The following is a 72,089-nucleotide window of genomic DNA, read 5'->3' on the forward strand; positions in this document are numbered from 1 at the left end:
CCTGCAGGTGTCACCACTCACGGTGCCCTTCATCCAGTTTATTGTCTCAGGTGTGCTGCCGTTCATTCCTAATTATTTTTTAGAGAAAGAACTCCAGTATTTTGGGAAACTTGCCAGTGGTTTTAAAACTGTTGGTGTGGGATGTAAATATGATATGACCCAGAAGTTGAAACATGTTCAATCTTTCAAGTGGCAAGTATTTATGTTCTTAAAGTCTGCCACACAGACATTTGAAGAGTTTTCAGAGATAAATATGAAGAGAGATTTTATATGGTTTACGTGAGCGCCGAGAACATGAAATGGTTTTACTATGGGCATGTCTAGCTTAAATGGACTGTTTGTCCGCACAAAAGCAGTGCAGGTTGACGTGAATTGCTTGGAGGCATTGTGGACAGTTGGTGCTCCTCCGATCGCGGAGGAGGGGATGTCTCCCCCGTCACATGAAAAACGTACAGAAACAGTTGTTAGGAGAGTACTGGTGGTTCTTCAGGAGTGCACATTAGCAGGGACCTTGTCATCATCCTATCAACAAGCCCTACTTCCAAAAAAAGGAGACTTGACTCTGTTGAAGAACTGGATACCTGTTTCCCTCCCATGTGTGGATTAGAAGTCATTTTCTAAAGTGCTTTCGAATAGGCTGAAGAACATTCTTGAATTTATTATACATAGAGATCAATTATATTGTGTACCTGAAGGATCACAATATGATCCTTAGGATCATAAAGATAATCCTTAGGATTATCTTTTCTTGAAAGAAAAGATAATCTTTTTCTTTTAAGAGACTTGTTTGACATTTGTAAATTGAATTCTTTGATTTGATCATTGTTTAAAATTCTTGGCTGTTTTTTGGAAACAGATACTGTTTTGGAAAGAAATTGGAAGGGTGTCATGGAGAGAGTGTGTGCCAAATTGAAAGAAGAAACCTGTACTTCTCTGCCAGATTCCATCAGAGCATTTGCTGTTAACAGTACTCTGTCTGACCAATGGGGTGATGAGTATAAGTGTATGTTTCCTTCCATAATTATCACTCCTCCAGTGGATCAGTGGCAGGATGAGCCAGAATTGCTGCTATCTCTCCAAGATGCATCCCTGGACTGTTTTGAAGGCTTGGGGGAAAAATTTTGTATTATATATTTATAAAGGTGCTGAATTTACGCTGTCTGGCAGAAGTGAGGGTGTCAAAGTGACTTGAGTTTTTTGACTCCAGCTCTACTCAGAGAGGTACACAGAAGAAGTCTGGATTTTCGACATAAAAATATGCTACAACCCTGTTTGAAAATACATCTAATGAACATTTATAGCACAGAAAAATTACTGTTGTCAAAAACAAAAGCTTCACAAGCAGCTTCAGACTTGACTGTTAGCTTGCAGAAGACATTCAGTCCATCTGTAAGGAATGAATATGTTATATTTCCAGTTAACATCTGATTTGCTGTATCTGGGACAGAGACCTTGTCATTTTTAATGTCATGTTTAATTCTGATTCATGGCAGTAAGTTTGTCAAAGAGGTATCAAAAGGGAGTAGGTCACACATCTTGGTGGTGACTCAAAGGTCACAAGCATTCACCATGAGAATGATTAGAAAAGTATGGAGTTAATGTTTTGGAGTTACCAAGCTCAAAAATCTGACCCCAATTCAGCAGAAGTGCTGTGGACTGACCTGAAACAGACGTTCATGTGGTCAAACCTGTCAACGTTTCTCCAAAGTCACTCCAACTATTCCCAACTGTCAAATTCTACAGGACTGATAAGCACCTTTTACAAGGCTTTTAGTTTAGTAGTTAATTGTATGTACTTGGTAATCAGATTTTTATGTTATTCATTTTTAAGGGTCCATGTATTTTCAGGCAGTTTGTTTTTTTTGTTTGAAATGAATAAATGAAACAAAAAATAGACTCATTCTTTTGCTTTTCGTTTATTAAACCAAAATCGGAAATCGGATAACGGCTCGGTCCGTGTATTTTCCGGCAGTTTGTTTTTTTTGTTTGAAATGAAAAAACAAAAATAGACTCATTTTTGTTTATTAAACTGAAATCGGATAACGACTCGGCGCAGCTCGTTATCAGATTTCACATTTAGTGCACAAAACGGATATGGAAAAAACAGATGACAGCGCTTAATTTTGATTTTCAATTATTTCATTTTTGACAAGTGATCTGACTGAAGTTCTCTCTGCCCTGCACACTGTGTAGAGACCCGTTTTTGTACATTCTGAAAGTGGCATGTAATTAATTTCATCATGATACCTTCACAGAGCTTATATTCTAACTTTGTTTTGTATTCAAAGCCAAAGTGGGCTTCTGAATGTAGCTTCCAGTTCAGTAAATGGCTAAAGGGCTAGTCCACCCAATTTTTTACAACCTTGAGTCTTTCATCTGCTCTTGTTTAAAAGCTACCATTCAAGACGCTCAAACTGCGAGTAAAATATTCTGCCGGTCATTCAAATTCTGTTTTTAACGTTTTTCCTTTCTGAATAGCATTAGCATACCAATTGTAAGAGCCATATAAATTAAATAAGTAATTATGTAAGTGACAGGTGAGCATGTGGCTTTGACACCCAAGAGTCAAAGCCACGAGGGCGCGACCATCACCAGGTATGAATGGCAGGTTGCTGGCATGCTGCCTTTGTGTGTATCAGGAAGTTGGGTGTGTGGGGTCGTCATAATTTCTGTTGACCATGTTATGTTGCCATATCGAATTATGTTAGCTCTTATGCATTATTGACCTGGTCAGTCTGTGTCTCAGTTCTTGGCTCAACATTCAAAGCATGAAAGTCTATACCAGAATTAACCGATCACTGATTGAACAAAGAAGTGACCTGGAGTTGGTTTGAAATGCGTGTCGAACAGATAACATTCCCCAAACTTAACCCAGGCGTGATTTTCCACACCAGCCTGCAGCTCTGGCTTTTTAAAATAAAATCTCAGGCTAACCATTTTTCTCTGTGACCAGATGCCCGGTATTGTTTGTTTCTCACAGGAGCATTACTTAAGCTGTCTTGTGGTTGGCAGAAAATACTACAGTGACAAACGAACAAGCTTGTCTATCTGCAGCCTGTATAATGTCTATGTGTGATATGGCCCCTGTATAAGCCGGGCAGAGAGAACTTCCGAGTCAGACCCCTTGTCAAAAATGAAATCATGAAAATCGATTTTCATGATTTCATTTTTGACAAATGAAATCGATTTTCATGAAATCATGAAAATCTAAATTGAGCGCTCATTATCTGTGTTTTCTATTTTCGTTTTATGCGCTAAATTAGAAATGGGATGGAGCCGTTATCCAATTTATGATTTTGACTGAATAAATGAAAGAACAAGTCTATTTCTGTTTTTTCATTTTTTATTTCAAACGTAAAAACAAACTGCCTGAAAATATACAGACTTTTAATAATAAAACAAGGTTAAAAAACATCACTGTACAGTACTTAATACCTGCACTGTGTGCTAAGCTGGCTTAGTTTTTCCACGCACAGCCATGCCTGAATTAATTACACACACCCACAGCACACCACATTGACTTACAAACCACAAGAGACGAAACTCTGAACTCTAAAATCCTGACTTGCTTTGAAGTTTTTAACCATCTCCCTTTGACGACTGCCAGAAAGAGCTGGTGTGGTATCTGTCATTGTCAGTCATGAAAACGTATGCAATTGAACTTTCAGAAGAAAAAGAAATCCTCTTCAAAAGCTCTCTTTCTCAGCCCGAGTACTGTATTTCTTACCCATTTATTGTGTGACACAAATTGACTTATTTGTGTTACAGTGTGTTGATTTGCAGAAACACTGCAGGATTCTCACCTGTCTTGAAATGTTTTAAATGTATTTTTTTCATAGCAAATATAATGGGTGATAACCTGTTGTAAAAGATTTGGTTTCTCCCTTTAAATTTCTAGTAGTTTTTGAAGAGGTTGACTTTTTCTGCTCCAACCAAAATGAAACTTTTCATCTCCCACATTATACTGTTCACTGGATGGGCCACTGTGGGAGCTATTGCAATAAACTTGGACAAAAACAGGATCCCTAACAAATAAAATGCTACTATTGTTGCTTCATTCTACTTAAAATATTGATGAATATGCTGCTCTAGTATCAACTGGCATTATGTACTCATTTGAATATAATGCAAATGAGTACAGGTGCAAAAGAGCAGCAAACTGTGAAATGCGCTGCAAACGCGTATAAAAAAAAAAAAACAGCCTCAAAATTTGAGGCTTCCACCCCCAGGCTTCACAGTTGGAATGGTACAAGCATCTCCCCTTTTCTCTTAGATGTTACAATGATAATTATGGCCAAACGGTTCCACTGTAGTGTCATCAGACACACATCTTCAGGTCTCCAGAAATTAATGTGTTTCTCTATGTGCATCTGCAGTGGATGCACACCGATGCAACCTATCCATTTTTTTTTTCTTCTGGAGTAATGGCTTCCTCCTGGCTGAGTGGCATGTCAGTAAGGACATGCTTCACTGTGGATAATGACGCTGCATTAAAAAAAAGTCTAATTTTAAGGGAGACCTGGGAATAAGCAGCATAATCTCAATGGTGACTACCTGGTTAGATCAAAATTCAATAAATAAATGTATCTCTACACAGAAACAATAACTTTAATGTAAATTGATCTCTACGTCAAATCCTGCTTTTTCTTCCCAGTGTTGTGATTGGAACCTGTAGTTGGTTGCATTCCTGGTATTCAAACACCTGCTTTGTTTTCAGGTGGCAAAACAAAATGCTTGTATTTTCTCTCTTCCACACACTTTGCAGATTTGTACAATTTTCTGTTCTTGGTCTGATATTTAAACCCCACATTTTTTTTTCTCAGTGCGCATTCTTGCGGGGTTGCGCTTTTATTAGTTTTGTGAGTGTGTGGTTTTAGAAAGATCAGACCAGCAGCCCCAGCCCCACTGACTTCCTCCAAGGCGGTTCCTCACTGTCTGCCTGTGACATCTGCTGCGCTCCTCCTGAGTATCACGCTAAGACTGTGGGAGGATAAACTCAATCCATGTCCAGATTGACATTTTGTGAACCTTTCTTTTTAACATTTAACATTATTTTTAGTCCGGATTCTCCTCCGTGTTTTCTGAGGGGAAATTACGGAAGGGAATCCCAAACAGTTGGCACAGCCCAACCCAAAATCCAGAGGACATTGGAGACAATTGGAAACATTAATATTTATTCAACATTTCATGCAGAGAATATAGAAATGACAAGGAAAGGAGTTGGAGCCAAATTGCCACTGCAGTTGATAAACCCGGTACTTTTTCAGCTGTTCTTCGTTAACGTGACATAAATAGGTTCTAATTAGAGATGTGCCGATCAGGTTTTTTCCTCCCGATACCGGTACCGATCACCCATGAGGGCCAATCACCGATACCGATCACCGATACCGATCACATTATTATTATTATTATTTTTTTATCATAAAAACTACCGGTCACATTATGTGGAAAAAGGAACCATGAATTCACCTTAATTTAGACAAAAACTTGTTTTTAATAACTTTTTTCAAGAAGAAAACTAAACAAAACAGGCATTGTGCAAGAGCCGACATAAAACCTCTCAACATTGCCAAAAAAATTCAAGTATAAAACTTAACATTCAAAGGCAAAAACAGGTTCCATTACAATAAACAATCCAATCTGAGTGGCTGTTTCTGACTGAGCGGAGTAATTATGCAGATCAGGTTGATTTTTTTTTTTTTTAGAGATGATCTGTCTCATGTTAGGACAGCGAAAGTTTTAATACGTATGTAAAATTTATTTTTTTTAGGTTAGATGCTGCAGAGATTCGGTGTGAGTCACTACCAGGTGGAGCAGAAGCGAAGCTCCGTCTGTGAAATATTACTACCTGTAGCGTAGCAGCGGTTCAACAGCGAGAGCAGAACCAGCGTCTTACATCGCAGCTCGAAGACTTAAATAATTTTCCAGGTTATTTGTTTAGCTTTCTGACCGTCATGCTGACCGGGTGAGTGTTTGTAGCTGTGCGCTGCTTTACCTGCTATCTGATCGCTCCCTATGTCTTTTACTGCAGTGAGCCTCGATGTAGCCAAACTCCGTCAAGTATGGCTTTGTTTTTATGTCGTATTAGCTTTGTTGTGTTGATGCGTTTTGACTGCTTCAATTTTCCGCCGCAACACGCAAACTTCCCCATTCACTCAGTGCGATATAGTTCCACATCGCTTAGGATTTGTTGCTGCTCGTTTGCACAGTGTGAAGGAAAGAGGAGACCAGCTGCACAGGCAGGCTGCGAAATGAAATGATCGGTATCGGCAACAAGAGCCAATGATCGCCGATCACCGATCATGCACTTTTTCACGAAAATCGGCCCGATTATGATCGGTGACCGATCGATTGGCACACCTCTAGTTCTAATGATTTTCATTCAGTCAGGACTTTACACTGACTCTAGCCACATGCATCACAGGTATATTCTAGTAAAGCATTGATTAATGCCTGATTTTAAAATTGGTTAACTGGACTTGCAGCCATTATTTTGTGCCCATTGTTGGACACGGCACGATCGAACCCGATCGAACCCAATCGAACCGTTATACCTAGGATTTCTGTCGGCTAATGTGTCGTCTATCGGGTTTTGAAAATGGGCCGGCAATCGGCCAACAACTCGTGTAGTGTGCTCTGGACATTACACTAAGGAAATGAGGAAGGGACGGTCAGTGGAGAGCACCGGAGTTGAGCCTTTTTTCATTCAGTGTCATCAACGGAAAGGAAAAAAAGGCAGGAAGAGACATAAAGCCGATGATTAAAATGAGGTCGATAGGTTTAATTTATCGTGCAATTAATTGATTTATTGTTTATTGCGACAGGCTAATCGGCCACCAATAATTATCGGCCGAAACAATTTATGATAGTTGATCACCATCTCTTGTTGCCGATCACCAAAACCAATCACATTTGTGTGTGCATCTTATCTCCCGTTTCCTTCACACTGCGCAAGCGCGCAGCAATAAATCCTGTCGTGTGGAATTATAATGCTCTGAGAGTGAATGGGGACATTTTGCGTGTTGCTGTGGAAAATTACCTCAGGGCTGAAGCAGGTCAAAATGCATCAACACAACAAATTTAATATGGCATTTAAAAAACAAGCACTTGTTTTTTTTTTGTTTTTTTTTTTTTTTAAACTAGTGCTTGCTTTTTAAATATGGCAGGAAAAAAAGGACACCCGGAGTGGCCCAATAGCAGGTAAAGCAGTGCACAACTACCAACACTCACCCGGATTAGCATCACGGTCAGAAAGCTAAACAAAAAACCGAAAAATAATTCAAGTCTTCGAGCTGGCAGTGTAAGACACTGGTTCTGCTCTTGCTCCTGAACCACTGCTCAGTCTCCACTCTGCAGCGAACTCTCACACCGAACATCTGCTTAAAGCTGTAGTATGCAACTTAAAAAAAAAAAAAAAAAAAGATTTTAGATATGTACTATAAATATGTCTATTATGTCTAAATGAGGTGAATTTTTTTGCCAGATAATTTTTCCATTTTGCCAGATAACATAGTATCATTTATACCTAAAGCGAAAAATTAACAGCCGTTCCAGGTGATCTGCAGTGATTGTGATCAGCAGAGATCATCCTCATGGATGATCGGAATTGGCAGCAAAAAAACCTGATCGGAGCATCCCTACTATACGTTCATATAAAGTTGTGCATATGCCTGCATATAAGTAAACAGAAAAGAAAGTCATGTCATATTACAGCAAGGACATATGTCAGATATTGAATTAATTTGAGGTTAGAAGAGTGTTTTCTTAAAGTCTGCCCTTCAAGCAATGTCACTGAGCTGCCCTAGTCTTAGAAAGGAAAGGCAGGGAGGAGGGAAGCTGAGAAAACAATAGAGATGTGAAAAGCATGGTGTGTGTTAAAACCAGTGCTAGATGCCACCTTAGAGGAGATGGTAAGCATCCACATTTGTAGAATATGGAATCATAATCAGAATTTAACTGTTAATTTCATTTACATTGCTTTGCATAAGTGTTTATGCACACTTTTAACGCTTTACATGTCACATAATCACAATCACAAAATTCAATTGCTTCTATTTGAATATTATGTGAAAAAACAACAAAGACTAATATAACATTGAACTCAAAGGAAAATGATGCCTTGGTTAAAGTCTGTGAGGGTTCTCACATTAACCAGCCAGAGAGACGCTGAATGGAATTCAAAAAATAATCTTAATTTATTACAAAAAGTTCAAAAATAATCAAACAATGAAGAATTGGGCCCAAAAACTGAGGTCAACATAACAAACTACAACTCAGGTGTTAACACAAAGAACTCAAGCACAAAACTGACCTAACAAACAAGACATGAGGGGAACTTAAATAGTGGCTGATCAGACCACTGCTGACACATAAGGGGTAATTTAAACATGCAAAAACTTAAACAAATACAATACCGAATCTTTAAATTAAACAAACATTAGACTGAAACTACCAAATAGAAGAAACATTAAAGAAATGGTCAAATTAAATTAAAGAAAACCAAATTTCCCCATCCCCTGGCAAACAAATGGAACGGCCCGCTGAGGAGGTTTTGCCAGCCATATATGGATGTCAATTAGCTGGAGCTCTTCTGTGACCCTCCAGCAGCAGCTCCAAAGGAAACTGGTAACTCAAAAGAAATAAATTAATTTGTTGCTTTTAACAAAAATATAAAGAACTGACAAAGTTAACTAAATGTGTGCACTGCAAATAGTTAACTAAAAGGTCAGACTAATGAAAATAATTTGTAATAAAAATCTAAACTATTCATTAATTAATGTCTAAATTAATGTAAAGGATAAACAAACAAAATGATTACCATTCAGGTCTGTGTGACAGTAGAGTCAGCTGTCACAGTCATTTAAAAAATTTAACTCTGAAATGAGCAGTATTCATGAGATTTATGGATGTCTAGTGGGCGAAGAGAACAGAGAAGAAGCTCTGGAGGAGCTGTAGGGAATCACAGCATAGGTTGCAGGATGATTAGAAGTCGTACACTCCACAAATCTAACCCTTGTTAAAAGGCTAATCATTGAGAGAAGGAGAAAGGGAGTCTTTGAAGTTTTAGACAAGGGAACACCAACTAACCAGAGCAACAAAGAATTGTGCTCTGGTCAGATGGCACCTGCATGGTGGTGGCAGCATAATGCAGTGGGGATGTTTCTCAGCAGAAGGCTTGAAAATCTTGTAAGGGGAGAAGGTAAACGCATGCATGAAAATATAGTCCTTTCCTGGAAGATCATTTGTTTCCATCTACTAGATGCAAGGTTTTTCCAGCAAGACAGCCAGCGAAAGCACCACAGTAATGGTTTGAGGGCAAAAAGATGTATGTTCTGTAGTGGTCCAGTCAAAGAGAATATGTGGCAGGACTTAAGTGGATTGTTAATAGTCGATCCTTGAACAGCTTCAGGGCAAAGAACCCTGAAATTGCAGAGTGAAGATGTGGAGCCTGATTGAGACGTATGGCTCCACGCAGATGCTGTGCTGTGATCACAAAGCTGCATCTACTGACTTGAAGGGGGACAAAAGTTGATCACTTATTTTATGTTAAATACATTTTTCAATTGTCAGTGTCCTGCAGATACCAGTTTTTATTTTGGCATTAAACGTTTTTTTTCTTGTAATTTCTTTTTTTGTCAAAAAGACAACGTTGCTCTTACTTAATTTTCTTACAGTAAAAAGGATAGAACATCCAAAGTGGTACTTTTATAGGCACAGAAGAACACTGTTTATTGTCACCACTGTGGAATGCATTGAATTCAAGTTTCCTAAGGCCAATGTTATAAGTTGATTATTTTAATTGATATTAAGGTTTCTTACTAACATGCTTTTAAAATATTTTTTATGGACGACTAGAAGAAATAAGCAGAGGCACAAAATATCAAATGAAATAAATGGACAAACTATTCTGGAGGTCTTTATACCCACACAGTTGACTAAGGAGGATATCACAGTTTTTTTTTTTTTTTTTTACTGAACTTTGCTTCAATCCAGCTCTGAACCAATGCTCTAGGGCAAAGATGAAAAAATTATAGATGTGAACATATGGTAATAATGTTGAAGTATGATGAACTATATGATAAAAGGCTTAAAAAGTAGATAAGACAGGTGTGAATAAGGACCTAAGTTCAGAGTGTGTTTGAGCATGGACTCTAGAAATGTAATTTTTTTTTTTTTGTCGTTTCCTCTCTTTTTTTTCCCTATTTCTATTTTAAGAAATTTATATTTTTAAGTGTTTGAAACTCATTTACACCGTAATACCTCAGTGTTGTGGAAGTAGATTATGATTCATAGACATAATAAATGTAACCATGATAACATGTTACTTATATGAATTTTAGAATGATTGAGTAAATAATCAAATTAAATCAGAAAAATTGACATTTTGTAAAAACACACTGGCAACAAAATGGTGCAAAACTAGTGAAATGTATTGATATTTACAATATATACAGACAAGTTATTCAAAATTGTTCATGAAATCAAATATATTTTTTCCTTTATCCAAGGAATTTAACCAATTCAGTTCCTTGATGGAAGTGAGAAAATTGATAAAAAAGGATCCGGTTCAGTTCAGTGCGGTCCACTCCAGAGTGAAGATGAAGGTTTGACTGTGGCGTAAATGTCACCTACCAGATGGGAAGGAGTTGACAACATGTGATGTTTCTTTTGATTCGCTGTATGGGTTAGCTCGCCAGTCTGGTCCACATGGCAACAGATAATCTGGAACTGAACCTGGATCTGGAAACAGGATCTGGAACGGGATCTGGAAACGGGAACCTGGCCTGTGTAAAAACAGACCTGATTGATCAATCCTAGGTATTGTCTTTCTAGAAAAACAAAATCATACATGTACATGTTTTTCTTATCACTGTAGTGAAATGAGTTTATATTATAACAGTTAAACTCATGAGTACACATTCATTTCCTTTTAATAAATAATGGATAGTGTTTTACAATTCAAAATATTTTTAGTTTAACTGCTTCATCCAAGTGATAAAACATACTCAGATCAGTTTACACTGACCAAGCCCAACAATAGCCAGGAGCTAGTGCTGGCATGCTAGCTCCCGAGTAAAACAACACAAACACTCACCAGTTTCCTCTTGTCAAACCATGTGATCGATAGAACGTTTTGATCCACAATCGCGTATCTGAAGGTTAAGAGGCATATGAGTGAAAGACAGCACTATAACCATTTGCTAAAGGCTTACGATCAGCTAGAAGCCTACCTGCAGCAGCATCGGACAGCGTCTCCAACCTAGGCTGCTGTTCACCAGCTATATAAGCAGCAGTTTGGTTTATTTTTGTGCTAAAGAAATTAAGGAAAACAGGATTTTATTTTTAAATAAATCTTTAAATAAAAATAAATAAAAGTGAATCTAACAAAAATGGGAAAAAAATTATCCAGATTACATAAAGCATTAATGTGGTAGTCCGTAGAGTCACACAAAGTACATTTAGAAGAGGTGCAGTTATTTGGGCCATCAAGTATCTTTAAATATTTAGACTGTTCAGGATTTCAAATGGATGACGATAAGCAGTAGTTTTGACACCTTAGCAGGTTGTATGTATTCACAGTTCTTGCAGAAAAGGATGTAAATGGCTTGCGGGGCTTTAACTATACAGTATATAGTCACTCTCATTGCAGCTCAATTCAGTTTTAACTGCAATTTTTTGTATTTAACACGTTTAAATCTTTGATGCATTTTACTGCAATTCACAGACTGCATCCAAAGTGGCATCATTTCTCTGCTGTCAAACGCCTGAGCAAATGTTATCTAGCTTGATAAAAATCTTGATAAAAATTTCAGAATTCTTGCAAAAAATAAACTCAGACGTCAAAGCTGGTAAACAATAATTGAACAAAGGAAACCATCAGCCATCAGCAGTATCATTGACCAAGTGATAGCATCTGTGTAGAAAACAAGAGAAAAGTTGTTGCAATGGATGGGCAAGAGGCTCAGGTAATCAAGCCTTGCACACCAAATCCCAAGAAAATAAAAACAAAAATCATAGCAAAATCTAGACTTATTTCATGTGACAGAGGTCAAACTGTTGTGTTCACAGCCAAACAGACTTTAAAAAGAAACTGAAAGACAGTGGCACCAGTTTGTCAATAGGGCCAGAGACACTCTTTCTATTGGGGATTTGTTAATACTTTAAGATTATTTCTGCAGAATTTTAAGTAAGTCATCTCAAGCTTATATTTGGCAAGAGCACAGTTGCCGGAATATGGTTGATTATCCAATCCAGTGTTTCTTTGAAAATACTATCTTTCTCCCGATCGACGAAGAAGGAACTCACCCTCATGATCTTAAACAGGCCGCCTATCCTTGAAAACTATCTTGTACAGCTGATTTAAATGAGTGGGATAAAATTCCTCCAAAGCAATGTGAAAGACTTATTGCCAGGTACTTGACATACTTGACAGCAGTTGTTTCTGCCAAGGTGGCACAGTCATTAGACTAAAGGGATGGGAATAGTTTTTAAAAATCAGGCCAAGTTGATTTGGAGAGCCTTTTTTTACACTAATAAAAAAATTGCATTTACTCAAATAATATAATTAGTTTTAAGAACTGAAACATGTAAGCATCACTACATTCACAGCACTGTGTGCTCCTGAGAGTTACATTTCTAAAAGTATTCACTCCTTCAACTGAAAGGCTTAAAAATAATACCTTATAAAGGCTGTTCAGACATAGCGTGGATAAAAAAAAAAACAAGATGTCACTACTTAGGATGCTCCACGTTTCGCCTACTCAACTCTTTTTGTACTTCTCACCTGCACGTCTTTGCTCTGATGACCTTCTTCTGCTCCTCCCAGTGCCTCTTCTCCTTAACTCTGTCTGGTCTGCCTGCCTGTCATAGTGATACCCGAGTGCAGCGGTTTTGATCTCTGCCTTCAATAATGAATGAAAGGATACAATTTGTCAATCACTTCATAAGCCAGGTAGCCTACACGGCCCAAGGTCAGGACAGTGGCAGCTGTCAGAGGGGGTTGATGGCTTACAGAGACAGGTATGGGTCGTTGCATACATAGTCGTTGCATCCTTAGCCCAAACTGGGGTTGGGCTAAGGAGGATTAGGCAAAAACTCAGCTAGGAAAAACTTTAAAAAAGCTGAACTAGGTGTCAGAAAGAAGAATCGACAAAGTGTCAACAACAGACAAGGACAAAGATTAAGTCATTTTTGTGTGTAGCGTGTTACTTTTTTCGGTGTCTATGTGCATGTGTGAGGATTGTGGTGAAAAAGATGGAGCCTTAAGTTGTGTTGTCAGAGTAGCACATGTCTGTATGCATTCCTGTTTGTGAAGTCTCTCGGTATCAGTCTGGATGGATTGGGTCGGGTATGTTTGTGTGTGTTTGAAGCTCAGTGGCTTTGATGTGTAGGTGGTTCAGTGATTTTGTCCGACAGCTTCGGGTAGGTGCCAGACGATCATTGATACAAGATGGTGGATTTGACACAACTCGCCATTCTAGCTTGTCCTGTTTTTCATAGATCCATCAATAAATCTGAATATGATAGATTAATAATATTTGACAACAAAGGTTTGTTTTTAACCTGCAGTGAGATTTCAATTATTAATGAGCAGATGTAAAGTACGAAGGGGAAGATGAATGGAGGGAGATCCTTTGGAATAAGAAAAGAGATGGATAATCACGTCTGCATTTGTTTTTGTCACTCAGAAGTATTAAGTTACTGTACTTTCATCTTGGCTGCTGTCTCCGTGGGAGGTATTTATTCCACACCCTCCCAATATTTCCATTCATGTCCTTGCTCCTCCTGCTTGCTTCTCAGCTTATCAGGAGATAGAAGCTGACAGTTGTTTGTGTGTGCGTCCCAGCAAATGTGCCCTGCTGTTTGGCCCACCTCTTAAATGTCACTGATCACAGTCTCTTCCACATGATTACCGCACCTTCCCCCCATCACCATACCACTGCCACACCTCCCACTCCTGTGATGCAGCTCTCATTCTGCCCCATTTGTTACCCTGCCTACTTCCCCACATACACAGATCTAGACATTCATGACATTGTTCATATAGAATGTGCACTTGTGTTGATTCTTATCTATTTTGTAATTTAGTAAAAGGCAGATTAGGTGCAGTCAAATATCTTTATAAAGCATGACATTAACAAAAGATGGATGTGCAATATTGTTGACAATATCAATTACTATTGATCTGCTCTTTCTCTTTCAGTCTTCTTTCCTTTCCATCACAACAATGTTCTGACCATGAGATTCTGGGTTCATGTTCACTAAAATCTATTACAAGTGTATGCACAAAGAACAGTGGAAGCTGGTCAAATAGCATATTGGCGTGCAGATAGTTCCCACATTGATTTGTGAAAATCTCTAGTCTACCAAATATTGGATCCAAGCAGTCATTTCTGTTGTAGCATCAATATTCTGTTGAGACTTGACATTTTCCATAATGTGTAGAGCCAGATAGTACTTTCAAAACCAAAGACAATCCTTCAAAAAACTGTGCAACTTAAAATTGTCATACAATAAAATAAAAACAGCTAAAAATATATCTTAAATAAACAGCTTGCTTGGCTAACGCGAGTGAATCAAAATTGGTATAATATTAGAGAGGTTCTAATAGGCAGAGAGATTATTTCTGTTTCTGCTCAGAAGCTGCTTCTTCGTTGTCAAGTCTCACTCTAACCCGACTGGATTTAGGCAATGCAGTCAAAAGATGTAAACTAATACCCATGACTGAACTTTATTTAAAAGAAAACTCTAAATACTAAATTCCACACCACAAACTAACTAATATGAAGTAGTTCCATAGTTTCACAACACATGGCAAAAAACTATTGCTGTGATAGAATATTTACTCAAGCTGCACCATTCCTTGTTTCTTTGTTATGTATGTGTTCTTCAGAGAACTGCTAAATCACAGTCATTCTGCTCCAAATTTTGAGCATGTGTTCCTGGCCCTGCTTAGGATTAAACTCATAATTATGCTCCTCCATATTGGGCAATTCTCTGATAGCAGCCGGCATGTCTGTGGTCCACTGCGCTGGTTGAAATGTTGCTTGGAGTTTTCAGTGACCTAAATCACTGGCCAATCAACGAATGCAATCTGGTGTCAATCAAATCGCTTGCTCACAATGTACAGCTTGGTGCAGATTGGACTACCCTTGAAGTGGAAATAAAAAATAGAGAAAAGCCAAGCAAAGCTGTGAAGGATCTTCCAATGGAGATGAATATGACTGGAGCAAACTGGGGCAGAACTGGTTAAAGTCAATCTAGTGGAGAACTCCAATTGGCTCTGTCTTAACTCTGAACCCAGATGTAATGAGGAAATTTGGTTAAGCAGACTTCTGTGAATTAGTGGGAGTGTACAAAATTAAATAGATTAGGAGTTTTTTTTTGAGGAGCAAAAGGATTTATATCCTCTAGCAGGTTTAGGTTGCAACTAAAACTGCTTTTCCACTGGCAAGTCACACTGTAACTGGTTAATGTACTGTTCGGTTCTACACCAGGTAGTGAGCTTTTCTATTATACGCTCTGTTTCTCACTATTGTAGGTGGGCCATGAGCAGCAGCAACTGTGGTCGACTCTCCTCTGAGGTTTGCGGGAACATTCATTAATGGAGGACCTTGAGTTTCTAAAATAAACCTAGATATTTAATTTTGCGGTAACACTTTATTTGAAGGGGGTTGAATAAGACTGACATGACACTTTCATAAACATGACATAACACCTGTCATGAACATGAATAAGCCTTCATGAATATTTATGACTGTTGTCATAAAGCGTCATTTGGTAAATTATGGCACTTTTAATACAAAGTTGACATTATTCAAAATGTCTTTATGACAACTTGACATTAACTAAGAAATCACTACTGATATAAATTTGTCATAAAAGTATTACTGATTGTACTTTAAAAATTAGGTAACTTTATGTTATTAAAGGTAAAGTTTAAACAATAATGATTTCCTGGTTAATGTCAAGTTGTCATAACAAAGACATTTTGAATAATGTCAACTTTGTATTAAAAGTGTCATAATTTACCGAATGACGCTTTATGACAACAGTCATAAATATTCATGAAGACTTACTCATGTTCATGACATGTGTTATGTTATGTTTATGAAAGTGTCATGACAGTCTTATTCAACCCCCTTCAAATAAAGTGTTACCAATTTTGCTTATAGAAATTAATTTCTGGCCCAAACACTATGATAAAGCCTCAGATCAGCTGATTATTTTTGCTATACATAAATAATTTCATTCTGGCACTTTATTTTTTAAATGTGCAACCTTTTGGAGGTAAATTGGGGTTCTTTGCCTAACACTGTATTAAGATGCCTATTGTTATGTGACATAGGAGCATAAAAAGAAATAAAAGAACTGACCCCTGAGAGACTTCGCCTTGTTTAAGATTTGAAGATTGTCACCTAGCCTTACTGTAAAGGTTTGTTTGTTTGTTCAAATACAATTTAAACCACTGCGATCCAGACCTTTCAATCTAAAGGGAAAAAATAATTCCTTTATAAGCACACTAAGTTCTGGAAGCTAAGATATATTATCTTGCATTCTGGAAATAAAATGCCATTGGAATTTTAAACTGACATTTTCAGCTAGATATCCTGCAGAGACCTAAAAGTATGTACATGTGCAGTTATGTGTACTCATATCATTATGCTGACATTATTAAATGCCAGAGAAGGTGGTAAACTGACATTTTAAGTGGCCAATCACAGCTTTGATTAAAATCCGTCTTGCTAATATCAAAGAGAATGTGGTGCTGGCCAATCAGTAGAAGAACAAAGGCCAGACTGGCAGAAGGCCAAAGCCAATACAGTTACCTCAACAAATTTGTTTTTTTACAAGTACTGCTGCACTTTGATCAAGTCCATAGGATTGTTGCAGTGAAACAAAACAGAAAAATAAGACAGAAAAACACTCTGCCTGTCTGCTAAATCATCGTCATTGACTATCCTTTGTTTAGGAATCTGCTGTAAATCTTAAAAATAGAAGCAAAACTGAAAGGCAAAGTCAAACGTGCTGACTTTGGATTCTGTATTCAGGGTTTCACTCTTCAGCTTCAGTATATTTTTGCGTTTGTGTGTGTCTGAGCCTGTTGGCAACATGTCTCCTCGTCTGACATGTGCCAATCAGCACATCAGGATCAGTCAGTCATCTGCCAGCTCCTCACAAACACCCATCAGTCAAAGCTTTAGGTAACCATGATTGGAGCAGGCAGGGGATGAGCTCGGGGGGGGTCCAGAGTTGTGATTGGATGTTGCAGCAGGAAAGGAGGTCAGGGGGCTTGTTAAAACTCAATCAAAACTTGAAAAGTCATGCATTAAACTCCCTGAAAAAGTTTAGCATTCACTGTACATTCTGAATACTGGTAACTGATAAAGCAGAGTAAACACGTGATTCTCCCTTGCAGACTTGTCTACTGTTTTATCTCCAAGAGTAATATTTCTACCCTGTGGTAGTTTGAATATCTGCACTCTCACATTCATACAGTTCAGCTCCTGAAAATCTGCCACTTCTCAAGGCAAATAAGGCCTCCTGAAAATCAGCAAGGAAGCTGTGTTCACTTTCATTTCATCATTATCATCAAAGGCAGCAGGTTTTCACTGTTGAACTGCTGTCCTCTTTGGAAAGAAGACTCCCTTTTATTCTTCCCCGGTGAACATGTGTGAAAAGTAAAGACGGAGGGTGGAGGTTGGGAACGGTGGGGATTCTCCTGACCCTGGGGCTGATCCTTTTCCTGATTTAGACGCCAAAACTGGTCAAGCCAAGAAAAACTGTGCAGCTGATGTTGACATTTATAAAATAAAATCCTACAGTGTGCAGTGGTTAAGGACTCTAATGGTTTGATTTTATTTATTTATTTATTTATTTATTTATTTTTTTGTTTGATCCAGCCGCTACATGCTGCTCTCATTAAAAGGACCTTAAACATGTTTGATTTGCATGCCCAGAATAAAGGCTGCTGTCAACACATCTCAGATAGATAAAGGGATTTGACCAGTTACTTTGTAATCATCAGATTTCAGGTCAAAGGCACAGCTATTCACCTCACTCCTTCAAGGTTTGCTTTCCTCCCGCTCTTTGCAACACCTAATGCAGGTTGGTTGATTCAAATTTTTATGAAGCTTTGTTTTGAATAATGAGTTGTATTCTCATTAAAAAGGGGCTTTTATTGTGATATCTGTTTTGTTTCCCCAAATTTATCTGCTGGTGCAACTTGTGCTCATTTCTCATGGTCTTGACTAGGGATGGGGATATTGCCAAAAAATTACGCCATAATATTTTAAATACCCCGAGAACAATATCACAGGTAATATACTATATTTTTTACTTTTTCTTTTTTGGGGAAGGGGGTTGATTTTTCTTAGACATATATATAATATATATATTTAACTTTACTGTATAAAGTCTCTACATTAAAAATATTCATATGTTATATACAAAAATCACACAATATATTTAATGTGTCAAAGAAAATACAAAACAGATTAATAGCAATGGAAATTAATTTGACAAAAAACTGCCTGAAATCAATACACAAATTAAACTGTTGTAGTTCAACAGAACATTAGTATTACATGACGTTAAAAGTGTTTTCCATAATGTTTAAAAAAGACCAAAATAAACACAAACGTGCAAAACTAAGAATCGTGTTTAATACTGTGAAGAGGAAATCTTCCTCTTAAAAAAACTCAATGCCAAAATATATGTCACATAAAACACTGAAAACAGTAAAAGCTTATGTACGCCTCCTAATGATCAGGAATTTAGTTCATTTTCTTGAATAAAGGTCTATGACTGAGTTCATGTCTTGAAAATTAAGTCATGAACTCAGTCTTTTTCAGTATTTTAATTTGTAGCTTTCGTGTCCCTGAACCTTGCACTAAGCTTCGAGTTATTTATTTTTTGGGGCAATATCAGTGTTTCAGAAAGTTTTTTTCACTGTGGCTGCTCGGTTCATTCTTTCTGTGTTTAGAGGAGAGGCAAGCAGATGCAAAGCAGAGCTCCGTGTAATCAAGTAACAGAAATAAGGGAGCTGCAGCAACCAAAACACTACTGAAGCTACTGTGTATCCGTACCTTATTTATACCTGTAAAACATCTGACCAGCTGCTTCTTTTGTTTTTATGGTGGCTCAGCTATGTTTGCCTTCACCTTTACAACTTGAATATCGCTGCATGTGTGATGGGGTGACGTATTTGTTCTATGAAATTAGCATATAACATTAAAATGTATTTCCCCAGACATGTTTTATTTATTGGTATTATCGTGAATGATGTGATATGGCCCAGCCCTAATCTTGACCTTATATTTGAACCTGTATGTAGCTATCTAAGCTTTATGCTTCAGGAACTCATTCTTAGGGTTGGGTGATATAATCAAAATTTAAAAAGTTTGATTACAGGCACTAGGAGGTCTTTATATAAATCTTTAAAGTAAGTAGCTTAGTGTCAGCATTTATTCTACTGCTGTATTTGCCTTGAGAAGTGGCAGTTTCTGATATGGGCAACCACCCAGGGCGGCATCTGGTGGGGGAGGCATGAATCCATTACAGGAGGATAATTTTATCTTCTTCAAACCAGTGGTTAACCAAGTGGTTAAAGAACAGTTTGAGAAGAACAACTAATTTATGGTGTTGATTTTGCCTCTAAATCTCTAAGATCTCAATCCAATTATATATACATATAACCATGTATCTAATATAAGGCAGTATCATTCAGTATTAATCATTATTTATTTGTGTCATTATTAGTCATTATTTATTTGTGTTTGTATATTTATATAAATATGTATTGATATTACGAAATATTTTTTAAATAAATAATGAATGGCTATGTGCTTTGTAAAATGTTCATCAGCTCATCATACATCAATATCAGAATATTCTATTCCTATTCTATTATCCCCACTAAGCATAGTTAAATATGCTGAACTATGTATCAATGCAATAAAAAAATATACTTAAAAAATACAATTGTTTATAAATGTAGCTTTGATAGATGTTTGACTATGGTTTCCAGCAACAAAAAAGCGTGTTATGATCGATTAAATGCGCTGATACGTCATTGTACCTGCCAAACATATAACATAGAGTGGAGTGGTCGACTGCTTCAAGATGGCCGCCCTAAATCTCGTCAGTGACAATAGGCGAGAGCGGTCCATGAGGCGTCTGTTCTTATATTATGTCTATGTACTGTATGGCTAGCTTGCTGTCACTCTGTAGTTATGGAGTCACAAAACCGAAGTCTGGGATCATGGGCACCCCCTGCCATGAGGCAAGAGAACTGCCTGCCTCCCCTCGAATATGTTCTATGCCATTTATGATCGCTCCTCAGCACACGGAACACGTTACACACACAGTTGGTGACATATAATGCAGTACTCTATATATACAAGCTAAATTATGGAAAATCAGTTCAATGTTAAATGTTTTTTAACCATTTTATTAGCGACGTACAGACAGGAGGAACATGCTCTCATCGAATGGCAGCCACTGCAGTTAGCGAGAGGTTGCGCAATCCTAGGTGAGGCTCAGCTCGCTGTTGCCTCACCAGCTGTGCTTCCAAGCATTTGAATGGGAAATTGCGAAAATTCAGTGATTTTGAGGAAAAAATAAGAAAAACTGGTTAACCTAAATGAAAAATAAATACTTTATAGTACAAACCACAGGGTGAATATAGGAATATAAATTATTTTATCATTACATATTATTTTTCTATGATAAGTGAGGCTCTGCCTCACTTGCTTCCCCCGACCATACGTCACAGGCCCATACTCACAACTTAAAGGACTTTAAGAATCTGCTGCTAACAGCTTTGAGCCAGATACTACATACATCTTCAGGTATCACTTTGGCAGCTAAAGTCATGTCTAAAATACATGCAGGACAAACACACTACTAGGCCATTGGTCGTAATGTTATGCTTGCTGGAACAGACAAAGACTTTGTATTTTTGTTGAGAACTTGACCTGAATGGAACAGATCAGAATGTATTATATTTGGTGTATATTTTAATACAGTGTCTAACGTTTTATAAACCATGGTCCATGTTCCATCCATCCATCCATATGTTCCATCCAGTTGTTCATTTATCTTAGAAAAGATATTATATAAAACAGTAAATAATGACTTCAAGTATTAATGTTTAGTATTTAGATTCTCAAATGAAGAATCGAAATACTAAACATAGGTAGAGTCAAATGTTGGACTCTACCTATGTTGGACAATCTTTCTTAGTACAGAAATTTATGATTTAATTAAATAGTTACTGCAAACAGCTTTTGTCCTTTGCTAATTATGGATATGTTATTAGTGTAACTGTTGTGGACTGTATTCCACAATGATAATTTTGAATCCTTGAAGGGTAAATCAATTCACATTTCTGAGCACATATACCTCACCTTGTTCATTTAATTAACAATTTGTGTTCCCACTCTTCAAATCTGACTGGAAGCAACATGCCAGAAACTAAACTCCTAATTCCTCCTCTCTACTCACACATTGTCTGTTCAATTAAGATATTTTAAATGCCTGATAAAATAAGCGGAGGCAGACTTATTGGATTAAAAAGGAATAGAACTCATTTGCATCCTGATAATCAAATAGACTCCTGTTAGCATGGGGAAAAAATTCTTAGCCACGCAACTTACTCCACTTATTGATAGAAAAATGATTTATGAAAGGAAGCGATTTGGTTCTTTCTTTCTCCTCTTCAACTTCATGTGTCAGAAAGATGGGGTGAAGTGTGAGTTTAGCAGTTAGACAGCCAACTCCCTCAATCAGTATTCATAGACTATCACCAGTTCTGCCAGCCCTGTCTCACAGCAGGGGTTCAGTTCTATGAAGATAAAGTGATTTTTCTGGAATGAGTGACCCTGTTTATGACCTGACATGCGCATACACCAGCGAGCCGTATGGCGCCAAAATACACACCGGTGCAATAATTAAACAGGCAGGAGTGAAATCCACAACTCAATCTTTTCTTTCATCCCTGCCACAATTTCTCTTGCTATTATGTTGGTACTCTGTAATGCATTTACACCACAGGGGTCCTTCTGCATGTTTGAATGCAAACTGGACCACATATACGCATTTTTGACCATGTTTCAGTCTTGCTGCTTTAAAAAAACAATAAAAAAAACAAGTCTTTTATTCATTTTCCTAGCCGGCACTGTGATCTCATGTTGGGCCCAGAGGAAAAATATTCACACACTCCACCACAGCGCTCCCGTGCACTTTATGATTAATTTTGGGTGTATTCAATGCAGCACAGTGTAAGAATAATGATTTTTATGTCCCATTAGTAAAAGACAGGTCATCTAGAGCCTATTTTTCCACCACTCATCCACTCACCATGAAAGTGAAGAGGGACAAATAGCAGAGTAGGCAGGTTGGATCTGGGTGGACTATCGGCCCTAGAGCAGTAGCCCTACTCCTCTTCCCATCCTTTTATCCCCCCTCTTCCCTCTGCCCTCTATCACAGCGCTCAACTCCCCGGCAAATTGAATTCCTCCCTAGAATCTGCCTAAAAAGCTTCATAAGATCAGTTTGAGAGAGGAGACACACATGTGATGTGGCAGTAGTAGAAGTGTGTTTGAGTAGTGTAATAGTGCATGTTTGCCTCTTGACTCTCCTGTGACATTCTGAAGGCCAAACTGTCCGTTAGGCAACCTCTTGAGGAAACAGAGTGGGAGCAGACCTTGAACTGCTGCAGACTCTGACAAAGACAGACAGAGGAGCAACAAGTGAAGGCGGGGGGGTCCTGGTAGGCAGACATGTGGTTGAATACTGCTGCTTGTGAGAAAGCAGAAGGCGACAGCTTTATGCTTGAGTGACTGAATTAAAACAGGCAACATCTGATAGTTGCTATTAGATGACCTTGCCCCTTTTGATTTCAGCTTTTCTCTGTCTGTTGTTACTAACAGACAATTTTTAAGCAGATGTCATTGACCTCCGTCATCGGAGGGAGGATGAGACAGTTGTATTTGTTCTGGCAGGTTTATAGGGATGACTGATGTCATGTAAAGAGTCTCTGAGTGTCCTGAAAAGTGCTGTAATTTCTTTTAATAATGTGACAAAATCAAAAGTTTCTGTTTACTTAGTCAATTTTTAATAGCCTACATTGAGCACAAAAATGTGCTAATATTTTGAATAATATAAAAATGTTTCCCTTCATGTTTTGCAAAGATGGCTGACCCTCTTGTTACAAGAGAAAACTCTAGTTCTTAAGAAAATGGCTGGGTATCACTTATCCATTAGTCAGTTGATACTATGATATCAATAAACTATAGATTAACTCAGTGGTTCCCAAACTTTTTCTTCTGCGCCCCCCCAGTGGTTTCCAAACATTTTCTGTGCCCCCCCTATGGATTACAAATGGCTGTCTGGTTGAAACGACGCGTGTGACAGGGGGGCATCGACTTTTTTGGGGGCAAAATGAATGTACGTAGCTGAAAATAGACACCGACATCGGTAGCCTACAAGGTACTTGTTAAGCTTAAGGTTCTGTATTGATATTAGCTAGTCATCTTTTAGCTAACATTACCTGCATCCAACAGCTTTACTCAACTCAGTCGGTTAGTTTGGAGGGAAAAACTGTGAAAAGTTCTTTGTGTTTTGCTGGTTTGCTGCCGTGATTCTAACACAAACCTACGTAGCTCCGCACAGCAGCAGCAGGTCTCCTTCACAGGTGTAAACCCAGCGCGAGCGTCGTGGCGCTCATGTTGCGTTTAAAGGCGGCTCGGAAAAACAGGTTACAACATGTTAACAACGGATTAAACAATTTTAACTGCTGATAAAAGTGACAGAGGACACAAATATGGGAAATGTGGAAGCCTCTACTGTATCAAATTGACATAGGAATAACAGAGAGTTGGCCATTCTAAGGTAAAAACCCAACGCATACAGTGTTCATGTTTTTTTGTTTTTTTTCATCCAGACGGCTGGATGAAAAAAACCAGCCGCAATGACACGCGCGCCCCCTGCGTGTCATTGCAGGGGGCGCCTGCAATGACAGGGCGCGCCCCCCCCTGTCATTGCAAGGGGGGGCGCCCCCTGCAATGACATGGCGCCCCCCCCTAGGGGGCGCGCCCCACAGTTTGGGAACCTCTGGATTAACTCATTAATTGATTGCTGCATCGCTGGTATGATGGATAGAACGGGGGTTGGTTAGAAATATTCTACATCAATGTGAAGGGATAACCTTTCCTTTTAAGGAGATGCTGCATGAGGTTTTGTTGATTTTACTACCAATATTTTAGGAACAATATTTTTGTGAAACTTATACGTTGTGGAGTTAGCTGACAGCCCAAACTTATATAGCCACTCACTGCACTTAACTCTAGAGCCCAGTTCATCCATTTGTACACTCAAATACGCACACATGTATCCACTGATATGCAGTGCAGGTCTATCGGCAACTTGCAGTTAAACACCTTGCCTTTACTGTTGCAAAGACATCTCTACTCAACCCAATGAGCCAGAGTCACCATAGGTTAGCTGGCTTGCAGCACTGGACTAAACCAGCAGCATATTAATGAAATATTTAGTCAGAACAGGGTCCTTCCTACAGAGTCTGTGGGTTACGGTTAAAGGTGCATAAAGAAAGCATGCCCCCAATTGTGTAGTAATGGGTTGTGAGAGCTGTCTGTTTGGAGCTAATACAAAACCTCTGTTTTGTATTAGCAAAACATAAGTAATGTGTTATCATGGTAACACATTACGAGGCTGGGGTTGCTCGTTTGGACATCAGTATAAATTGATAATCAAAGAAGTACACCAACACTGTGCCAATACCACTCTATGTAATTCAATATAATACTTCAAATAGTCTCTCCTTGGGCTACCACCTTATTGTGGTGGAGGGGTTTGAGTGTCCCAATGATCCTAGGAGCTTTGCTGTCTGGAGCTTTATGCCCCTGGTAGGGTCACCCAAGGCAGACAAGTCCTAGGTGAGGAACCAGACAAAGCGCAGCCTGAAGACCCCTTATGATGGAGACGAACTTTGGATCTGGCGTTCCCTCACCCGGACGCGGGTCACCGTGGCCCCACTCTGGAGCTAGGCTTGGAGGTGGGGCACGATGGCGAGCGCCTGGTGGCCGGGCTTTTATTCACGGAGCCCGGCCGGGCTCAACCCGAAGAGGAGATGTGGGTCCTCCTTCCAATGGGCTCACCACCTTTTGGAGGGGCCAAAGGGGTCGAGTGCATTGTGTTACGGGCAGCAGCCGAGGAAGGGGACCCTGGTGGTCTGATCCTCCGCTGCAAAAGCTGGCTCTTGGGACATAGAACGTCACCTCTCTGATGGGGAAGCAGCCAAAGCTAGTGTGCAAGGCTGAGATGTTCCGGCTAGAAATAGTCGGCCTCACCTTGACGCATGGCTCTGGTTCTGGAAACGGTCTCCTTAAGAGGGGCTGGACACACATTCCACTCTGGAGTTGCCCATGGTGAGAGGCGCTGGGCAGGAGTGGGCATACTTGTTGCCCCCCATCTTGGCGCCTGTACGTTGGGGTTTACCCCGGTGAACGAGAGGGTAGCTTCTCTCGTCACCATCGGCGGAGGCCCCTGCCTATGGGTTGGGGGATGGGTTCTGACTGTTGTCTGTGCTTATGGGCCGAACAGCAGATCAGATTACCCACCCTTCTTGGAGTCCTTAGAGGGGGTACTGGAGAGTGCCCCTCCTGGGGACTCCCTTGTTTTACTGGGGGAATTCAACGCTCACGTGGGCAATGACAGTGAGACCTGGAGGGGAGTGGTTGGGAGGAATGCCCCCCCCCCCCCCCCCGATCGGAACTCGAGTGGAGTTCTGTTTTTGGACTTCTGTGCTCGTCATGGATTATCCATCACGAACACCATGTTCTGGCATAAGGGTGTCCATATGTGCACTTGGCACCAGGACACCCTAGGCCGCACTTCGATGATCGATTTTGTCATTGTTTCATCGGATCTGCGGCCATATGTCTTGGACACTCGGGTGAAGAGAGGTGTGGAGCTGTCCACTGACCACTACCTGGTGGTGAGTTGGCTCCGGTGGTGGGGGAGGAAGCCGGTCAGACCTGGCAGGCCCAAACGTGTAGTGAGGGTCTGCTGGGAACGTCTGGCAGAGTCCCCTGTGAGACCGAGCTTTAACTCCCATCTCTGGTAGAACTTCGAGAGGAGTTTAGAAAGGCCATGGAGAAAGACTTCCGCATGGCTTCGAGGCAATTCGGGTCCACCATCCGGCGTCTCAGGAGGGGAAAGCAGTGCGGCACCAACACTGTTTACAGTGAGGATGGTGTGCTGCTGACCTCAACTCGGGACTTTGTGGGCCGGTGGGCGAATACTTCGAAGACCTCCTCAATCCCACCAACATGCCTTCTGTTGAGGAAGCTGAGCCTGGGGACTGTGGGTCGGGCTCTCCAATCTCTGGGGACGAGGTCGCCTAGGTGGTTAAGACATGACCACAAAACCTCATAAAAGTTCATGTCGAGTCAGTACGATCCCACTGGATCACACACAAGGTAAAAAGCTTGCCAGAGGGAGTTTGGTGCCATCTTTTATTAAGATGGCACCACTTTAAAAAAAAAAAAAAAAACTTTTTATTTCCATCCTCTCTCATCCTTGGTTGCTTTCTTTCTCACAACACACATAGGCAGGCTGAAGTGAATTATAATTCTGGTCAGCAATATGACATTGCAGTCTGCACAGCCAGACACAGTATGTACAAATGGGATATTCCAAATAAATACTGATGGAGACATGCACAACCAATGTTCTTGTCTCTCCCTTTCACCCATGCACATGCTAACATACACAACCTCACATGTGCACCCACAAACACAAAGTCCCATATAAATCTGATTGAACACTTCCCCCTAACACACAGACCAGGGCATCTATCAATCTTAAAATAGAAGGGTTGTGGTGAAACAGAGGGAAGGAAAACAGGCTGTCAGACATCTATTAGGCTGGAAATATAATGAAAACATCTTACACATGAGAAAAAGAAAAAAGCTGAAGTTGCACAAAAACAGAAATTGTATTATTTTGATGATATAAGAAATATTAACACTTTATTTGAAGGTGGGTGAATAAGACTGACATAACACTGTCATAAACACCTGTCGTGAACATGAATAAGCTTTCATGAATATTTATGACTGTTGTCATAAAGCTTCATTCGGTAAATTATGACACTTTTAATACAAAGTTGTCATTATTCAAAATGTCGTTGTTATGACAACTTGACATTAATCAAGAAATCATTACTGATATAAATTTGTTATAAAAATATTACTGATTGCACTTTAAAAATCAGGTAACTTTATGTTATTAAAGGTAAAGTTTAAACAGTAATGATTTCTTGGTTAATGTCAAGTTGTCATAACAAAGACATTTTGAACAATGTCAACTTTGTATTAAAAGTGTCATAATTTACCGAATGACGCTTTATGACAACAGTCATAAATATTCATGAAGACTTATTGATGTTCATGACAGGTGTTATGTCATGTTTATGAAAGTGTCATGACAGTCTTATTCACCCCCCTTCAAGTAAAGTGTTACCGAAATATCTTGCAGTCTGAAGGAATGCAATACATTTAACATGATAATTTTACGATTTGGAATGATTTAATCAACATAATTTAATTTGAATAATTTTATAGTCTCCAATAAGAAAGTGAAAAAATAAATTACCTTTTAACTTTCTAGTGCATTTTTTTTGGACTAGAAACCAACATGCATTGGTTTAATTTTAAATTTCCTTTCATTAGAAGTTGTTTTCATTTCACTTCTGTGGTAAGTTTCCACTGCCTACCAATCATGAGCAACACACACTGAGAGCAAGTGAAAAACATTCCATTTCTCCATTACTCAGTAAAAAATGGGACAGCGTTTGAGTTTCTCTTCTTAACATTGCCAGTTCTTTGATGTGACTGCTACAAGAATGCCCTCCTGGCCCTGAAGTAATGGAGTAAGACTCCTGCAAATTCACTTATTTTAATTGCAGAAGGTGGAAAAGTTACGACGCATACTGATCAGAAACAAATATTGTAATGAAATCTAGGGGGTAGGGATTTCATATATATATATATATATATATATATATATATATATATATATATATATATATATATATATATATATATATATATATATAAAATTAATATTTCTGAATCTCTACGCAGATATGTTAAGCATGTCTGAAAACATGTTGCGGACCAAATTTGCCTGGGAGAAATTTATGGCTTAAGCTAGAATTAGTTGAAGGATGGGAGAAATTAAACTGTGTCACTGACTTGAATGAAACATTAAATGAAACATTTAAAGCAGTGGTCCCCAAAGTCAGTCCTCGAGGGCCGGCACCCTGCATGTTTTAGGTCTCTCCCTGGTTTAGCACACCTGGATCAAATGATGGCTCATTAGAGGCCTAAGAAGAACATTGACATGCTGATAAGGTTAATACTACCACCAGGGAGAGAACTAAAACATGCAGGATGCTGGCCCTCGAGGACCGACTTTGGCGACCACTGATTTAAAGCCACAACACATTTTCACATGGTGCTGATTTTCCAGTTGATCCTGGCCTGGCCACGTGTTGAGAGATCAACACAAGTACCCTTGTTGCTGTGCACAAGCTCTTTTGCGATGATGCCAGAATATTGTATGATGTTGAGAAAGCTCTGGGAACCTGAGCCAGAAGTTAAAGACTTGATGGCATTGTTTAGACAGCTGCTGCAACTGAGACATTTTGCAGATGTGCCTTGCAAGGCTGGCCAAGTTGATTTCAACAGGCTAATCAGACGATTCTACTCAGGGAGCCAGAGGGGGTTTTAAATTAAATGAATTATTATAGGGTTCGCATCATTTCATTTTCAGAACATGCATACAACATTTGAACATGTCGGAAGGTGACCCTCCGTCCCAGTCTCAAATCACTGACAGACTGAGACAGATTTTGCTCAATAATATCCCCGTTTTTAGCGTTGACTCAGACTAGTATCCCAGTTCCCTCTGCTGAAAGAGATCCACATTATGATGCTGCTACCACTATGTTTCACTGTAAGGCTGGTGTTCTTGGTGTGATGAGATGTGTTGATTTTGTGTCAGACATAGTGGTTTCCTTGGTGACTGAAAAGTTCAGTTTTGGTCACTGTTCCCTCCGTCCATATGGCTTACTGCGGTTGTATGGACAGACAGTCCATTCTCTGCTTGCCAACTCTGCAGCTCCTTCGGCGTTTCTTTTGGTCTCTGTGCTGCTTCTGTGATTAATGCCTTCCTTGCCTGGTCTCAGTTTTGGTGGGCCTGCCTCTTTTGAGAGGTTTGTTGTCGTACCATGTTCTTTCTATTCGATGAGAATGGATTTAATGATGCTCCAGTGAATCATCAGAGATCTAGAATTTTTTTAATATCCCAACCCTGATTTGTATTTCTGAACAACTTTGTCCTGTTCTGATTTGTAGTTCTCCTTGGTGTTGTTTGGTTAGTACTGGTGCTGCAGCCTCTGGGTTTGCATATGCTGACACATAATGTGATTCCTAAATTGCACACAGATGGACTATATTTCACTAAGCATACCAATTACCAATCAAGGTAATTGGTTGAACCTGAACTTTTTATAGGCTTTATAACAAAAGGCATGTGCACATGTCAATTTTCATTTTTTTATTACTTATTTTTAGATGTATTTGTTTTCTTATTTCACTTCACCATCTTAAAATGTTTTGTATGGATGCATCCTATGCCATTTACATAAAAAAAACATTCAAATACAGCTTGTGATGTAATAAAATACAAATGAAAATCCCAAGATGCGTAAATACTTTTGCAAGGCACTGTATATTTCATTTATTTTCAAGAGCAGGAAAAATGGTCGCAGAAACTTAAGTGTCTTGTGTTGACTCACCCCAACAATGAAGAGCAGGGTAGGACTAAATACAAATGAATAAAGTCACAGGTTTTGTTCCATCTCTTTGAAGACTGAAGTCCTTTTGGAAGTCTGTTAATTAATTTTCTCTAGATTGAATTTAACCGGATATCCATTAGCATAACAAGTCAGCGTCGGGCCGGGGGGCGGGGCTAAAGACTGGGCCCTTTATACCCAAATAATAAAGTTCATGATAATTTAACTTTACAACAGAGACATGACCACAACAGTGGAGCTTACAAGTTTCACCACAACAGAGTGGTGACAGAATGACAGAATGTCATTCTGAAATCCATCTGACATGAAGTACAACAAACCAAGAGAACAACAGAAACATCAGGCTACTGGTCACTAATGATGAAACAACACAATTCAAATCAGTGCAGAACCACAGAGAGGGATTGGATCATTTTGACACTTTATCAATTTCAACTCAGAGCCTGGAGCAGCTAGCAACTGCTGAAGCTAGGTTTATTGTTGACACGTTAAAAAGAGCACGCAGCAGCGCGTGTTGAAGCGGGTACGAGGCATGCACAGCGTGTCGCAGCACCTCGTGTACCTCTGGATGTTACAAAGATAGAATATTACTCATAAAACTTTAAATCTAAAACATCTCATAGTTTATTTTGATTTCTAGATAGCTGATTTGGAAAACTTGTTAAACACCTCAAAATATTTTAGTTTTTGAGCAAATTATCTTCTATACCAGAGGTTCCCAAACTGTGGGGCGCGCCCCCTGGGGGGGCGCCGTGTCATTGCAGAGGGGGGCGCGGGAAGCCGTCTGGATGAAAAAACAAAACAAAACATGAACACTGTATGTGCTGGGTTTTTACCTTAGAATGGCCAACTCTCTGTTATTCCTATGTCAATTTGATACGGTAGAGGCTTCCACACTTCCCATATTTGTGTCCTCTGTCACTTTTATCAGCAGTTAAAACTGTTTAATCCGTTGTTAACATGTTGTAACGTGTTTTTCCGAGCCGCCTTTAAACACAACATGAGTGCCACGACGCTCGCGCTGGGTTTACACCTGTGAAGGAGACCTGCTGCTGCTGTGCGGAGCTACGTAGGTTTGTGTTAGAATCACAGCAGCAAACCAGCAAAACGCAAAGAACTTTTCACAGTTTTTCCCTCCAAACTAACCGACTGAGTTGAGTAAAGCTGTTGGATGCAGGTAATGTTAGCTAAAAGATGACTAGCTAATATCAATACAGAACCTTAAGCTTAACAAGTACCTTGTAGGCTATCGATGTTGGTGTCTATTTTCAGCTACGTACATTCATTTTGCCCCCAAAAAAGTCGATGCCCCCCTGTCACACGCGTCGTTTCAACCAGACAGCCATTTGTAATCCATAGGGGGGGACGCAGAAAATGTTTGGAAACCACTGGGGGGGTGCAGAAGAAAAAGTTTGGGAACCACTGTTATATACAGTAAAAGATTCCAAATTGATTTCAAATTGATAATTTAATCATATCTTCAGGGGAAGAAGGAGAAAAGCCCTATTTCAGGTCAAATTATATGTGATAAATGGGCTACCAGATTTCATAAATAAATTGGAGTTAAAATTCAGGTTTTTCTGGCAATTTGTTTGGAAAATAGAGAAACAAAATTATTACTGGAACTATCAACATTAATGAGTTGATTCCACCACCAAAACACTGGATAGAGCAACAGGGGGAGGATTCCCTGTGACCTGATGACATTAATATGCTATCCAGTGAAGAAATGATGAATTATTATGGAGAGGTTCTAGATATTGTCTAGTCTTGTGAATTGTTTATGCTCATTTTATTCTGCTGATAGGTTTTTCTCTATTGTAATTTCTGAATTAGTCAATACTATCGAAATGCTCAAGCAATTTTGGTTTAGAATCAGTTAGACAGAAATGTTGTATTCTTTTTTTTATTAACAATGTCATATTTTTGACATGTTTGATCACTTTGAATATATTAGTTTAGTTGTAACAGGGGGGCTGCGGACTGTTCACGCCTTGTTGTCCCAAGCAACCAGTCACACCAACCCCACCTAGTTGTTTGGAACTCTGATTATCCTGAAGTTGCCCTGTCGCTACAATGCCAGCTACATGTCCACTTCATCTTAGTCTTCATATGGTTGCTGTAGAAGATGGCTTGGGAACACCTGAGCTTCCAGCGGGCCATCCTGGGGGTAATCAAGGCCAGTCCAGTGACCAGTGAGTTGGTGACGATCAGCCTGGATGTGGTGAAGACCTGGCTGTTGGTGATGAGCATGGAGGTGACGAAGAACTTCATCCAGGTTATTCTGACGTCTCTGATGGAGGCTGCAGAGGATCAAGGGTCCAAAGCCATGACCTGTGAGGGAACCAGCGACAGCACCGTGACGAGAGGACTGTCTTTGGAACCGGCCCAGACCGGGCACGGCATCAAGGGGTTCCAAATGGTGGTGCATTTGTCGTGTTTGGCCACAGCCAGTCCATGCCAGGAGTAGAGAACATGTTCAGCAAACCTATGGAGAAGCAATGCACTGACACTGTGGTCACTTTGTTCAAAGTACAATAGTAAATTTTAGCAAAAGACATAGCATAAATCTCCAGAAGAAGCTGAACGTTTTGATATATGAATTAGTACAATTAGTTGAAGTTAGTAGAAGTAGTTAACAACCAAAAAATGTGAGCAGGGTCTTAATAAGTCTTAATAAGGATCTTAATAAATGCATTGAATGCATTCTCACTGATAATAAAATAATATAAAACCAGCGTGATGCGTGACTATTAGGCGAGCGCGAAAGCTCCTCACCGAGCTGCATGATGAGTGGTTAGCGGTGGTTCGTTAACCACCGGCCAACCAGGAACACATACATAAACTTTACAGGGAAGACAGAACCATGCGCTGGGCAGCTTGTTGAGATGTAAACGGCATACTTTGTTCACAAAGATAAATCTGTCGCTCCGCTCCTCAACGCTATGAACCGCTAGTTATTCTGTGGTTCACATAGAGCTGCGCAACCAGAGCTAAGGCGCCGGGGATTAAACTCTCATCTTGGTACGGAGTTCTCCATGTAAATATCCTTATAGGTCAGCCTGTGTCCAGTTTGAGTGAAAGGAGGTGTGCACAAACCGCGTGAGGTGAACTTCAGAGATCAATCTGCTGCAGCTTGTGAGGTAACGAGCAGAGGCGCCAGCAGTGTGATTGGTCTGTGCTCTGGCTTTAAATGCATCAGCTATAAATGTATCTTTAAGGAATAAATCTGCTCCGCCAGTGAAACGCTGAGAGCAACAGAGATGCTTACAGTCCAGCTTAAAATAAAAAAGTGATTTTTTTTTCTTTGTGATTTATTATTTTTCTAAAAACAAAAACGAGCAACGCTTAGCCTGGCAGGGGGGCTAGTAAAGCATGGCAGGCCACCAGGCTTATGATACACTGGGGGATACCCTGGTTTCTATTCTGAAACTATATGCAAAAATATGATAAAACTGATATGTTAATAACATGGTCAAAAAGGCATTATATAGCTGATTCCTTTTGTCTGCTCATGTGTCGCACACTTAAAAATTAATCAGTGTGGTTTTGCGCAGATTCTTTTATTTGGATGAACGCTGTTGAAATATGAGAGCGACAGTGAGTGCCTTCGCTGACCAGCCGTCACTGTGCTCTATGTTCCCACTAGTGGTGAACCATTGTCACTGCAGTACAGCGCATCTCAGCAAGAGAAGTGCAGCTTAAGAGCACAGCCAGGACAAGAAAAATGAAAGCAAATAAACAAAAAACAGAAAATGAAGGGAGTGTAATTACTTTTGATGTCCATTCTCTTGCATGATTGCATCTTATGTAGTCCTAATGTATGTCTAACTTCAAATATTTACCTTTTTTTTGTTTGTTTTATTCTGATGAAGAAAAAGTGCTAATAAACAAAGACCAATGTAATAAGAAAAATCTTTATTGACAATTCTGATTGTGCTTAAAAGTCCTATTTGTATCATTTTCTTTATCCAAATGAATGAACATGCCCTGAATGAACGTCAAATCAATGTTGATGTTAAATATTTTTTATATAGTAGTAGTAATAATTAAATTATAATAGTAATCTATTAATTTGTTTTTTATGAATGCTTGTCCTAGCGATGTCTTAATGACATTATTATTAATAACTATAATAATAATAGGCAAATCAGAGAACATAAAAGCTTAAAATAATTACCTGTTAAAAAGTTACTAATGAACAATAAGTTGTGCATTGTGTTCTGTCTCACTGCCATCAGTTACTCTTATATCTTTTGTTTTGGTTCCTTATTTATTAATGCAGTTTAAATATCCTCTTTTGTGCTGAATAACCAAAGCAGATCTTCACAGCAACGTAGCTAGGTTTCTTTACATGTTTCTCTGTGTTCATCAGAAGTTGCTCCCTACTTGCAAGGAGGAGAACGGGGGCAGCAAGTGGTACTGGAGGGAAACAGGCTGGTGCTGACCTGCCCAGCTGGAGGCAGCTGGCCTTTGCAGTACCGCTGGACTCTGAACAACACTAACATCACAGACTGGACACCACAATACAGGTCAGTTTCTGGTTTTCATGATTCTGATATTGATTCCTCTCTGATCCTGGAATGCATGTTTCTTTCCAACTATTTTTGTAGTCGCTTTTTGAAGGTCAGAGCTTTTAAACAGCAGTACCAAATTGTAAAAATTGATTAATAGAGTTGCATTTGCACCATGAGAATATGTATATTATGTGTTGGGAAAAGAGGAGTAGCATCAATCGATACTTCTGAGTCATTTCTTTGCTTTTCACTCTCCGCCTCTCTTTCTCAGTCTCTGTCTCCGTGTCCCAGTGTGAGTTGGAGGTAAAAGTTAAGCAGTGCCTTCTGGCAAAACTGCAGCTGTGAAACAAAATGTTTTTTCCCATCATTCAGAAAGAGGAGGAATCTTCGGAAAGCATACACACTGAGGGAGAAAGAGGTTGAGCCAGCATTTTGTAGGCAGACAATTTTCTAAGCCAGGAGGCATTGTTTAGCACTGGATTGCTCTCCGTGTTCTGACCACTTCAGTTTGAGCCTATTCTGAATTGGCATGGCACTGTGAAAATGAGTGGCTAGTACTGAAATTATAAGCCTGATTCACCTTTATAACTTATACCTTTATGCCTTTGTGCTACCTCAATGAACATTCAAAGTTAATGAGTTGTGTTGTGCTTTATAGCTCAGTTGTTTGTAAGAATTCATTTTGTTGTTCTTGTTTTTCCTTTCTTCATATTGTTTACTCACTTTGATTTTAACAGTTTTTGTTACATAATAGTTTTTTTCACTGCTCTGCACTTTAATGCTAATTGTGTTAGCTTCAGGTCTGCCAAATGAACTCATTGATCTTTTGATTTTTTTTTTTCATAGAAAGTATTCCTAAGCAGTGCACTAAAGTTTCACTGTGTCCTGTTATTAGAGGTGCTTCCGTTGCCAATGAGAATTTCTTTCATATTTATGTTTTTCCTTCCCTTTGTGTGGAAAGTACTCCTTAATCTATAATTCCTTCTTTATTTAGCAGTTTCTCTCAATAGAAAGTATTTCTAGCCCCGTACTTGTGTTTAATTGGATTTTTTTCCTGTAGTCATCCCAAATGTTATTGTCTTTATTCCTTTTGTTCCAAAGAAAATACTCCTGCCCTGGTGGTTTAACTTGCATCTCTTTAATGGGACATCTGATAGACCAGCTACTGCAGTAATTTTATGAATACATGTTGGTTTTCCTTCCCATTCAAACAATTTCTGGCCCAGTGACTCTGGATCTCCTTCTTGTTAACATGTTTAACCAGGATTAGTGATTTCTGCAGTCCATGATTCAATGCAGTCAGTCAGACAAACATAAAGACGTTTTTTTTGGTATTTTACTATTAGCTGAAATTAAAAGGTATAAAACTGAAATCTTACATAGAATTTGTGGTCTTATTAAGTCTGACTGTTTTGGGTCGATATGACTCAGACATTAATAAGCCAAGTCTGATGAAGTTCTTTGAGGTGACATTTGCTTTTAGTGCTTTACAACTTTATTAAAATAAGAAAGGTTTCATTTTTTTTAGCAGAAACAAAATCAGTACGTGAATAAGAAAAGAAAACTATTTTCAAATGCATGTGTTACAGTGTTACAAGCAAGCATTTAAATTTCAAGCTCTTTCATAGACTAAAATATTAAACTAAAAAAATATGTATCTATTTTGATGCGTATGAGTGTTTCTCCTTGCTGATTCACTGCCATCATTACTCTTGATTGCTTCTGACTTTCTGCATCTTATAGGGCATGACTGATTAATATTGAACATTTGGGGGATTGTGCTTGCAGGTGAAAATCTCCCAGGCCTCCCCAGTTGATGATTAGTGCTGAGGAGTCAAAGTCATTATCAGGCCACCTATTATAACATTGGGATCAAAAATAGTATCCATGAAGTTAAAGCAAAGCAGCTGAACTTATTTTGTCATAGTTGTAACTGACATCTGACATGGCATTTAAATCATATCTGGCACTCTCAAAGAACTGGGGAGGAAAGCTTTTGCTTCCCCAGCACTAAAATCTGTGAAATCAAGTCCAGTTTTCAGGATGATGTTCAGTGATAGTTTTCTGCAACACAGAGGCAAAAAAGGCTACATCTACACCAAAAAGTTGACATTCAGGCTCATCCAATCAGAGATTGGCCTCTAGGTACTTGGCTTCTACATGTTTGCCATTTCTCCAACATATTGTGAAAACAAAAATAAAAACAGCAGACTCCTTTGCCTTTAATTTAACTGTCTTCTTGTCACACTCACATAAAGTTCATATTTTAAAAAAAGTGTGTAGCCCAAAAGGATTTACCCAAAACATACATTTTAAAATGTTGTCCTGGATACTGACCTAATGCATGTAAACTTTTGAATTCAAGGAAAGTTAAAAAAAAAATATATATATATAAAATATCCTTGCTAAGTTTACTGGCATTTAGGAAACACAAATACTTTGGATAACTCCAAATGAACTAAAACATCAGAGGTTTGGTCAGATTTAACTTCAGACAGTGAGAATAAATGTGTTTGTGTCTTTTTATTTGGTGTATGTAAATATCTGGTTTCAAATGTGGCTGTATTTTGTGTCCTAAAAAGCCATTTTACATATATGATTGGAATGTAATGGTAGGCTGACAGAGATGGAAAGATTCAGTATTAGACGGCTTCCAACATGAAAATCTGTTTCTGGATTAGAATTGCTGCGTAATGTGTCATTCCTGATTCGAGCTGTCTCTGGGGCTTTGATGTACATGCGTGCTTGCTTGTCTGTGCGTGTGTTGGTGTTTGTGTACGTTGGCAGCACATTTCAACAGCCTGGGAGTTAAGTACTTGGCTGTCCTGATATTCATAATGAGCCCCAAAGTGGTGTCCAGTTTGACTGTGTCTATCCAGCTTCTGCGTGCATGTGTGTGTCTATGTGCTCTTGTGTCTGTGCATTTGTCCAGCATGGCAGCAACCTAGATCTGATGCCAGCTCCTCCATTAGTGAGGTGCTGTGCATTAAAACCCTATTAACAGCCCTTCTCCAGAAGAAGTACATGGGCACAGTTAAAAACCCCAAAATATTCAAGCACCCACATATGTTTGTTCTCACAAAACATAAAGAGATGCAACCCAGCAACCACAGGGCCAATCTATTTCCTCTATCAAGGTCATGGATGCAAACGCCCAAACAGACCTCCTTCTACTTCCTAGAAGCTTCCTTTTGTTATTATTTTTCCACAATTCTGAGAAATGCACTCAGTCTCAGAGCTATCTTCTTTATCTCTGTTGTCATTTAGGTTGTCTGTGCCATCTCTGCAGAGGGCTGATGCTGGCTTGTATCAGTGCATGGTGAGGAACAGGATGGGGGCTGTAATACACAGGAGAACAGAGGTACAAGTTGCCTGTGAGTATATGAACATGCACGCATTAATCTAAACTCTACTCATAATTGCAGCTGTGTACATTGCTCTGCAGTTACACCACATTCTTAATAGGCAATTGCTAAATAATATTTGAATAGAATAATGTTTCCAACTTTTTAACTGTCTAGCTTCACCTGGTGAGCAACGTTTATCCTAGAACCCATTTCTATTATTTCGTCTTAAAAGGGTCCACAGGATATTTTTAATGGAAGTCCAGATTTATGGCGTTCATATTCCTTTTCATTCATACTTCAGTAGGGAATTATTTTACACAGTAAAATAAAATACAATCCCAGTGAGGAGTTGATTTTAGTACAGCAAAAACTCTATAGTAAATAAGGGGGCTGGAATTAGGACAGTCTGGATGTACAATGGACTCCTAGTATTCATGCAGGTCAGGGACCACCAGGGGAGGCTGGGTGTTTAGAGACCTTTTATTCTACCTCGCAATGTAAGAAAGTGGAACCATGATAAAGCATAAGAACTTTAATTGCAGTATGAAAAACTGGGTTGTTTTTTTCAATGATAAAAACTATTATTTTGATAATGTATTCAATGACAAAATTAAAAATAAAAATAAGTCAACAAAAGCCTATTAAACATGCAGCTTATAAAAGTCACAGCAAGCTCCAAAGCTAAACGAACCAAATGAATAGGTTTTTAGACTGGTTTCAGGTTTGGATCACTATACTTTGGTCTGAACAGGTTGATATAACACTATACATTCATTTCCTTCTCCTCACTCCTACAGTTTATGACGGATCATCTTGTCCCTCTTTTACAACTCCACAGTCACAGCTGATACTGTCCTTGTCTGCTCCTGAACAGCAACAATGACACATTTTATAGCACTTTTGCAAAAAAAAACAAAAAAAACTCAACTTAATAAAAGTGCTAAACACACAGGAATTGAACTACTAACTTCATTTGTATTTTGAGTTCCTAAAGAAAAGCTATACATTAATGAAAAAAACAGAACGGGGGCTAGATATATAGCATGTGTATTCAGTTGTTATTTTTTTCACTTCGAACACAGACTTTGTCCTAATTCTTTTTTTCTTTTGTAATCAAAAAATGCAAGGCTTTTTCTGACCAACCAGTAAGGATTGGTTGATGCCTGCTCAATATGAAGGATTGCTGTAAAGTTGACGACACAGCACAAGCTCTAGGTACTCGTCCAGGAGGAATGAATCCATCGACATATTTCTATGCTTAAATAGAAACTTTATGTACTTAGAATAATTAATCGAGTATGCTGTACTGTTTGATAACTAGGACCAATTAAAATGTATGTACGACTGAATTGAAATAATTTTTTTGTAAAGTGCCTTGAGATAACATTTGTTGTGAAGTGGCACAGGGGTGCCGCCAGGAATCGTGGGCCCCCTGACAAAAAATTTGTTTGGGCCCCCCTGCGCAGCTGCTGTTACAATTTTTTGAGTCTATTTGACCCATAAAAACCTTCACAATTTTAAAGACTTGCATCTGACTTGCTTTCTTTGGTTCAATACTGATAACTAGTACAATATTTACTGCTCATGAATTTAACATACAACAATCCACATCCAGTATGCAAGTAGGTTGCTTAAATTTTTTCTTAGTTTTAGATTACTAAAATGTCTCTCCCCATGAGCAACAGTCAAAAGCAATGTGCAACTACACATAAAACAATCCAGACTTCTCAAAAATGATATGTAGTTGCATTTTATTCAAGCTGCAGTACATAACTTTAATAAAAAATATTTTTTCTCCATATTTATTAAAGCTGTCACAATGTTGTAGCAGTTTGTTAAGAGACAGATAATCTGTGAAAAGCTCAATCTCCTCCACCTGAACTACTATTGTTAGCTAAAGTAATACACCATTCTGACAAAAAAACAACAACAATCAGAACCAAGAGGATGGTCTTAGCACTGTCAATTATCCTCATTCACTCACTGATAATGTGCTAACGGTGGAGAAACAACTTATCATTACAAGAAACCGTTTATCTGCTGTCATTGTAGCTACGCTAACTAAACTGAATTTTTTTCAGTTTAGTTAGCTGCAGCACAGCACAAATCGAGGGGGACGAAGGATGAGCAGCATCACATGAGATTGTGATTGACAGCACTAAAACTCTCCTGCCACTGATAGGTTGTTTCTAGCACTGGGAGAAGGCAGAGGGAATAGATTTTTCACAGATTATCTCTCATACCATACTGTCACAAAATAACTTTTCTCTCTTGCTCTCGGTGAAGGCGGACGCTTTTTTCCTCTGCTCCCTCCCTGCCCTTGGTCTGCCCTGCTGCCCTGTCTTTTTTTATATTTTTGGAGCCTTTCTTTGCACATCATCCAAATCTACAAATTATGGATCTGGTCAACCGGTCTCTCAATGCAATTGATCAAATTTTCGACGAGAAGTCTGGGCACAGGAGAGCCCTCTTGTCTTTTTTTACACACCTGGCGGGATTCACCCTGGATTTATTCATAACATGATTTCTGCTGTTTGGAGCTTGTGGATTCCTGGATTATCAACAAATTTGTGATGGACTTGGCCGAACTAGCGAACACTCAGACTGTTGGTGTGGACAGAGACAAGGACTCTAATACTCACTAATGAGTTGGAATCGATCTTGAAGAAGTTGCTAGTTTTGGTTCAGTGGAACAACCAAACTAATTTGGATGACTGGGAACTGAGATGTATCGGAAAGACTTTAGGGAAGATTTAAATTTATAATCTTCCCGACCTAAGACATTCTGTTTCTGAATTGGCTTTTCCTGTGTGGCCTTGGAAGGGCTACATATGTCCAATCTCCTTGAAGATATGTAAGCACAACGCTCTTCCCCCTTTACCCCTTCCTGTTTCCATGGAGCTGTGGAACTGAGCGCTCCTAAGGACATCATTCCTTGATAATAAAACACCTATATCGTACTATGCCAGAGGTCACAGCCACCTGGCTCCATGGCCCTTTGACGTCACCATCTTCAATCATGTCTTTGTTTTGCCCCTTTGTTTTGTCTGAATGTTGCCATCTGCCCTAGTGTGTACATTCCTCTTTTTTGTATTGGTTTGATGGAGTACTCCCTATTTAACCCAGAGAAGGATTATTTTAGTGTATTAGTGTTACGCCCCCAAGGTCTAGGGGTCCAGGGGCGGTAACATAAAACGTGTCCAGAGCGAAAGTGTAAAGTAAAATGATTTATTACAAAATAAAGTTTCACAAAACAATACAATTTAACCCAATTAATGCAAAACAAAAGGGATTAACAAACTCAAGAATGTCAGGTGCAAATTAAAGTTACAAAATGTCCAAACAAGTCAGTTCAAAGTAAACTCAAAATAAACCAAAAGGGGAAAAAAAAAAAAAAAACACACACACACAAAGGGAATGCTAAGGAGAGCACCAAGCCTCCCAAACACGAGCTTCTAACTTGTAGTTAACTAGAGCAAAGTCAAAATTCCTGAACTGGACAAGCAGGAACAAGCAAAGACCAAACTAGCTTAAAACCTGCCTAAAGCAGTTGCAACTACCAAACAAGGGGAGGCAGCTTCACAAAATCTCTTCAAAATAGCTACCCCACTAGAGGAATGGATTCAGGAGCCTTTTATAGGGTGCAGGTGGGCCTCATCAACGTCTGATTGGCTTGACAATCCTCTGCTGGTCCAATGGTGTAGCTGCTTTCCTACAGCCTCCAGGCAGCCAATCAGGAAGGTGTGCTCTCACAGCTGAACCTGCATAACAAAAAGGGAGCCTGCACAGCCTCAAGAGGCCAGGGGCTGTAACAATTAGTAATATTAGAAATTGTGGAGTACGCACTACTTAGATCAATATTATACAGCCCAGAAATGGAATCAGAATCAGCTTGGTTTGTATTGCTTTTAGCCCAGAAAAGGATTTGGAATTGTGGAGTACTCACTTTAACTCAGGAAAGGAATTAGATTAGTCACTCTTTAGCTTATTTTATCAGAAACTGTCGAGTTTCTGATAAACTCGACAGTTTAGATGCAGAGACCAGAAGCCCAGAGGAAACTTCTGGATCAACATTGTTAGACTATTTTTCAGACTCCTGTTCTCCCAACCCAGAAATGGAATTAGACGAGAGGATACTTAGCAACCCTGAACTGGAGCTCCTAGTTTACATACTTTAGATCAACATTTGATTCTATTCCTTCTTTCTTTCTTTCTTTCTTTCTCCCTTTCTTTCTTTCTTTTTTTGTATTTCCTTTTAATTCATGTAAAGCACTTTGAATTGCCTTGTTGCTGAGAATGTGCTATATAAATAAAATTACCTTACCTTACCGTAATGACAGTTTTAAAAAAAATATGTGAAAAAAATATTTATATACAAGTTACATACTGCAGTTTTAAATTCACTTAGGAGAAAACAGGTCAGGAGGGACATGGGTTATAACTGCTGCTGTCTGACTCACCTATTGTTAAGTGGTAAAAGGTACAAGGAAAAGTTAAATATGTTGGTAATTATTTTCCTTAATTCATTAAATGCTTGTGAAAAGGAGGTAAACAGTAGTTTGTAGCTAAGCTAATTATGCTAAATGGATGATAATCTCACACAGTCAACCCACCTCTCTTGGAGAAAAAATGGATTATAAATTGACACTCTTGCCTTTCTCTCTCTCTCTCTCTTTTTTTTTTTGAAAACCTGATTTTATAACTTTTCTTAGCAGCATAGTAACTGCCACAATCATTCGTGTTTCTTACTGACTGCTGCTAACAGAGTCACTCTCAAGCTGCTCCAAGCAGGAACGAACCATTTAACGCAGATAGGGGGGTTCAGGGCAAATATGGATGTGTGGGAACATTAAATTTTAACTGCTAAAAACAATCTTTGAAAAATACAATATGATTAATTTTGTAATTGACAGGGCCCCGATTTTTTTTATTTTTATTTCTTTGAACTAAAAATAAATAATTAAATTGTGGAGGGCCCCCGTTGGTCAGGGCCCCTAGAATTGTCATCACTTTTCCCCCTATATCGCACCCCTGAATTGGCACTATAAAAATAAACTGAATTGATTTTAACTGATCAAGCAAATTATTTATATCGATGCGGCTTATTTATGCCACTCTTCTTTCATTTTTTTCTTAACATACAAAATGTCAGACAGACTCAGTCTGATGTTTCACTGCCTATGGAGTGCCAATGTGGCTTTGAGAGCAACTGTGTGGCATTGCTGATGCACTTTGAATGTGGTAAAAGGAAATTCACATTTTAAAATCCTCCTAAAATAATGATTTTAGAATGTGGTTTCTAAATACATTACTTAGACCCCCATTAGATCCTTATAACTGCCTATTTTAATTGGTCAAACACAAAATATACCTTAATATGCAATAATACAAGCAGTGGAAAAAATCTTAGCACAACTAACATCTCCAATCATCCTTATCGTCACTCATTGGTATACAGCCAATCAGTGTCAAGTAAAATTAATTGTGCTCCTGGATTGGGTGCCTAGCAAACATGTCAAGTATCGTTGCTTTAGGGCAGGGGTCCCCAAACTTTTTCCTGTGAGAGCCACATAACTTTTCCCTTCTCTGGTGCGGGGCCGGAGTCAGTTTGTGACAGAAAAAGTGTGACGATTGCAGGAGTGCCTAAATGTAAAAATGTATTGTTTTCCAGAAAGCACAATCAGATAACCCTTTCTGGGTTCTTCACAGAACAAAACTCAGGAAATAAATAATAACACTATTAATGAAATAAATAATAACCAAATAACCCTCTCTGGGTTCTTCACAGAAAAAATCCAGGAAATAACACTATTTATGAAATAAATACTGTATTTTCCGGACTATAAGCTGCACCGGGCTATAAGCCGCAGATATCTCTGCCGCTCTATGTTTTCCACAACGATGCAGGAGCACGCAGCAGAGGGGGGCAGACACCCAACATTTGAGTCATAACAGATCAATTGAATATCACATTTATTAGGGTTGAAAAAGAAAAAGTTGCCAAGTTTAGATTTAACTGAACTGATTACGATAGTTTCTGAATGGTAACTGTAACAGTAAAAGTGCTGATCCTTCGTGTCTGCTACTAGCATGTGCTAAATGAAAATGGGCACATTCTTCTTCTTCTTCTTCTTCTTCTTCTTTAGATTTCAATGGCAGCTTGCATCCATTAATGTTGCACTACTGCCATCTATTGGATCCTAATATCTATACCTCAAATTCTCATAATGAAAACGAAAAATCTTCTTTTTCCCCTCAATGCTATTTAACTGATCAACAACATTCTCAAATTTCAATTCCCTATTAAAACCTAATTCTGTTTAAATGGGCGCTTTCTTTTATTTCCAATTTTGACTTCCAATGATTCACTCCCTGCTAAAGAGCCCCCTGGTGGTTGAAGAAAAATCCATATTCACCGGGCTTATAGCCTGGTGCATATATGCTAAGCATGGCTCAAAGCTAAGCATGGCTATATGCTACGCATGGCTCAAAGCTTAGAAAAAAAGTAACAGCTTATAGTCCAGAAAATACGGTATATGAAAATAAAATCTAAATGCTCTATGGTATTGTTCAGGGGGCTGGACCAAATGTGGAGGCGGACCGGATCCGGCCCGCGGGCCATAGTTTGGGGACCACTGTTCTAGGGAGTTCAGCTTCTGTAGTTATGTTCCACAGAAAAATCTGTGCATATTTGACTGCAAATAGGTGGGGGTCTACTGTAGATATTAGTAAACATTAGATTGGTGACCGATTACTTTTAACATAATTTGCATTATTATGTTAAAAGGATTTGACATAATCTTGAAAGGATTTGACATAATCTTGAAAAGGATTTGACATAATCTTGAAAACAAATTGCACTGTCGAGCTCAAAATTATTCCAAATCTCCTTTGTTGTCTGCACACCAACAACATCGATATTCATTCAGGCTATTTACCAGGACAACAAATACACTAATGTTAGAATCTAACATTAGTGTATTATTGTTACAATAGACGTTTATATCATTCCTATGGTGAGTTAACCCTTTCTCTTTTTGTTTTTTCCAAGTTTTGGGAAATTTCACTTCTGGGGAGCAGAGAAAGACAGCGACTCAAGGCCGAGCCGTCATCATCAGCCCACCTCCGCTGGCTTCATTTCCCCAACCCCTGGTCACATGGTACAAAGACGGACATAAGATCATCCCCAACAACCGATTGTAAGTTGTTTTTATCTAACTCCTTCCTTCCTCACTCTGCAGTACATACTCATACTGCTTTTCAATTCAATTCAAAAATTTAAAACTTCACTTCAAAAAGACTTTATTAATCCCAAATAAAATTAAAACAATTTTACTCTGACATGCATATTTTTGAGTGCTCTTTGCATCTAACAAAACATAGCTTTAGGTAAAACCTGAATTTTGTGTTTCTCATCCCTCAGCGCTGTATTAATTACTGTGCTCTGGAAGTTGTTGTATGGCAGTTATCATGAATAATAAGCTGTTTAGATAACTGACCATTTTCATTACAATTGACTAAGGACATTATCAAGAAGAGATTAAACCTAATCTAGAAGCTTAGTAAATGTAGCTTAGTGTCTTCATGGAGCTCACTGATGGTGAACTGCAATTATGTTTCCATTCAAAAAATCTGTATGCATTGAAAAGGTGTTTTCTGCCAGACCAGTATATTTACTTAGCCTTGACCTGCTTCACTGCAAAAAATAAAATAAAATAAAAATAAAACAAAAACAAACAAATAAACAACAACAAAAACCATCTCGTGAGAATGCTAAATTTGTGGACTAGGTATAAGCCAACAGACTATTTTTATCATTTGTTTCATTTTTAGGTGGCCAAATATTGATAATCAAATGATCACATTTCATGTTAAGGCCTGTTCGTTATTCTGCAATAGCCAACCACGCCTTAATCTCACCACTGACTGACTACTGACCAGTCCTCTGTCTAACAGGTCCGGAAAATCCCTGAAACCTGGGTCTTACCCTTCCATAGGTTTACTAGAGAAATTCTGTTTAAACTGGCGGCGGAGAAAACTCGTCTAGCTCTAACTACCTTCAGATCCAGAAGTTACGGCCCTTTTCAGTTGAGAAACAGTCGACAGAGTAGCCCTCACTGCCGCATAGCTTCAACAACCACTCCTGTTAACGGTAGCTTTCCTCCTGAAAATAACGTGCACTTGTTATCGGCTAGATTGGATTTAGTGACTTAGATTTAAGTCCCAGGGCCATTATTTTAACACTCACCAAAGGAAAGTACGAAGCCACCACATCTCTGGAATCATGTATGTTAATTTTACTTATTATCAAGAGAACCTTTAATGATCAAATCCACTCAATTAATCTCAATGTCCACAAGTTCTATTAATTTTTGATAGGTAATTTATTATGCAAGCGTTAGCAGGGGTAAATAACAAGCAGAGTTTCTTTCAGAGATTACAATTAGTGACAATATAAAATCAAATCAAAATCTATCATAACCTACTCTCTTTCCTAACCCTAACCTGTGTCACTAGTACCACTAAGCGAGGCTTTTGGGGGCAGTTCAACTCACACCCGGTGGCAAATTGATCTTGGCAGCTGAGGTCCTCAGATGTCCTTGGTCAGAGACTCTGTCCTGACGGAGCAAAGTTCTCTTTTCAGAAAAGAAACAAAGTCGATCAGTCCGTTGTCCATTAAACGAACAGGATCTTCATCACTCAGTGACCTTTGTCTTTTCTCCAAGTCCGCCACAGTAGTATACGGATCATTGGGTGGAGGCAGAGGGGTCAGCCGAATCAGAAACCAAGGCTGGGGGCTGATGGATCTTGTCCCTTCTTTGCGGCGCGAAGTTTCAACTCTCCCTCGGTCCCAGGGTGTGGTCCTCTGCTGATCTTCAGTCTGCGCCCTTTCGTTGTCTCCTCCTCAGCGCCGCGGACAAAGAACGGTTTCCTCCCCAGCTCGCTGGCTTTTAAACCCTCTTGGTTCATGGTTGTGTGTGGGAGAGGTCTAATGACTCATCCTTCCCGAGTATCTCATCGGAAAGTACCCGTCCTCCCCAAACCTCGCTCCACCCTGAATTTGGAAATACCCAAATTTTTCTTGTCTGACTGCTGCAACTCTTTTCCAATACTTCTCTTTTTTCCCGTCGGCTATTTAGCCGTTATTGCCTTTTTTGGAGTTGTTCTGGGACCTCCGCCCAGCTCAGTGTACTGCCTGTGACACAGTTCATTCCTTTCTCATGTACTCAAATCTACAGTCCTCTTATAATGTACCATGAAACATAATCAACTTGTTTTGTCATTATCTGAAATCATACAATTAAGTTGTCACTGTTATTACAGATCATGAATACAAATGAAATCATACAACAATTAAGTTGTCACTGTTATTACAGATCATGAATACAAATTATATATTTCAATTATTCATTACAGACATCGTAATTACAAATCCTCAATCATTCCAACTACTACACACATATGTATTTTGTATTTTTTTTCTTTAATCATCCTTAAATCAATATACAAGATCACTGTTATTCCTCAGGCCTTTACCCTGCTTTCTGCGTGTACCTAGAGAGATCTCACAAGTTCATGCCAGTTTTCTTGACAGGCCATATATCGCTCTTGCAACTTATTTTCAGTAGTCTTCATCCATGTGACTCATGAAACTTATATTAATTTTTGTGATCCAAACCAGGGTAAACATATAAAAATAAATTAGCTCTGGGCAGAGAAAGATGCCAAAGAACTATGAAGCTAAGATCGGTCAACACATAGCAAAATTTGAGTTAAGAAAGTGAAGATATGTATGGGGATTTATTGGTCAGCAGATCATACTATATGGATTGTTTTTTTTTCCTGTGTGTTTGTTTAGGTTTCTGTATCTATTGAGTCTCCATGTTGTCCTGTCTATTCCTTGATTGCTCCCAGCTGTGTCTCGTTTCCATGATTACCCTCTGTGTATTTAATCCCACCTATTTATTGTTCCTTGTTGGGTCCTTGTCTAGTTGTCTAGTCGTGTCAAGTCTGTTGTCATTGTTCCCATTTTGAGTACCTATTACCAGTTACTACCAGATTCTGAGCTCCTTGCCTGTGCTGCCTGGATTTTTGTACACCTCATTAAATCTTCATTTCATTCTCACCATAACCTGGGTCCTCTGCGTCTCCCTCACCCCTCTACTACTGCATTTCATGACACATACCTGTCAAGTCTCCTGTTTTAGTCAGAAAACTACCATATTTTACCCATATTTTCCTGTAAATTCCCCATATTATAAAATAATGTCCCACCCCACCGGCTCTTATGGTCCCCTCCACTCTTACAGTAGCACTGGCCAGCAAAAACTTTCTGGTATTTTCAAATCCAAAACTTGACAGGTATACATCAAATCTGTTGTCTGAGCAGGTGTAGCAATGTGAAGGAGGTCCAAAAGATATGGAGGGGTGAGGTTGTGGACAGCTTTGAAGGTGAGGAGTATTTTGTAGTTCTTGCGATATGAGATGGAAGCCAAAGGAGCTGTTGTAAAACAGGTGTGATGTGATGGATTGAGGGGTTTGTGTGATGATATGAACAGCTGAATTTGAATCTGTTGTAATTCATGGAAGGTTTTCTGTTACAGGCCAAAGAGAAGAGAATTACAGTAATCTGAATGGGAAGTTACCAGACAGTGGACCAGTGGAGTGAAGAGTGACACAGACAATTAATATTTCAAAGATGGAAGTAGGCAGATGAAATTATACTATTGACATGAGGTGACGGAGAGGCTGCTGTTGAGGATGACAGCCAGACTCTTGACCTGAGGGGAGGGAAAGATGGAGAAGTTATCAACCAGAATGGAGAAGTTATGTAGTTTACTTAGTATTGATTTAGTGCCAATGAAAAGAAGTTCTGTTTTATTGTAAATTAAATTAACTCTTGAATTCCTCATAGTTCTCTGAGATGAGTTTGAGGAAATTCAGTAGCAGGTCAGAGGGAGGTCTGGGTATCTCTGCTTAAGCTGTTGCCTCCAAAACCTGACCTTCAGTAAGTCATAGAAATAACTGAATTTCTAGTTTTCCATCTGAAGTGTTAATATGATCAGGATGTAGGCATTCATGTAGTTGGAAATTAAATATTCTCTTTCTGATTTGCTTGGAGCCACTGACACACCATGATTCATGCTCAACACTTCCTTCCTTTGACTCTGCACTGAAAAGACTAATTTACAGTTTTCTTCACAATTCCCCTCTTGTCTCGGCAAGAAATGTGTCAACCAACCTCTTGCTTTTGCTGCGTCTTTTAACTCACTCTTTTCTACCTCTAATTTATTCTTCATGTTACTTGGTTCTCATACTTGCATAGTCTCTGTTATTTTTACAGTTTCTTTCTTGCTTCAAATGTGGCTCAGAATCCATGAACTTGTGTTCCTGAATAAACTGCCTAACTTCAGAGGTGTAATATTTAGATGTAACATGTAACATGTAGATATGCACTCGGACATCTCTGCAGGCCAGTTCGGTTCGACTTGAGCATCTCTGAGCATGCTTATGCGTGGTGGAAGACAATGGAGTGAATATTTGCACATTTCACCATGTACGACTGTCTGGGTGCTGTAGTGTTTGTGTGTAAGGTTATATTGTCTGATCCCGTAATCTGGTGCGACATGACCAGATGGTGTCTGGCGTTTGGCTGTCTTTGTGGTGACCATGTTGATGTCATTTATGAAGTTTATTGATCCGATATGCATGACTCCTTAGCCCTGTCCCGCTGTCTGTGTGCTCAAGATTTATGTCAATGCCTGTAATGCCTGTAATGCTGCTCTGCATAACCAGCGTACACACGTCTCCATTGTCTCCATTTCCCTGTTCTTATACTCAGTGGAGGTTGGTGAAGGCTTGCAAACTCCCCATCCATCAAACTGGTCATCGAAAGCAGAGAAAGCTGTTTCTTCTCACTCACTCCGCTCTAATCTCCCAGTCTTTTTTGCGATGTCATCTCCAAAGCCACACTCCAACTGATATCAAGACATGCCAAGAGTTTTCAAAGTTGCTGCTTCCAACCTGCTACAATTTCCCACCACACTGTCCTTGCAGTCTTAAATCCTTTTATTATATGCCAGACAAAGAGCTGGAAGGATTAACATCCTCTGTGTGAGGGTTGCCCCTCCCCCACCTATTGTTGTACTCTAATGGTCAGCTGGCTAAGGTCAGGACTCCTGTTTTGTATTTACTTAATAAATACAAAATCACAGTAAATGATTTCACACTAACACTAGTTTGAAACTCGGCGTACATCAACATAGATTACAATATAATCAAAATGTTCACTTATTGGAAGAATTTGCTTTAAAAAGTAAAACTCAGAGATTCTTTACATATATATATTTTATCTTCCCTCTTATTTTTATTAATTTTCATGAATGACTCACAAAGTGATTCATATATTGCTATTTTATACCACAATCCAGTAACTGTGTCACCTTCAGTTGTTATGAAAATGCTGTCAAAAACAGCTTAACCCTTATATGTAGAAATGCAACCGACCCACATACGTAAAACGTGTATCATTTGCCATAGTCCTCTACGCTTTAACGCATAAGGGTTAAAACCCTTGTGCATGTGAGAAAGATTTCTTTCTTCAGAAAGAAATCTGACTACGCATCGTAGCTATATCTATTGCCTTGAAATTGGCCTCTGCCTCTTAAACAACATCCTGCCCTTTCCAACTCTCTTCCTTCAGTATGTCATCACAACAAAGTTTCTCCAAGCTGTTTACCACCGGTCTTAGGAGCGTTTTATAGATTCATTCAATGCATCTGAATGTTATTGAAAAGTCCATTTATTATTTGAACTTCATCAGTAAGTGAAACACTTTATATAAATAATTACACACAGATGGATATTTGAAAGTCTTGATTTTGGTTAAGTATAATGATATTCCACTTTTTGCCAGTAAAAATGACATTTGCAAGTAAAAAAATAGGAAAACAATTTTTAAAGAAAGAAATGTGGGCTTCATGAAAAGTACATTTAAAATTTACTTAAAGGTTATTTTCAAAATTAATCTGACAAACAAGATTCATCGGGACATGTATTCTGATTGACTAATTATGATCGCATGTAGTTTCTATGATGAGGTCAGCAGACACACAGTCCCACCAGGTGTTTGCTAATTGCTGCTGATGCTAGTCTGAAGGAGCTGAGTGGGGAAGGTGAGTGGAAAGGAAGCTCGGCTGAAGACAAAATTTTCAGCCTACAGAAAAGTAATATTAATGGATTCTACTGTTAGGTGCCTTTATTGTATGAAGGTAAGGCAACAACAGAGATTGCGGGTGTGTGTTAGTCAAAGGAAAAATGTGCTAGAAGAAGATGTAGAAGCAACAGACAGAACTGCAGCCCAGAAAGCATCATGAAGCAAAGCTCCAGAAGTTTGGGGAAGATTCACAAGCCGAGTCCTGCTGAAGTCCTCCTGAAGTCAGTACTTCAAAATCACACACTGGTCGCATCCAGAATGTGGGTCTCTCCCCCCCCCCATGGACAGGATTCAGCTTCAGTAGTGTCTTACATGGACTAAGGAGGAAAAACTAAAGCCTGGAATCTTGCATAGAGGCCCGAAGACCTCTTTTCAGGCGAAAATAAATATTGCTTCTTTTTTGTTTAAATTAAGGTAATAGAATCTGGAGGCAGAGTAGAGAGGCACAGAATAAGTTCCTTGAAGTTCTTTGTGAATTTTCTCCAACCACTGATGACTTTCTAGAGCAGGGGTGGGCAATCCTGGTCCTCAAGGGCTGATGTCCTGCAACTCTTAGATATCTCCCTGGTCCAACACACTTGAATTCAATAGCTACATCACCTCCTAAGTGCAGTCAAGTTCTCCAGAGTCCTGCTAATGACCTCATTATTTGACTCAGGTGTGTTAAATAGAGATGCATCTGAGGCCTGTTCTAGAGTCATGTCATCCATGTCATTCCCTGGAGTCATGTTCCAGGGAGAGGGACATGAGCTCCTCTCCCTGCTTTGGTATTGGTTCACTGGCTTTTCTGAAATCCACTGTCACCCCAACTGTCTACCAGAAATTCTAGAGCACTTCATGCTTCCTTCTGCTGAGAACCCGTATTGAGATCCTGGTTTCATTTCCCACCAGGGATGGCACCTTCCCACACTGCCAAAGGTAATAAAAGCTACCTCAGTAACCATGGTGGTACTGTGCTTGGTTAGTCTGACCTGAGACGTGTTGAGAGTCTGAGAGGTGCTGCTGAGGAAGATGATACACGAGAGCCAACGATGAAGGTGAGCTGAAGGCAGCTATCAAAGCAACCTGGGCTTCTATTCCACCTCAGTAGAACCACAAGCTGACCGCCTCCATGCCATGCTGCACCAATGCAGTAATTCATGAAAAAGGAGCCCCAGCCAACTGTTTGAATGCATATACTGTACATTATAGGGACATTTCAATATTATTTATCTAATGTAAAAATATATTTTTCTTACTCAAAATATTTACAATATAAACACTTCAAAGTGTGTAATACGTCTAAATATTACATTTTACTTTTTAATCCTGATGCAAAATAACTTTTTGATGTTATTGTAATTTCTTAACATGCACCTCTAAGCATCTTTAGAAGAAACTAGTTTTAAACAAACCAAAAAACAAAATATATATGCAATTAGATCATCCACCCATCTGTTTGTCCATCCATTGTCTTTCTTCTCTTAACCCAAAGCATTCCCAGATGAGAGGAGATGTTTAGTCCCTCCAAAGGGAGATGAACCTGATCAGATTCCTGATCAACTCAACTGACTCCATGCCCACTGAACAGCTCCTCTCCCTGCTTTATAAGTATGATTCCAGCTACCCATCTGAACAAGCTCATTTTAGCTAATTAGATCATGGTATAAATACCGTGATATGAGATCTGTGGTATTTGTCTCAAGATTTTCATCCAGTGAGAATCTTCCTCATGTTTGCTGCTCTCTCCCTGCAGCTCTGCCACTCTTCTCCGTCCACTTTCAAAATATTTTTCACGCTTTTCCTAATATTTCTACATGGCCTCTGAGCGTTGAACACGTAGAGTTTGTTGGACATCTCAGAGCCGCAGACACTGCTATGTGTTTTAGCTGTGACCCGGAGCCCAGGCTGAGAAGTGCAAGCTGCCACTTTTAATTAGCTCTGCGGCCTGTGGCAGATGGACGTGAATCAGCTGTGATAGCCAGCAGCTTTAAGAGGACAGGCGGGATGAGGAGAATTAGAACTCTCCTTTCTTCCACTGTCAGGGCCACATGAAGCCCAGATTGATCAAACAGAAGCAGTGATCTGTGCAGAGGAGTGACAGGAGAGACAGTGAATATTTCAGTTTCTTGTTACTGAGGAGTTGAGTGTTGTGAAGAGCACTGTCAGAGGACCAGGAGGGTCCTCTGACAGTGGATAAAAAAAATTCTCTTTTTTTTATCAGAGCAACTCTAAGCTCCCATATGTCACAGAGATGTTTGTGTTTCACCATAATCATTTATTTTAATTTGTCAAACACCACTTTAACAGAGGGAATGATTCATTATTTTACCCTCCGCCCATCACACACGTAGTGGAGGTCGGAACAAAAGCAACTTTGTCAGTGTGTGAACTTAACAAGCAGATGTTATGTGTTTGTGTTAGCGGGTGCATGCACATGAAACTTTTGTGTGTTAGCAATGTTAAGAAAAAAAGCAGCATCGTTTGGATGCTTAGTCAAAGAATATAGAAGCTTGGTTCCCTTCACTTTCTGAAAACATAAAGATTTTCCATCTCCAGCAGCAGCAGAACAGCAGCTCATAATGACTTAGTTTCTCAGAGTAGCCAAAGGGGAGGATCAAAGTGACAGAGCAAGGTAGAAGAAGGCATAAAGGAGAAAAACTAACAGGAAATGAGTATGCTGGAAAGAGTTTAAGCTCATCTCAATTCATTGTGGCTTAATCTGGGAAGCCACAAGAGGCTTAGATACTGTATGTGACTTTTTTCTTAATTATATGATTTAGTTACCTTGAGATTAGAAAAAAACATCCTAGACATGTTGGATTAAAAATAAACCTGGCTGCTGTGAGATGAGTCATATGCCACGTTAGCTGTCTTCCTTTTATGTTTTTTTTTTTTCAATATTTTCTTACAGTTCATGGCACAAATGGACCCAGATACAATGTTGACTTTGTGACGTTTAATGCAGATGAACTTGTTTTTATTTTTAATTAAGCAGTTAACTTGATGATGTCAGAACCATCATCTTGAAACTGACTGATAGATACATGTTGACATTTTCAAGCTCTGATTCACAGATGTTCAAACCAGCAAACATGATTCATAGATCTGATCACATTGAAGGTGCTTCTAAACATGAAATGCTGTAGAATAAATTCTTACCTATTTATTTAGAGGGATACTAAAAAGAAATTGTCAGGTGCAATCAGCACTTTGAGTACAATTCAAAAACCTGCAATATAAAAAAATTGTGAGTAGATATTTTTGATAGACATCTAGTTCAACTAAAACTGAAGATGAAAAATCACACAAAGAGGAAAATAAACAGTGAATCCAAAATCTCTAAAGTAATCTTCAACTAAAGCCAAATTAGCTCTGTGTCCCACAGCAGATGAAGTGTGATCAGGATCCGCTAGGCAACATAGACCCGAACTCACTGGATCACATGTGGAGCTCAGTTATCTGTTGGTGGTCCAGTGTCTTTGTTTTGTTGTTTGTAATGTGTGGAAATCTCTGTCAATTATCTTCAAAGTTGAATGTTACATCCATACCGTGAAATCTCTGGTTTTGATCAGCTCCTTATTGTTGCAAGTCCTTCACAAGTTGCAAAAAACTTTAAAATTAACTTACCGTATTTTCCACACTATAAGGCGCACCGGATTATAAGGCGCACCTTCAATGAATTATAAGGCACATAGAATAGACGCTGCAGGAGAGGCTGCATCCACTAGATGGAGCTGCACTAAAGTGAATATCAACTAAACAGTCCGACTCCGGTTGGCGAGGAGAGCCTTCTGCGACTGGGCCGGGGCGTGGGAGGACGATGGTCACCCTTCTCCGTTCGCGCACAGCATGTTCGTGGAGAACGTGGTGCTAAATGACCTGCAGACTACCTGATTCTAGATGGTCGGTAGGTAGATAGGTCAGTCAAACTTTATTAATAGATTACAAACCAGCGTACAACTATCCCAGCATGCACCGCGCGCTTCTTCTTCTACGGGCGAAAATTAAGTTGGTGGCTGCTTACCGTAGTTGCTAGACCTGTTGTGGCTCAATATTGGTCCATATATAAGGCGCACCGGATTATAAGGCACACCGGATTATAAGGTGATAAGGCGCACTGTTGGCTTTTGAGGAAATTGAAGGTTTTTAGGTGCACCTTATAGTGCGGAAAATACGTTAATCTTTTCTGTTGAAAAGGAAGCTTTCACTTTACAAGTGTGATAAAAAGCCTGATTGTTACTGGCAGGTTACCTTGAACTGTTTTCCCTCCACCTTCAGTGTAACATGTGTCAGGTATTTCCTCATGTTTGTTGTATTTTAGTTTAGTTTTACTCAGCCTGCAAATGGTGTGGCTCTTTTCAATTCATTTTTCCTTTGGAGCCAAAGGACCTGGGTCTGTTGCATCATAAATGTCCACGTCTTGGTGGATCATGAAATTGATTTTAGTAGCTCAGGCCACATCCCTAAACTACAATACCCTACACAGTTGATGGTTTGCCTTACAATATTAACGAAACACATTTTCTGATTGATTTTTTTTATTAAATGCAGATTTGAATGCACCCAGATCTGCTTTTGTGCTTTGTCTTTATGGTCCCATATAATACGAAATAATAATAAAAAAGCATGATTTGTAAGGGGGGAGTTACTCGGGTCCCTAACATTTCTCATGTCAATATTTAAGGACATTTGTTTTTCTAGTTATGAAAAAAGTCTCCATCTGCACCAACCACCTGTGTTTGCAGGGCAACTTTGTACCATTCTTTGTTTGTGGTTGGGAGTCCTTCATGCTTTGGACACGCCGGTACTGATCTGTTTTGATGAAGCTTAATGATTATAATATGTTCTACATCCTCAGTCTTATTTTATTTTATTTATTTATTTTTTTTTTTCCTTGCCACCAAGTTGTTTTATTTAAAAAAAGCCAAAGTGATAGAACAGCCAACAATGATTTTCTAATATTCATCTAAATAATTGATAAGAAAATAGCTTGAGTTATTAGTTGATGTCAGTTTCTGTTTCTTCTTTGGATTACAAGAAAGAAAACAGAAATCCTCAGTCTTATGAGGCAATGTTCATGACAAACAGCCTGAAAAACATTTTATTTCTTGTGAAATACCCTGTATTTCCTAATTTGCTGTGTAATTTCAGATTTAATTTGATTTCTATGTATTAGTTCCATTTATCAGGGAGTCAGTGTTCTAGAATTATTTCATTTATTATTACATTTATTGAAGGTGTGTAGTGTAGTTTACCCTTGGGAAATAGTGCTGCAACCTCTCAATAATTAGGATAGCCTTTGGTCTCATATTTAGAGCTCAATAAGGCTTGTCATGGGTGATCACAGCTGTTTCTTATCTTACATCAACTTGAATCTCCCTTCACCTCAGCTACAGTTTGCTCCTATGATATTTTTTTTCATAATGGCAATAGATATTATTGGTTGAAAGATAAAGGATTATAATATTTAAGGAACTAATTAATTTTTCAACTAGATTTCTTTGCATTTATTAATTTTAGAGGCAGAACATAAAGCAACAGGGATTGCTTTTCTTGTGCCTGCCAGAATTTAATATTTTCCAATTTAGCCCTACTGCCCACTCCCTCCTGCTATCCCTTTCCCTCTCATTCAATAATTGAAATGGTCCTTTTGGTCCAATGAGGTGGCGGCAAATAGCAGAGCAAAAATTCACCACTGTAGACATTTCCATTTCTTTTTTGTTATCTTGCTTTCCTTTCTTATGAGCTGATACGGGTTTGTTGTTTAATCTTTTGTCTTCTGTTTTCACTCCCTTTTTTTGTGTTTCTGTGGAAGCAGCTTTAGTGGACCTTGATCCCAGCTCAAAGCTAAAATACTACTACCATTATTCATCCTCTTCAGATCTTAGATATTTAAAAGGAAGGGCTGGAGCAAAGCTGTGTGCTTAAATTTTATTCTTCTTAGTGGTTTTATGTTTGTGGTAAATGATCGGCAACCTTCCCAGGAATCATCATACATATCGGACAGGAAATTGTTGGATTAAATATGTGGTAATATGCATATTTTCATTTTTTTTTCTCTGTACACAATTGCCTTTCTAAGTTTATGTAAAAAAAATGAATAAACCCGCTTCAGTTAGAGTGTAACAGTACATGTATCAGGGCCAGATATTTTCACTACAGCCCTCTTGGTTCAGTACGCCCATGTGGCAAACAAATGCAGTATATCTGGGCATATGCACAATTTTTATGTGAGGAGCTAAGTGCTCAATGTTATGTTCTGTAGACACCAAAACAAAGTGAGGAGTGGAGAGAGAAACATGAACCAAATCAGAACTGACAAAGAACCACATCAAGGTTGTTGAATTGTCTGGCCTTTCTCCTGACCTCTGTTCTACAGCAAAACAGTGGTGATAGCTGAAGCCCCTAGCAGCCCATTGACTAGAAGGGAACCAAAACGACAGAGTTTTTGTTAAGTGAACCAGACTAGAGTCCCTCCTCAGACATCTGAAAGAAATCTTCTACTGCTCTGTTTGCTAATGAAGGTTTTGGTGATTGGTACTATGTCATGTTGGCTGGGTGATACATTCCTGATTCTGACCCCAATCCTTTACTACCTCTGGCTTTAGCTCCACTGTGGCAGGATTTAATATCCACAAAATGCAGGTATAGAAGTGATATAAATCTTTCCAGCATTTTGTGAATTATTTTGAGCTCCCATGGAGGCTAAATACAACCTTCAGTAATAGATAAGAACTTTGAAGATTTAGTCATCTCTCTAATTCCCAGTGTATTTTTTATAGAGGTTAAAGTCAGTATTGAAAGTCCAGGCAGTCCAGAGGTAAAAAATGGAAGCAAAAGTTCAGAAAGGTGTGGTGTTGTACTCGGTTGTGCAGATGGTCTGGAGAATAAATGGAAGTGGAACATAATCCATAAACATGAATACTTTGCCTCCTGATTTTGCACTTTTCACCATGTTCCCATTTATTTTTGTTATTTCTTTATTACCTCTTTCTGCCTGTGCGCCGAGTTCAATTGTCTTCACACCTCGGTAGCAGCCCTGAGTCTGTATTTAATTATGGGTCATGTCAGGTTTTATTTTAATGGACTGGGTGAGATCCTGAATTGATTTGGAGATAATTGCACAGAACAGATCAGTTTGTGTCAGCTTTTACCTGTGATTGGCAAGTACCAGCTGAAAAATTGAATCAATGCAAGCATTCTCTCTACAGATTAACCCTCCCATGGTCTGAAGAGATGGGGTCATTAGACCCTACGTGATTTTTATTCTGTGCGCCATATGGTGGCGGGCTGCACTCATCCCGTGTGCGCTTATATAGGATTTTTTGTGTGTGTGGTTTCGAAAATTGACGGTCTGACGGGACCACCCCCTGTTTCTTTTCTGTCTGACTGTGACGTTTTCCATTCTCCTCCTGAGCATTGCACTAAAATCATGGGAGGGTTAATGAAAGAAAAAACATCTGATTATTGATTTATTTTGGGGGGTTGTGGGAGGATATGCATGACTTAGGAAGTGGAAAGAAAATCTAGTGTGTCTAGTGTGTTGCGCATTTGTATCCAACCCCCTCGACTGTTGAAGCACTAACTTAAATCCATCCATCATCTGTACCTGCTTGTCCTTGTCGCACTTGGGTCAGTGGGGTCATGCATTTCAAAACAAATGCATGGCATTCAAATTTTTATTTGTAAAAACAAAAAATATAAACCATGCAACATTTTTATTCACCTTCTGATTTATGCACTTTGTGTGGTTTTATGACAAATCTTTAAAATTAAGTAAAATGTTTGGTTGTTATTCACTTACGGGATGTGAATAATTTTTCGAGAACTGTGAACATAAATTACTGTAATGACAAGGTGTGTGTGTGTGTGTATATATATATATATAAACTAGCAATAAGCTATGTGAAAATTATGAAGTAGCAGTTAATATTTGTGCCCTTGCTTTTGTTGTTCAATTCAGATCCACTGCCTTTACTTCACATTTTCCTGCAATACAAAAGACTTGATATTTCTTAGAAAATGTCGAGGCGATTTGCTCTGCTTCCACATTATTATGCATATATTTTGCAGTAAAAAAAAGTCATATCAACCTTTGAATATTTTATCATTGAATTTCACAGGGATTGAAGAGCATCATGTGTGGTCATGGGAGACGAGGAACAAGGGGTTGCTTTAATTGAATAGCTTTTTCTGGTAATATTAGTCATTGTCAAGGTGCAGTCAGAAACAATTGCATTAGGGAGAATAACACTTTAGAGCCTGCTGTCACACTATGAATATTCATTGTTTAATCTGCCAGATGGAATTTGTTGTAGTTTGTTTAAAACTGTTTTGTTATCTGTAGGGGCTAAGAAGACCTAAGCATGCCACACACTAAAACATCATGTTTCTAATAATGCACATTTTCTGTCCTTCTTTTATACATTTTAAAGTCAATATTGACATCATTTTCTGAATCCAACCAGCTGTCAGATCCTATCATTAGTAACCACAATAAAAAACTCAGTGTCTGCTGAATATATTGGAGAAGACTGAGAGCCCTATCAACTATCCTTAGGTTGGGGATCTGTTTGTAGCTGCTTCCCAAATTTGCTGTCTTCTTCCTGTCATATTTCTTATACAACAGAGGAAAAAGAAAACTTTTTGACACTGGAAAATAGGGAGGACATTAACTCTGCTGTTGTGCTTAATGATGCCAAAATAACAGAGGCTTACACTCCCTCACACACTCAGGAAAACAGAATGTCAGCAGGAGGTGGAGAAATGAATATGCTAGCATAGAATATTTACTGCCATCATTTTATATTTCATCTTACAGTTGCTTTGTCTTCAAATGTTGCTCCATAGCCACAAAACATGTTGTAAGTACTTTTGAATTAAAAGACCATTTGTATCTTTCAGTGAACTCTGTTTTTTTTAGTTTCTGTAGTCTTTCTGAAAATTACTGCACAGTAGTCATATTTCTGGTATTAAAGGCTATAGACTCAGTTCTTCAGTTCTTTCTGAAGAACAAGGTGCTCTGTACCTTGAATGAACAAGAAACAAATAAACAACAAATAAACAATAAATTTTGCAACAAATAAATTATGCTCAGATGATGGCATGTTTTTTTTAATGTATGTAGGTTAACAAAATATTACTGGTGTTGGTGATCTAGGGAGAACAAAGTCAATTTGATTAGAATAAATTCAGCTTAAGAGTATTGTTTACCATGGAAAAATCTAGACCAGATACCTTATTTGCATATAATTTATAATCTCAGTATGTCTAAACAAAATTTATCAAGTTATTTTAGGTTTGCAATACTTAAATCACACAACGTATCATTTGTTTATGTTGCAACAATTTATTTTTTTTAGGATAATGGTTTATATGTGACAGTATGGATTGGCCAGCCAGCTAATCCACAGTGTATTGTGCCACCACCAGCAGCAACTAATTAAAGCACAATTTTATTTGTCACAAAAATTAGTTTTAAGATGTTTAAGGTGAAAACGTAGACTCCAAAGCTTCATCTATACCAGTGTTTCTCAACCCTGGTCCTTACCGCCCCCTGCTCTACATGTTTTAGATATACCTCTATTCCACAACAGCTGATTCAAATGATTGCATCACCATCAAGTACTGCAGAAGCCTGTTAATCACCCAGAGGTACAACTCAGGTGTGTGGCAGAAGGGAAACACCGAAAACATGCAGTGCAGGGGGGCGGTGAGGACCAGGGTTGAGAAACACTGATCTATACATTCATCTCATCAAGAACGAAGCTACTTTCAGAGCTTAGCTAGTTTTTAGCATTTAGAGCACATGTGTCAAACTCAAGGCCTGCGGGCCACATGTGGCCCGCCATGTCATTTTATGTGGCCCACCCCAACATTTTATAGGCCGATGATCGGCTTAAAATAGGTTTTGAGCACGAATTGACTACAAACTACACAATGCATTCCGATTGTTACCAGCCAACATTACGACTTCTCGCCACTAGAGAGCAGCAGAGTCACTTCAAGCTGCTTATTGATTTTCCCAGCGAATAAAACTGACATCGACAAGCTAACATCAAAACGTCCAAGAAAAGAAAAATCGATTTACAAGACTGTGAATGAAGGTGTGTGAGAGTTGATGTCAGGGCGGCAGGTGGCGCTAGACTTTTTTTGTTATCCGTTATCTTGACCGACATAAAAAATAAAAAAAATTAAAAAAATCGGTCATGTACTATTTTTATCCATGAAATTACAATCATATTATCATCGGCTATTTAGTCGCATTTTATGCGGTTTAGTTAATATTCACCGTGAATCCAGATCCCATCACAAATTAAGCAGATAAATGTATTTACATTTTTCTCGTAGTGACAAAAACCACCCCAATAACTTTTATTAAATTAAATTAAGCGACTTCACTTAAATTAGCATCACTTCACCCGCTGGGGTCTGGACGCACTTCCTCCTGGTTCCCATCTGCAGAAAAATCTGCGCTAATTCATCAGTCAGTTGGATCTGTCTGATCCAAACAGATCAACTGAATTCTGTGAGTGTGAGAACGTTGCATTCTCTTTAGTTTTCTCTGGTCTGTAATGGAGACTTGAATTTAACGCGCCATTTCAACCAAAGGTTTGTAATGCGCTTCCTAACCAGACGCTCCAAAGCGTCCGGTCCATAACTCTTCAACACGCTGTCAGCTCCCGGTCAGAAAGACGCATTTAGTTCAGAGTCCATGAGATGATATTCAGAAAGAATGTTTTTAATTAATTGATTTCAGTTGCCTCTGAGACTAAATCTTTGCGTAAAGTCTATAATGTCTGCCCATGTGACTTGTTTTTATTATTTGTTTGCTTACCTTTAAATATTGTAATTTTTAAACTGAGCAGTAATTTTATATCATGGAAACTCAAATGTAATATTTAAAACTTCAATGCATAAAATCAGTTATTTAACAATATGAGGTGGTGTTTAATTTATTTTTAACATTGTATTTTCATACATTTATGCTAGGGGTGCCCAACTCTAGTTTTCCAGAGCTACCATTCTGCAGCTTTAGATGCATTCCTTCTCTAACACACCTGGACCACTGACTCATTATAAGCCTCTACAGAACTGAATGAGGGAAGTCAGCCTTTTGTCTGGGGTGTGTTTTAGCAGGGATGCACTCCTGATTTGTACCGTCAATGTGGCCCGTTGAGGGTGGCCAATATGCTGAAGTGGCCCTCGGTGAAATTGAGTTTGACACCCCTGATTTAGAGTGATTTCTTTTGTTCATGTCATTTAATTAAACAATATAGAGCAACCTGTGCTCTTTCTGCATGTTTTGTCAGTAATTTTCTTTCAAAATGTATTTTATTATGCTACCACCAGGGGTGAAAGTAGGCGGGTTCGGTAGGGTACTGCGTACTCCTAAAAGATTTAGAGAGGGGTACGCAGTACCTGCCAGAGAGGGGAGCGGCTGTCTGCTATAAAAAAGTGCACCAATCAGCCGTGACTGATTAGTTTTTCAAGAACAATCTAAAACACAACTTAATCAGTTCATGAATAGCTTTTTTCTCATTTCATATTGTTTCTGAACTGTTCTTTGCTAGAGCAGGGGTACAATCCGTCGATCGTGGAAGGTTTTGAGTCGATCTCGGCATTAGATGACAAACTGAATGCCGCCAGGATTCTGAGACCAGCACGACCTCCTCTGACTCGTTTTCAAAACGTTCGTAACTTTATTAAAGAACAACAACAAAAAAATCAACAAAACGTGTTCAAATTAATGACCCAACAAACAATCCCAGTAATTATTGTTTCAACAAGGTGTTGCGCAATTCTGTGCGTTTCACTTCCATTACCAAAATAACTAGCAGAGCAGGAGTTTAAAATTAACTAATCAACCACGGTTGTGTTCAGGGGAGCACTTATTAATAATCGCAAAATAAATATCAAGTCTGAGAACCTAATATCATCACGGACTGAATGCTATGTTTTTAAAGTAATCTTTGGTTGCCTTGGGGAGCGCAGGTGGTTGCCATGGCAACGGGTGTGCTTAAATGACAAAGAGAGAGAGTAAAAAGGTGGGAATGGTTTAGAGTTGATCACCTGTTCAGGTTGTTTTACATTTGTTTACCTTTGCTGTGGCGTTTTACAGCTGCTGTAGTTTCTAAACGTTCAATAAAGGACAAACTTGGACTAATTATCTTGTTCGTCTGTGAGTATACGTCAGTCACAACAAACATCAAACACGGTAAATATGTTTCATTAAGTATTTAACAAACAAATGGCTTCTACCGCTATAATTATGTGAAATTAAATTAATTGTCTAATATTTTAAAAAAATAGTTTGGGCATCTTGCTTTGAGCTCAGAGTCTGAGAGCTTTTTCCTCTGTCAAACTTAATTTTTTTTTTTTGCCTCTTATTTAGTGGAAATATTGATGTTAATGAGATTTTCTCCGAAATGATAACCTTTTTCAGCCTTTATAGCTAAACTGTTGAAAATGAGGCTCTGACATTCACAAATTACATTGAAATAAAATCCAGTCCAACATCTGGTTTGAGGTGATTCCTCTGGAACCTGTTGGAGGAAAAATATCCCAACTTCAGAAGATGTAGAGCTCTGTGGTTCCTCCTATCACAGTATGAGAGTCAGAGTGAGGAGGCGCCATGTTAGGAAGATGAAGTGGAAGCTGCAGGATCTTCAGAACAAACAGGTCATGATGCTAGGCTACTGATTATCCCTCTGTCTGGACACAGGATCAATAGAACCAGTTTAAAAGGTAAAATGAATGGTTATATGCCAGACATGGAAAACTGGTGCACTCCATGCCATGATGTTCAGAATTTAGGTCTCATGGCATCTCAAGGTGTCAACATTGCTGCCAGTGGGTTGAAGGAAATACATCTCCATTTTGTAGCAATTCAAGAGCTACACAGCTTGTATTGCTTTGCAAAAATTTCAACTCCAAAGCACACAAAGAAGCAATTATATGTGTGTATATATATATACACATATAATATATATATATATATATATATATATACACACGCACACGCACACACGCATCCGCGCGCGCACGCACACACACACACACACACACACACACACACACACACACACACTTTTGTCATAGTACCCCCAAGAATTTAAAACTACTTTCACCCCTGTAATTTGGTGTGAGTTTCTACATTTCCTTTTCATTCCTTGGTGATTAAATATTTTGCAGATTTACTATTTAGTGGTTTTCCAGCAGTTTTATTCAAATACTGCATATCTACCAATGTCCATATAGTAGATTGGGTAGAAAAATTAACTTTTTGATGGCTTTGAATTTTTAAAAACTGTTGTAATCTCCTGGGCTTAATTAACACCTAAAAAAAAGTTCACATTGCACAGGATGTGAAAAACATGTTTTATTTTCATTTCTTAAAAAGTATGACTAAAACAGACATTTCTATCCAGAATTTTGTATGTCTTCTGCACATGTCTGCTTCATCTTTCTCCACACAACTACTTCCAAAACAGTTTTTCCGACTGTGTGTACTAACTGCAACAAGATAACTACAATTTAGAAGGTTTCATCAAACACACAACAGAAAAAACAGCTTCGGTCCACAATATCTAAAGGAAGAATAAAGGATGAAGGTCCCTTGTTTTGAAGAAACGATGGGTCCGTCACTTCAGGAAAAAAGTATCTACAGACTGCAAAGAGGTACAAACATGCACACACACACACACACACACACACACACACACACACACACACACACACACGCGCATATATATATATATTTTGAAGCTTTTTACAGTTTTTGAGGAAGAGGTGCCTGAGAGTCTGAATACTTACTAGATATGGCAACACTGAACCAGAAGAAGATTGGCCTTTTGTCAGCTGATCAAAGAATGATGGTTGGTGGATTCTGGTCATAGACCCTATATCTCAGTGCAACTTTGACTTAGACATTTCATTGTTACAAAATATTTGGGTGTTGTGAAAACGGCATTTTCATTTGTCAAGTGGACCTAAAAATAATCTCAAAATGAGTAACTGCTTGTGTCATCATCATGGCATGCAGACATGGCTCCAAGTTGTAGTAGTAATTGTGGTAGTAGTTGTAGTTGTACAACTGCTACCACTTAAATGTAATATGACAGTGCAAATGTCACATTTGACATAAAAAAGTAAACAAAGTTTGAATTTATTTAAACATAATTTTCTGAAATTGTGATAACCATTATGATTTGAGTTTAATGTCTTTTTGCTCACCTACTTTTGCTTGCCATTGAGCTTCTGCTTTATTTGAACTTATCATTCAAACACAGAAAGAATGGAAGGAGACAGATTCAGGCGTGGTATCATCTATTGTGGCTCCTGCTAATGATGAATAATTCTCCAGATTTGTATCTTTGAAAGGTGCATTATATTTGGTCCACCTATGTTTTTTTTGTCTTTCCCTTCTACTCTTCTTCTTTCACTCTTAATTGTTCTTCCTGTCTACATCCCACGTAATATCAGCAGACGTTATTCCACTCTTTACAGTCTGGGATAACAGACTTACACCCACCAGCATGTGTGTGTGTGCAATTGTGTGTTCTCTGTCCAAAGTCATTAAATATTCTAAAGACAGAGGCCTCTTTTAATTATACACCAATCACACTTTTAATTACCTGCCATACACACATCCATCACTAACCACACTCCCCGTTTACATACACTGACACACTTATACCCACACACTCATCTGCGTCTGTGAAAAGTTCTTAACCTATTGATAAAACAGAGGGAGTGAAAGCAAAGGCAAGAATAAGCATTGAGGTGAAAGACAACACACTGCACCAAGGAGTGATTTATAGAGTCAGTTTTGACACTTGGTTAAATGCTTTCAGGTAAATACGACAGGAGGGACAGATGACACTCTGGAACAAGTCAATAGACAGATTAAGGATTTGCAAAATGGATTGCAAGTCCTCTCTCCTCCCCTTAAGCACATCTTTTTAGAGTTCATCTTAGATCATGTTCATTTGTCATTTTCCACATGGCACTTACAGTATACTGTCATATTTACAGAGCTAAGCCAACAAACCTCCAGAGACGGGGGTAAAAAGAACGTAATGTTGATTGACTGGTTAATACCAGAGCCAAATGATTGCATGCGTGAGATCAGAGGGCTAAATCAATAAACAGAAGGTCAGTGGTGTACCGTCTCTTCCAGACAAAGGCTCTATTTTTACTCCTGGGATATGATACTCTTGGCTGTTGTAATGCAGTAACCTGGAAGTTTGGGGGCTTTAATTCAGGAGGTTATGTCAAGCAACAAACTTTTTAATAATGTTTAAAATGGTGACCTTAAGCCTTTTGCTTTTGTTCAAGCAATTACCTCTTTTTGTCATTTTGACTGAAAAAAAAACTATTTTTTGTGTGCATGGTCGTGGTGTAGACTCCCCCTGTGTGTCACATGAGCACAGTATACAATATAAAATGCATAATCAGGTTCACACACATTGTTCACCCTGACAGTAGTGCCTTCTATAGTCATATAGTACTTTTGGAAAAGTAGCTTTTTGTTTTTACATTTGTAGTTCTTGTTTTGTCCCTCACCTCTTGGATGATATTACATAACCAGTTTTCACTCAGTGCATAAAGATGGATCTGATCAGGTCGTGTCATTAGAAAGCATTCACACCATTTCACCTTTCCATGTCTTGTACAGCCTTATTCTAAAACAGATTTTAGTATAAAAGACACACAACAGTGCAAAATGACAAAGTTAGAACAGCTATTTTACATTTTATGTAAATTGATTAAAAAAAACATTTCACTTTTAAACATAACAGAAATGGAAGTATTTGCACAAATTAGTTTTGTTAATAAAGTGCTGAAAACAGCGTTCAGAAAGTTTTGCAATTTTGGCCACACTTACACGAGACCGCTGATAATATTTTTGGAAGTTGATCAGGGAAAAGTTCTGCCTTTAGATGACACGATTAAGACAGCTCCAATCTGGAATAGTTGTCAAAAGAAAGCAAAAAGAACGTAATAGTATGAATAGTTGCCATGCCCTGCCAACTATTCATGCCAGGGCATGAAAAGTTGTCAACATTGTCTTAGCATGTTGCTAAGACCATGTTGCTATGGTCTTAGCAACATGCTAAGACCTTAGTATGTCTTAGCATATTATGGTAAGACATAAAATGCTAAGTTTTGAGATTTTCTCAAAATAAGGTTTTGAGATTTTCTCAAAATAAGGTAATTATTTATCTTCCAACAAAACCACGACTCATCACACAACCAAGGTAATGGAGTGACTTTTGTGAATGTTTAGATCCAGCCAGAGCTGGAACTTAAATCAAATTGGAAATCTTTAGAAAGACCTTTAAATGGCTGATGTTACCCAAAATGACTGAGGTTGGCAGGATCTACAGAGAAGAATGGGGGGGGGAAACACCCCAAAACAGATGCAACACCCAAGTTGGTGATCATAACCATCAGTTCTAAATTATAACATTAAGCTAGGGTGTGAATATTTATGAGACACTGGAATAAAAAAGCTCATCACTTTACATTTTTTCTTAAAAACTTGTTTTTTACTTTGTTATAGGGCAATGCATAAATCTTAATACACTAACAAAATGTGGAAAAGGGTATAAATACTTTCTGATTGCGCTGTAGATGAAAATTATATCAAGCAGATAGCTTTACATTATTTGTGGAACATCAGTCTTTTTTGGCTTGAACGTATTCTGTCAAGACAAATACAGGGTCCCTACTTGTTTTTTCATTTTGCCCCTTTTTGTCGATTTTGTTGAGTTTCATGTGGCACATTGAAAAGAAATTCTATAGAGGCTTTACACAGCGGTAATATTGGCTACCAGCTGAAATACACACATTCAGCGTTGTGGTATTTTGTGTTCAAAAAGGCTTTCAAAGTTTTTCTTAGCACCACAGCCACCTGCTGTTTATAGTTGTAGAGCAGAGGTGTCCAAAGTCAGTCCTTGAGGGCCGGCTTCCTGCATGTTTTAGTTCTCTCCCTGGTGGTAGTAACAACCTGTTCAGTATGTCAGTGTTCTTCTTAGCCCTCTAATGAGCCATAATTTGAACTAGGTGTGTTAAACCAGGGAGAGAACTAAAACATGCAGGATGAATATGTCATTAAGATCAGTCCAGTGTTGTGTTCAAGCCCTCGAGAACAGACTTTGGGCACCCCTGTTGTAGAGGTATATGGTCAGTGTGAGTGATGCATTCACTCACTGACCATGTAGCTCCAAGCGTATTGTTTGGCAGTACAACTAGGAGGCCAGGTGTGGGTTTGGTTTCTTACAGGATGATATAAATTAAGATGTTTGATAACACTTTATTTGAAGGGGTGTGAATAAGACTGACATGACACTGTCATAAACATGACATAACACCTGTCATGAACATCAGTAAGTCTTCATGAATATTTATGACTGTTGTCATAAAGTGTCATTTGGTAAATCATGACACTTTTAATGCAAAGCTGACATTCAAAATGTCTTTATGACAACTTGACATTAATCAAGACAAAAATGTCTTAATTATGACAACTTGACATTAACCAAGAATCATGTCATAAATATGTCATAATAGTAGTCATAATGATTTGTTATTACAGTATCAAAAGCTTTAACAAAACAGCAATTAATATCCCCACTACCTGAAATAAAGCGAAACAAGTAGGACCAACAATAAAGATTTCATTAAGCTTTATTACACTGTCAAATGATTTAATAACAGAGTCAATAGCAATTTCTTTTACATCAAGTAAAGTGGAACAAGTAGCACCAGTTATGAATATGTCATTAAGTGTTATTACAGTGTCATTAATATTAACTCTTACCTCAAGTAAAGTGAAACAAGTAGCAATAGTTATGATGATGTCATTAAGTGTCATTAATATGAACTCTTACGTCAAGTAAAGTGGAACAAGTAGCACCAGTTATGAATATGTCAAGTGTTATTACAGTGTCATTAATAACTTTTACCTCAAGTAAAGTGAAAAAGTATAGCAACAGTTATGAAGATGCCATTAAGTGTTATTACAGTGTCATTAATATTAACTTACGTCAAGTAAAGTGAAACTAGTAGCAACAATTATAAAGATGTCATTAAGTGTTATTACAGTGTAAAATGCTATGCTAACAGAGTCACTGATATTAAGTCTTACCTCAAGTGAAGTGAAACACACTGGACTACTTATAACCATAGACATCATATACGTAGATGCCTCATGGAATGCTGAGTTGTACGTAACAGCATCCGCCATCTTCTATGTGGCAGCAGGGAGATCGGAGCTCTTTAATTCCTGTGCTGTGTGGACTTATTTAAACCGTTTAATGAAACAAACTGGATTCATTGGCATTGCCTTTCACAGGTAAGGATGAAAGATCAGAATTACTTGACTTTGCAACCAGAAATTTGATTATAAACAACCGAAAAATATTTCCTATGTAGCTTAATTGGCCCGAAATAACCGCTGATTGTTAGCGTAGCATCTAACGTTTTCATACTGTTTTCTAATGAGAGAGAGCTGATGAGAAACCACTGTTTGAGCAGAAGTTCATTAAAGACCTCCTGGTCTTTAATGAACCAGGGGTTCAGTAAAGACCCCCTGATTTTCACTAAATCCCCTGATTTAGTGAGGAAAGATCAGTCCAGTGTTGTGTTCAAGACCACCTAACCCGAGACCAAGACAAGACCAAGACCAGAGTGTATCGTGACCGAGACAAGACCAAGACTTTTAGGGTCTGAGACCAAGTCAAGACCAAGACCGAGGGAAGTCGAGACTGAGTCAAGACCAAGACCAGTGGCCCGCGCTACATGACACAATAAAATGTAAAATGTGATTGAAATTGCTTCTCAAAATAATCTGAAAGATCCATATTCCCATAAAAACACGTAGATATTAAATACTTAATAAATTTTACCAATATTAAATATTCAATTTCTGTGCTAAAATGTGTGATGGTCTCGTGCCATCCCTAAAAACATAACGCCCTGGGCATTTGCCCATATTGCTCATATAAGAAATCACCACTGTTGCACCATTAAACATAGCAATTGAGGCAATGCCCTGACGGTAAATAATGCTCAACTATGAACACTGACCAAGGAGCAACAAGCAAGAAGTAACCAAGCAGAAGGCGCTCATCGTGACTGTTTTCACTCTCTCTCCCAGTACATGAAGCCAGGCAGTCTGACACCATGGCAGACATTACAGCTGCCACTTTGAACAAAAACAATCAAAGAGCAATGTGCATGCTCTGTGTGCTCTTTTGTTCTTGTGTTTTAGTTATTTGTTAATTTAAATATCAACGTACATAAATAAAATAATGATGCAGTGTACACAGAGCATTGCAAGAACAAAGAACGGGTGTTCTGTCAGGTCAGATCGTCATACGCTTAGCACGAACTCACGGTGTTCTGTCAGATCAGCATATGTTGTCAGATAGTCGTACGCTTAGCTCAGACATGCATACGCTGTCATTACCATATGATTGTATTTAATCAGCAACATAGAATCATGACGTAGATCATCATACACTTGGTTATTAACAGTTGTATGGCATCCAGCTGCAGCCAGACCTGCTTTAAATACACTTTGAAACCATGACAACGCATGTATATCTATCTAGTTATCATATTATGTCATATTATAAACAATTTAATGACATTTTCGTCATAACTTGTTGCGTATACTGACAACTCCACTGACGGTCGGACTTCTTAATGCGCATGCGCTGGCATGGTACTCACTGCATGTATGCTATCCTGACAGCATATGGTATCTGATAGAACACCAGGTATATCTGTCAGACACGTCATTACCATAAAATTTCATTTAATCAACAGCATAGAATCATGACGTAGATCGTCATACACTTTGTTATTAACAGTTGTATGGCATCCTGACTTAGCGGTTAAGTGAGTTTTACACAGGCGTGTGTTGTAGTTGACTCCAGCTGCACCCAGACCTTGCTTTAAATACACTTCGAAACCATGACAACACATGTATATCTATACAGATATCATTGAAAACAATTTAATAACTTATTTTCGTCATAACTTGCTGCGTATGGTGAACTGACAACTCCTCTGACGGTCGGACTTCTTAATGCGCATGCGCAGGCATGGTACTCACTGCATGTATGCTATTCTGACAGCGTATGGCTATCTGATAGAACAACGGCTCTCAGTGAGTGACACTCCAGTCCTATCTAATAAGTAAAGAGCCGTGGAGAAGAATCGACTGTTTCTGAATGTCACCTCACTATATTGCAGACTTTTGGACGTAGCGTTGTCCCATATATGCGACAAGTCAGTCAACACCTCCGCACAATAATTCAGGCAGTGAGTGACTTTTTTTCATCACAATGCTTATGTGTCTCTGTTCAGCTAGCTTTACTAACATCACGTTAACGGAGCTTACCTTCTTTGAGCTACTTTTCTAAGTGATGAAAAAAGTTAGACGTTGTCCCCACCGTCTGTGAAAGCAAAGCGATGTTGAGTTAGCTGTGGCCATCAGATTTCTTACTATTTATGCAGCGATGTTCCATTACTGACGATTAGACAAACATTTTCTGCCGCTGAGAGAAAACCACTGAGCATGTCTTGGAGTGCCGCGCGTGAGTGAAAGGTGGAGAGGGAGGGGGAAGTAACAGAAACACGTAGTTGCTTGGATTTTAATCGGTGCGTTTTGCATCCACTGAAAACAAAGATGTTAATAAATAAACTGGACAGTATGCTGTACGTTTAGTGGTATTTTCACAGTTGCGGTCTCGACTGGTCTTGAAATAAAATGCCGAGTCCTCAACGCCCGAGACCGAGACAAGACCGAGACCAAATGCGGTCAAGTCCGAGACGAGACCATCAAAAAATGGTCTTGAGACCAAGACCAACTTAGAGTACCACAACACTGGATCAGTCAGGATCAGAGCTGGAGCTGCTGTTCTTCAGTCTCTGTTTCACAGCTCAGCTTCACCATGTCAGTATTTAGCTATAGAGCTTCGGAGCGTGACGGCACTGCTCTAGTCGGAAGGGTGTCAGCGCCATCTTTGTTGCCACCGACAAAAACGACTCTCTCACAGATATTTTAGCTATGGGACGAACTTGCTACGTTATTGGGTGTAATG

The 72,089-nt window shown here is 38.8% G+C and overlaps 1 protein-coding gene across 1 annotated transcript; it reads left to right on the forward strand.

Annotated features, from left to right (window-relative positions):
• Positions 1 to 32,036: 32,036 nt before the first annotated feature.
• On the forward strand, positions 32,037 to 46,923 carry LOC106920739 (protein sidekick-1-like). Its single transcript, XM_014991943.2, has 4 exons — positions 32,037 to 32,361; positions 34,284 to 34,440; positions 37,693 to 37,799; positions 44,824 to 46,923. The coding sequence occupies exons 1-4, from the start codon at positions 32,037 to 32,039 to the stop codon at positions 44,973 to 44,975; spliced, it is 741 nt and encodes a 246-aa protein (XP_014847429.2). The 3' UTR covers positions 44,976 to 46,923.
• The last annotated feature ends 25,166 nt before the right edge of the window (positions 46,924 to 72,089 follow it).

This window comes from Poecilia mexicana, unplaced genomic scaffold, assembly GCF_051168715.1.
Source record: "Poecilia mexicana isolate PSO_F unplaced genomic scaffold, ASM5116871v1 scaffold_1, whole genome shotgun sequence".
Lineage (NCBI taxonomy): Eukaryota > Metazoa > Chordata > Actinopteri > Cyprinodontiformes > Poeciliidae > Poecilia > Poecilia mexicana.

Excerpts from the sequence above, each read along its gene's own strand:
- LOC106920739 (XM_014991943.2), top strand. The coding sequence starts at position 32,037 with ATGGCTTGGGAACACCTGAGCTTCCAGCGGGCCATCCTGGGGGTAATC. Across the intron at positions 32,362-34,283 it reads GTCGTGTTTGGCCACAGCCA|AAGTTGCTCCCTACTTGCAA; the intron begins GTCCATGCCAGG and ends TGTGTTCATCAG. Across the intron at positions 37,800-44,823 it reads AACAGAGGTACAAGTTGCCT|TTTTGGGAAATTTCACTTCT; the intron begins GTGAGTATATGA and ends GTTTTTTCCAAG.